This window comes from Pocillopora damicornis, chromosome 6 (assembly GCF_964200805.1).
Source record: "Pocillopora damicornis chromosome 6, jaPocDami1.2, whole genome shotgun sequence".
Lineage (NCBI taxonomy): Eukaryota > Metazoa > Cnidaria > Anthozoa > Scleractinia > Pocilloporidae > Pocillopora > Pocillopora damicornis.
The window spans coordinates 15,010,404-15,080,712 of record NC_142675.1 but is presented as its reverse complement, the minus strand read 5'-3'; the positions used below and the strand labels follow the sequence as shown (position 1 = coordinate 15,080,712).

General features: G+C 37.5%; 8 protein-coding genes and 2 pseudogenes across 9 annotated transcripts in view; 4 read left to right on the top strand and 6 right to left on the bottom strand.

Moving 5' to 3' along the window:
• Positions 1 to 1,455: 1,455 nt before the first annotated feature.
• LOC149044136 (histamine H2 receptor-like) lies at positions 1,456 to 4,512 on the bottom strand. Its single transcript, XM_089209376.1, has one exon. The coding sequence runs from the start codon at positions 3,289 to 3,291 to the stop codon at positions 2,362 to 2,364; it is 930 nt and encodes a 309-aa protein (XP_089065502.1). The 5' UTR covers positions 3,292 to 4,512; the 3' UTR covers positions 1,456 to 2,361.
• Positions 4,513 to 4,938: 426 nt separating this feature from the next.
• On the top strand, positions 4,939 to 7,281 carry LOC149044135 (cyclin-dependent kinases regulatory subunit 1-like). Its single transcript, XM_089210846.1, has 3 exons — positions 4,939 to 4,946; positions 5,188 to 5,315; positions 6,409 to 7,281. Exons 1-3 carry the CDS (start codon positions 4,939 to 4,941, stop codon positions 6,444 to 6,446), a joined length of 174 nt encoding a protein of 57 aa, XP_089066972.1. The 3' UTR covers positions 6,447 to 7,281.
• Positions 7,236 to 12,480, bottom strand: LOC149044134 (uncharacterized). The gene is made up of 6 exons (XM_089209377.1): positions 12,175 to 12,480; positions 10,623 to 10,692; positions 9,648 to 9,707; positions 8,774 to 8,920; positions 8,062 to 8,132; positions 7,236 to 7,404 (listed from the first exon to the last, which is right to left on the bottom strand). Exons 1-6 carry the CDS (start codon positions 12,349 to 12,351, stop codon positions 7,315 to 7,317), a joined length of 615 nt encoding a protein of 204 aa, XP_089065503.1. The 5' UTR covers positions 12,352 to 12,480; the 3' UTR covers positions 7,236 to 7,314.
• A 1,849-nt stretch (positions 12,481 to 14,329) lies between these two features.
• LOC149044133 (high-affinity lysophosphatidic acid receptor-like) lies at positions 14,330 to 16,301 on the bottom strand. The gene has a single exon (XM_089209374.1). It carries the CDS (start codon positions 16,163 to 16,165, stop codon positions 15,236 to 15,238), a length of 930 nt encoding a protein of 309 aa, XP_089065500.1. The 5' UTR covers positions 16,166 to 16,301; the 3' UTR covers positions 14,330 to 15,235.
• Positions 16,302 to 17,571: 1,270 nt separating this feature from the next.
• Positions 17,572 to 19,634, bottom strand: LOC113676723 (uncharacterized). Its single transcript, XM_027193421.2, has 2 exons — positions 19,527 to 19,634; positions 17,572 to 18,533 (listed from the first exon to the last, which is right to left on the bottom strand). Exon 2 carries the CDS (start codon positions 18,521 to 18,523, stop codon positions 17,921 to 17,923), a length of 603 nt encoding a protein of 200 aa, XP_027049222.2. The 5' UTR covers positions 18,524 to 18,533; positions 19,527 to 19,634; the 3' UTR covers positions 17,572 to 17,920.
• Positions 19,635 to 28,544: 8,910 nt separating this feature from the next.
• On the top strand, positions 28,545 to 30,385 carry LOC149044132 (uncharacterized). The gene is made up of 5 exons (XM_089210845.1): positions 28,545 to 28,559; positions 29,009 to 29,527; positions 29,761 to 29,820; positions 30,063 to 30,152; positions 30,329 to 30,385. Exons 1-5 carry the CDS (start codon positions 28,545 to 28,547, stop codon positions 30,383 to 30,385), a joined length of 741 nt encoding a protein of 246 aa, XP_089066971.1.
• A 5,605-nt stretch (positions 30,386 to 35,990) lies between these two features.
• LOC113666492 (uncharacterized) lies at positions 35,991 to 42,492 on the bottom strand. The gene is made up of 7 exons (XM_027182283.2): positions 42,299 to 42,492; positions 41,746 to 41,840; positions 39,616 to 39,807; positions 39,147 to 39,287; positions 38,849 to 39,031; positions 37,383 to 37,565; positions 35,991 to 36,565 (listed from the first exon to the last, which is right to left on the bottom strand). Exons 2-7 carry the CDS (start codon positions 41,831 to 41,833, stop codon positions 36,150 to 36,152), a joined length of 1,203 nt encoding a protein of 400 aa, XP_027038084.2. The 5' UTR covers positions 41,834 to 41,840; positions 42,299 to 42,492; the 3' UTR covers positions 35,991 to 36,149.
• Positions 42,493 to 46,519: 4,027 nt separating this feature from the next.
• LOC149044130 (uncharacterized) lies at positions 46,520 to 55,557 on the bottom strand (annotated as a pseudogene). The gene is made up of 6 exons (XR_016188024.1): positions 54,783 to 55,557; positions 54,231 to 54,543; positions 52,848 to 53,208; positions 51,032 to 51,152; positions 47,137 to 47,205; positions 46,520 to 46,814 (listed from the first exon to the last, which is right to left on the bottom strand). The product of XR_016188024.1 is annotated as an uncharacterized LOC149044130 (transcript).
• On the top strand, positions 47,255 to 49,745 carry LOC149044131 (uncharacterized; annotated as a pseudogene).
• An 11,884-nt stretch (positions 55,558 to 67,441) lies between the features above and the next one.
• The window catches only part of LOC113666487 (uncharacterized), a 6,388-nt gene continuing 3,520 nt past the window's right edge, over positions 67,442 to 70,309 (top strand). The window contains exon 1 of the mRNA XM_089208718.1: positions 67,442 to 68,893. Coding sequence (XP_089064844.1) covers positions 68,870 to 68,893 — 24 coding nt within the window. The 5' untranslated portion in view covers positions 67,442 to 68,869. The remainder of the gene's footprint in view (positions 68,894 to 70,309) is intronic.

The following is a 70,309-nucleotide window of genomic DNA, read 5'->3' as shown; positions in this document are numbered from 1 at the left end:
CATAAAACTGCTGACACGGATGTATAAAAGATAAATTCTGGTTAACTTGGCAACATCTCTTTTCAACCGAAAAACAGACTTTCAATAATTCACATCTAAGAGCAAGGGAAAAAAGGAATAAGATGGGGAATAATGAAAACGAAAACAAAAAAAGAAAAAAATCAAGGCATCCCCAGAAAAAAAAGTATTTTGAAACTTGTTCTTAAAAGTTGCTAAAACTTAACGAATTTTGTACTGGGAGCCTGGCTGGATCAGAATGAAAAACGGGGGACTTTCATTTATAATACCACTGTTGTTTGCCGACGGCGTCTCGGGCGCTTCTGTTGTTGCGCTATGAACGATATGGAAGATCCAGCCACCCTCCATTTCAATTTAATTTTCTTTACAGGTTTTGAATTAAAAGAATGTTAATTTGTACTCCCTTAACTTTTTACGCTTCAGAACAAGAAATGTACAATTCATCAAAAATGCGCCTTATTTTAACACTTTTATTTTTTTTAAAGTTTTTTCAACAGAGCTGTGTGAGTGTTAGGGCCCGTCAGCTTTTTCCGGGACCGGCTACCTTAACTGGGTCATTTAAAAACAGTTATTCACCATAGTGGAGGTTGATAGTCACAACTTATACTTCCACCGACTCTGAAGTGTATTGTTTGTAAAGGAAATAACATGATTTCGAGTGCAAGATGGTGTGTTAATAATAAGCACGAGAGAGTTTTTCAATGACGACAAAATTGAACAAACCCGTAAAGCAAGTGCAATTTCGACCTACGAAAAATTTAAAAGTGCTTATTTACACCAGGTTACACGAGAAATAATGTAATCACTTATTAATAATTAACATGAAAAAGCATCACAGAGAGTTAATACAGACGAAATTTGGACAAAGCGCACTTTGCACTCGTGTTACATGAACAATGCACTCGTTTTCGGCCAATCAGAAAAGCGTGTTTTTTATGTGTATTATCAGAGTTTAATATACCACACCGAAACCAAAATTTAGCTTACCTCTTCAATAGACCGAAGAATTGGTCGGAAATTAAACTCTTGACGAGCTATTTTGTCTCTGCGGTTGTGCGGAAGTTAATAGCACTTGCTAATCACTTCCGAACAAGCCAAACAGCGTGTGCGATAAGCTCTATTGGCCTGTATGGTATATTCTTACCGGTACTTGCGTCATTTGTATTCTAAGCCCATTTGATTTTGAAAAAGATAAGTACCCTCTATAATGGTGTCTCTGATAACAAAATTTTGTCTCGGCATTCGAAGGAGCGATGTTAAACAAATCATACATAGAGATTGATCGTCCATTGAAATTTCTAGACACGTTTTGATTAGATGGCGAAACAAGGTTTTCACACACATCCATCTGTGTTTGCTCCTTCGAGAAAAATATAGGTTCCGTTGGGGCTTTTAAATTACTCTTCTTCGGAAAGCTTTCATCATAAAAAAATTGAAGGAGTTTTTGTCTTTTAATGTTGCTAGATCCCTGAAATTTCCAGCTTTGAGGAAAATCTGTCGACTAATCAATTCCATTTGTGGTTGGCTGAACTGAGAAACAAATTAATGTTTGAGACGTGCGCGTCACTTACCAAAAATCTTTAGTTGCCATGTCAATCTTAATCATCTAACGAAGGGATTTTTTTTTTACATCAATTTGATGATAACTGGTACTGTCCGTCATCCCCTAATATACTCTAATGATCTTTTTGCGATTCTATCATTAAACTTCACCAAATCTAAATCATCTAACGAAGGCTTTATATATATATATCTACTTGATGATATCTTATACTGTCCGTCATTCCTTAATATACTCTAATGATCTTTTTGCGATTGTATCATTACATTTCCCCAAAGAATATATTAAAACTTTTCCATTATATAGCACTTGGAGCCGTGCAGCGCGCGCCAAAAATTCTTCATCATTTTTTACGACGTTTTTTTGATTTGACCCCACCTCAACCTCATTGCGACTATTTTATTGTAATGTACTTTAATAAAAACTGGAAAACAGTTTATATTATCAGCTCTGTTTTGAAATTAAACGATTCAGCTGAATCTTAAAGTGATTATGCCACTCTTTTATAATTATCAGTTTTGAGTTTTGGCTCTGTTGACTCCTAAATTTTTCCCAAGAAAGAAACCTTAACTTACCGATGTACTGTTTTCGAAACCCGAGGTCGCCATTTTGGGGCAAAAGTGTAACGTTATTAATTATTTAAGTTGAACATTCTATTATCTATGCCCTTAATTTTTCTCTTTTGTGAAACGTCAACTACGAAAAAAGCTATGTAATTATAGCGTTCGCTGAACTGCACCCAAAACAGTTTAACTTTATAAAAATTGCTAAATGCAGATCTACTAAGATAACTGACTTGGGCGTCTTATAATCTCCCTCACTGCTTGTCGAACTCCTCTTAGTCTCCAGCAGTAGAGAATGGGATTTAATGATGAATTAAGTAAAGCAAGAGTGATTGTCAGTCGAGCAGCAACGTTAAACGATGAGTTGTAACCGCGAGTGCTCGCTAAAGCTATTACTATTCCAAATGGAAGGTAGCAGGTCACTAATGCTACCTGTACGTACAACCCAGTGCACACTGTCCTCTTGTACTTGGCAATGTTGAAAGCACTCCTTTGCACGTTCGATTGGTCATCTTGATCAGAGGCTCGCAGCGTATTGCAATATTTGTGTAGTTTAAGGTAGATCGTCAAGTAGGAGATAGCTGAGATTATTAGTGCTGAAGATATGAATGCAGACATTACTTTGGTCATCAAAGCAAGCCTCCAAAACCGTCTCAGGCTGGCGAGGGAAATGTTCAAAAGCCAAATCCAAATAATCATCGTGCGTGTTCGCCTGAAAGTTATGACACTCTTGTAGGTCAATCCCAAACAAAGAGCACAAAGTCTGTCTAAACTTATTGCAGTTAAAATGAACAACGACACTCCACTTAGAGCTTTCCCAGCAACGTTATTGATGCTCACAAGAATGTAACAAAGCTGCAATCGCTGATTTGCTATCGACAACAACTGGACGGCAAACAAAGGTTGAGAAAAAACGCCAACACAAAAATCAGTAACTGCCAGGCATTGAAACATGAGTTTGGATGCTGGCTGAAGAGAAGAAATCTTTCGAAAGGCAAAAAAGATTACAGCATTTCCCAGAGACGCTGAAATGGCGAGGAGAAAGTTTAAAGCTGTTAGAGAAAACAAGAATTGGTTTCCTTTGGTTGAGGCGGCGCAGGTCACCGACAGTCTTACCTCGTAGATCCCATTCAAGCTAACATTCACCATTGTAAAATTTGCTTTCTTACACGTTCTTTTCTCCAGTGATCGAGATTATGTGGAATCAACTGCGACAAAGACAACTTTCTCAATACAATAATCAATATTACTTTTTAGATACCCATATTCTAACAACACCTATTTATTCAGCAGTTGCAATGAATGACGCAGTATTTAAATTAACAGGTAAGAAGTCACGTTCGGCAAACGATGGCAAATAGGGGAATCACGGTATGATAAAATTTTAAACCCATCGATCGGTTTCATGAAGCTTAATTCGTAAATCCCCGTTTATGGGATGACAAACACCTCTAACAACGCAAAGATTTTCCTAGACTGAGTTATACGTGAGGCATGCCGAAATAGTTGATTGCTCATCGTGCTTATCAAATATCATTCTTTTTTCAGAATAATATTGGATTTTGATAATATCAGGCGCAGTCAATTATGCTTCACACTTATAACTTTGCCAAGACTACTGCCTTGCTTTTTACGATAGAAAAGGAAGTGGATAGACAAACTAATTAGTCATAATTTTATCTCGGTAAAATTCTGGATTTAACGAATATCCAGCTTGTTGTAAAATCAAGATTCGCTGTCAGTCTTGCGGATTAGTTGGTTTGATAGTCAAGTGAAACCTTTTTTAACAGATATGAAGTTTTGAAAGTTTGCGCATTAGTTTTTCTTACAAATGCACTCAGTTTTTGAGCTTATCTGCTACATCATCTCAAGCGCATGGAGATGTGGCACTTAGTATTTGCTTGACGAGCAAGCCTTTTAGCATCTTAGCCATTCGGAATGAATTCGAATTGCCTTCGACTATCAGATGGTTAGTCACCATTCAAGGTGTTAATGATAGAAAAGATCCGTATTTATTGCAATCTCGTTAATGCAGAGTTCAATTTGCATGCAGCGCTAGTTTAATAAAGTGAGTGATACAGTAGGGTTTTATGCTGGAGGAGATTGGATCTTAATGAATGCATCGCACGCGCGATTTCCCACGAAAATTGCTTGGCGCGAGTTTAAACAGCAATGGCGGCCGCAAATCAAATGAAAATTGGCCGACGTTTTTGTTTTAAAAGCTGAACGAGGCTATTTCTGTAATACAAAGAAAAAGTAGAGAGAAGTGAAACTCACAAATAACTCAGGCAAAAGAGACATTAGGAGTGCAAAACCAATGGTGCACGCTAAAGGAAGCAAGACAGCAGAATCTAGAAAAAAGTGTGAGCTAAAATCATGAAAACTGGAAATAAACCTTTCTAGATTGATAAGCTAGTATCTTGAAATTAGCTCGGTGACCCACCCTGATTTTCTGTGTACAAATGATATTACATGTTTGTAAAAAATTTAAAAAATAATAATCCAATGAATAATTTTTTACATCTTGAAACAGCGTTTTCCTAAATAGCACAAGCTCTGCGTGATGGTTTTTTTCTTCTTGTATACCATGTATGGAAAAGAAATCGATGGGGCCATAGAAATTTAACAAAGGACTCTACGTCATGGACTTGGTTTTTGAGATATCTTTCAAAAACTGAGTTATAGAGGGGCTTTTAGCACTGCCATACTGTTACCATGCCAATGGATGAAGCCTGAGTAATACCCTTGAAAAAGTTTCCAACAATAGTTTTAAACAGATCTTAAAACATTTGCCTGATGACAAGGTATACAGTCCTGATATCTTTTATTAGTGAGCACTTGTCATTAATTGTGAAAAACCCTTTCAAACCTTGTTAGGGCTAGGGTTCATTACTCATTTGTAATTTGCTCCTGTATCACAACATTGCACTCATGTTAAATGAAAAATGCACCTGTTTTTATGCCAATCAGAAGCATGCATCTTTTTTATTATATTATTACTTTATGAACAACACATGGTTGTATATGAAGTATTTTTTCTACTAGACATGTCATCCTTCCAAAAGATCTTGCGGAGTTTGTTCCCAAAACACACTTAATGACAGAAAGTGAATGGCGAAACCTTGGGGTACAACAGTCTCCAGGGTGGATTCACTATCTTATTCATGAACCTGGTAAGTATTTTCCAAGCTGTCATGACAACTCAGTTTTCTTGTCTAAACAGAACCAGGTCAGAAACGCATCATTGGAGCAAAACTGAAATAATCTGGTGATACTGTATTTCATTGAATAAGTGCCCACATTCTAATAAGCTCCCTCCCCCAAGGCTATAATGTCAAACAAGCACCTCGCTCCTCCCTCACTCTCTTAACTAGTAGGGATGCAATGAAAACCTTTTTCTATTGCCACTTTATCTATAACCTTTTAAGTGTCAACTTAAGCGGAATCATTTCAGGAGAATAGTTTCTTTTCCTTTTAGTCACCCTCAGTTATTTCCATCCCTGTGTGTTTGCAGAATTCCTGTGTGTGCATTACCTGTTCTTTTGATTTTTATCCTATTGCTGCATTAACTTAACAAGCCCCCCTCCCCCCTTTAGTCCTCAGTTAAGCACCCTCCCTCCAATGAGCACACCTCCTTTTAGCAGAAATCTTAAATAAGTACTCTGGCATTTATTCAAGGAAATACTGTTATTGCATTTGAGGGCCCCTTTCCTTCAATGAAGAAATTGATTTTAAAGAGCAAAACAGATCTTCTGATGCTAACATCACTGCAGTAGATAAGGACACGTTGGAAAAAAATAATGCTACTATTCATCGTCCTAAAACCAACATGACATTGTTGTTGTCGTTGTTGTTGATACACTCCTATCTTGACTTTGGGTCAAAAAATTAAAAAAAATTAAGGTTGACATTATTTAGTGAAGGTTATCCACTTAAGACTGTCTCTTTCTCATATTTAGAGGAAATGTATCTGGCTATGGTAAAAAGTACTAGAATCAATGTATGAATCAGTTGTATGTAAGACAAGGTTGTACACTTTGTATGGCTGGCAGCCAGTGAACTTCAATGATTGGTTTAATTTAGCACAGTAGATACCCTAAAGATTGACTGTGAAACTTTAAGACAAAGCCTTCTCAAACTGAAAGGTGACCCTGTGAAATTTGCGGCACATCTTGAAAGAAGCTATAGTTTAGTTTTGTTCTGATAAGATTTTCCTTTTATTGTTATTTTCTTGGCTTATCATGTTGTTTTCTCTTTTGCTCGCAGAGCCACATGTGTTGTTGTTTAGAAGACCCATCAGCTAGCATTCTTAAACACAGGCGCTGAACAAATTTAGATATTGAAGTTTAATTCACTAGTGACATGGATGGGCAAGAAACCTTGTAGACATAGATCAGAGAAAGAACTGGACAGAACTTCAAACTAAGTAAAGGATCTTACCAACGTCCATATTGGTTTGAAAAGAAATTTGACAGACTGTTGGAGCAAAAGCACATTTAGTGTTACTGACCATCTTTTTGAAAGGAGAATTCTGTAACATGAGAATTTGAACACATCTTTTTTTCCCACTTGATTATTATTCTTCAATTGTGCACATTTATAATGCATTTATTGAAGCCATGGCCCCTTGACATTGAAAACCAATCACAGAGCAGAACTGTCACACTAGATTCAGGGTAAGATGAAATTTTAAAAAAAAAACCTTGCTCCCAAGGCAAGTCATTAGGACTATTGTGGTTTAAATAGTCTCTGAGTTGGATTTTCAGGGGCTTTGGTTTCAGTAAATCTGCCATAGTATCAGTGATTCAGTTCTTTTGATCATGGCACCTGTATAATGGTTTTCTTGGATTTTTATTACTTGTCCCTTTTTAAATGTATCAAGGATTTAATGAAGTACAAACAAAATGAAATTTGGAGACCTTTTCCCACTTACATTGTGAACATGTAGTTTAAGATTACATTCTTCATATATCAACATATTTCTGCACTTGCACACCTTCAAAAGATTAATTGATTGATTTCAGTCCAAAATTAATGGAAAAGAATCCCTCTCCAAAATCTAAATAAGAATTACAAACAGAATAATCACTAAGTCGGGAAAAGAGATGTAAAGTTTATTAAACTGAAAAATAACTGAAATAACTTGATAATGATCAAAGTGGAAGGATTAGGTTATGGAGTGCAACAAAACGCGTTTGGGTGCCCTGTGCTTCTCCAGACTTCTCTAAGTGCTGCATTGTTCCAACTGCTTTTATCATATTTCTGAAAGAAAAGAAGATGGTGACATGTTAGCACAATTTGGTGTCTTGTAATCTCTATTAGCCAGACCTGGCCGATCAGAGCGGTTCGTTAATAAAAAGAAATTGCAAGGTAACTTAATGGCAAAGATCAAAGAGCCCACCCGTTTTTAGATCTGCGGGTCAACAGGAGGTCGGGTCTGACTACAATGATCACTTAGGGAACAAGGGAATGCGGAAGTTGTAGAGAGGTAGTCGTTGAAGGGGCTCAAAGGCATCATACGGTGCCAATTTTTGCGAGAGAAAGAACAGTGTTTTTCACGAAAAAGTGACAGGGGAAAGATATAAAAACTCAACACAACTGAAATTATATTCACCAAATTGATGTTTAAAAAAACACAAAACATAAACACTGCTGTTGTGGCAAGTGGCCGCCGTAGAGGGGTTGAAGTAGGAGTGACTGTAAGGACTTTTTTCCGCGCGCGCTACGCTAAGTCTTTATTGCCAAGGCTAGTCTGTAGAATTGCTTGGCGCATCCTTCACTAAAGTTCATGTGCTGTTGACGTGCTTTTTGGAAAAAGGTTGGGGAGAGAGTTCTTTCTTTATCTCGTTCGAAGCTTGAACGAGCTGGGAGAAACATGGCGACAATCTTGGGTATTAATGATTGATAATGCTGAGCTACCTTGTCACTGTCATCTCCCTGACGCACGTTCACCACGTTTATCTCTGATAGACGAGGAAGACCTGGAGGAACTGAAAATCACAACATAAATTAACTTAACTAAAGGAGGCACTTTGAATGTAACGAAAAATAAATTGATAAAAGGGGGTAAGTTTCTAAATAAACTATGGTGTTTCGTCAGTGGGAGAGTATAACAGGTAATTTAGTGTTAACAACTGAGTTTAAAACGTAAATTAGCTACCGTAAAGAGTTTAAAGGCTGACGTTTCGAGCGTTAGCCCTTCGTCAATAGCTCTGACGAAGGGCTATCGCTAGAAAGTCGGCCTTTAAACTCTTTACGGTGGCAAATTTACGTTTTAAACTCAGTTTTTAACACTAAATTACGAGAAATAAATTGGTCATACGCTAAGTTTCACCCTCAGATTATTTTTCCCTTTTCAGCGTAAAGGTACACGAGAACGACTTTGATTTTCATATACAATTTGTTTTAAAACTAAGTTTCAATTTTGTCTAGTCCATCAAGTGGTTTGGGACCGGGCGCTATTGTTTTCGGCTCTTCCAGTTAAAGGAAATGTCCGTTACACCCCACTGCATAGAATGTACCCCAGAAGAGATTCTACGGCTTGATGACTAAGGCCAAAATATATTTGCCGCTGTGGGAAGGAAACCGTTATCGTTGGCTTAAAAAGTGTGAAAAAAGTATAGGTACTCACTTATGCCAACAGCCGGTCCGTCTGGTCCGGGTCGACAGGGATGATGGGGCGGCTTCTTCTTTTCCTCTCCCAGTACATACTGGGACGGGTCCTGGTAACTAAACCGTGAAGTGGATTGGAGGCTATAATGTATCGTTGGCGGGCCTCCTGTAGTAAGAAAATATATTGCGGGATTTAATGAATAAAAGGAGTAGCTTCTCTTTTTTAAGAGATTGCTATGAGCATAATGCCGCTTACACTGATGGTGTATCGAGACTATCGCGTCCCATCATTGTTATTGTTACTAACTCGCCTCTTCAATATTAATTTCACGGGATTTAGCAGGCACAGGGAATACGGAAGGTTTTACGTTACAGTAAGGCTATTGCAAAGTTGATGAGGAAGAAGATCTATTCAAGTTGCAGTCGATAGGAGGATTTCCCCATCAACGTTTCTTTATCAGCCTATTCTTCGAAGACTTTTAAGTACGACTGCAACTGACAATTTCAACCCAGCATGTTTGTCGGATACATTATAGAAAGAACTAAAGTGATTCACAGCTTAGGATACCCTTAGTACGGCAGCTAAGCCTAACTTCTTTTCAAATGCATTTGATGAAACAGGCCAAATGAACCTTAGCATCGTTCTTGATGTTTTGGTTTTAAATCAGACATATCAAAATATGAATTACAACTGGTGCTATGTTCAAACAATTCCACGCTTCTTGACCCTTTTGCAAGCCTGCAAGTGCTTGGTTTCACTTTTATCCATGAATTGTTAAATATTTTTACAATAATTATGAGAGTCAGCTCGTTGGAAAAACAAATCAAAATATCTAGCATAGATCAGCGATTCCTTGTGGTTATGACAAATATTTACCAGGAAAAACAGATACCTCGGTTGACATCGTGAGGCGAGACGTGTGATGCAGGCCCACAGGAGAAGTTGATCAAATCTGTTAAAGGATTATGATAACTGATTCAGTGATAACTTAATGAAAACAGATAAGAATACAGCCAATATCAGACAAGACCACCCTTAAATAAATGAAATAAGGTCCCTAATAGGAATTCAACAGTGTTGTAACACCACGAAATTAAGGAAGAGTATTTGACCGTTATTATAATTAAGCGTTTCTTGTCTCTTATATTTGTCAGTTATTTTGATCACATAAATCTCTTTGCAAGTGTTACCCTATCGAGCACAATTACTTCAACCATTAGAACGGTATTAATTTCAAATATAGAAATCGATTCAAGCTTATAACGTATATCCATGTAATGTGTACAAACAAAAATAACCGTTCAACACATTAAACTTATGATGGCATTAAAGATGCTGAAACATGTCTCTGAAAAGTTTCCTCGTTAATTTGAAATTAATTTTATTTATATTGTTATCACAATGTTACGGAAGTATTATATATACAGTAAATGTAAAAAAAATCATGTTTTGATCTGTAGGGAAGAAATGCGTTATTGAAGTCAACCTGTGAAGATCAATTCGTAACTTTTTTCCTAAAAACATGGTAGTGGTGGCTGGTGGGATGTAAATTCAATAAAGTAACTCTTGTATTATAGCGTCTTTTAAGGGTAGGGATCGATCCCTTGTTAGAACTCTAATGTAATCCATTAAAAACAAATGCGTCACTCTGGTGATGGCTATGCGAGATAGGATTTTTGCAAAATAAAACATATAAGGGCTCAAAATACCAAGAATTGACACAAGGTAAATGTTTTAAAAAAAGTACATACAAGAAATTATAACTATTCCACATGAGTAGCTAACATGGGTATGTGCTGCCAAAAAAGAAGCAATTTTAATAAATTCCTTAAAATCTTTGCAAGAACTTAACTTCTTTCAAACTCACCCAAGTGTCCCAAAAGAGTTGGGTATCTCGAGCGTGTGTGGCGAAAGTCTGGATTCCAGATAACATAGGGCTGAACAGGTAAAATCACACGTCAGCAAGTCAGTTTAAAAAACAACAACAATTATCTTCATTTTGGATTAGGTGGCTTGACATTTTCACAAATGCGACTAATATAAAAGAGGTTGTTGTTGTGTCCGCAATTAACATACATAATTTTCATTTATTCAGAGTCGCTTATTTGTCACCTCACGGCTTTATTTGGAACCAACAAAAGCACCAGCTAACAGTTGGCTTGTTAGCTTAGTTGGTAGAGCACTGCATCGGTATCACAGAGGTCATGGGTTCAAATCCCGTACAGTAATGAACACTACTGCTCAAGTAGTGTTCATTACCGCGAAGATCGCTTTCATAGTCACTAAAAATCACTGCTGAGTATGATTTCCTTGTTTGGCGAAAATTCGCTGCCAAGCCTCGATTGTACTGCATTTTTCGTGTATCTCTGCCACCTTGTTGTTTTTTTCACTTTACATCCTTTTTATCTCAGCGTCTCGGAACTACTTCCACATCGATGTTTCGGCAGTCCGCATCTTAAAGGCGAGGCTTGAAACTAAAATTGGCTATTCTGGCGTAAACTGCAAAAATGTTCTTCGAAAGGCAGTCTGCTATAAGTTAATTAAGCACTCCTAAGATTAAGCTAAAAACAAACAAGTAAACAAATGATAGCGTTATTATGCACATTCCTGTGGTAAAAAATAAGGGAGTAAGCATACCAATATTTATGAGAGAACGTGTTTCAATAATAGCTTTTTCACATGACAAACATTTAAACTTTTAACATCAGAGCAAAATAGAAATAAAAATTGAAGTTTGCTCCGCTATCCAACAGAGCTCTACAGATACAGAGAGCAGAAAGATCTTCTCCGATATCGATCTCTTTTGCTATATATATCTTCGTACTGGCGTATATAAGTTTTCCACACTATCATTGAAACTGTGGTCATTTTATTACGACGCATTTAAAAAGCTTATTTTGAGCATGCAAGGAAGCAACTGAAGTTTTTTTATAAAACATACAAAAACAGGACACCTTAACAGATTGACTGAACGTTTTACAGCTTACACTCTTCACTGGAGATCATATCAACCTCACGGGAATCACTCAAATTCAATGACTTCCTTAGATCATTTTCATTACTCTTCTTTTGGCTCTTGAAATGAATTTTGGCAGTTAATGAGACTATTCTGGGATAAAATACTGACCCATCGAACATTTAATTCGTTTATCGCTGATTGTCGATTTCCGTTTTCTTTGTTGTTGTCATAGTAGTCATGTACGCCTTACGAACCTATTTTTCCTTCACTTTTACAAGTCTTCCTTAGATCATTTTCGTTTTTCTTGTGATTTTGAATCTGACAACAAACACATGTAAGTTTATCGCAACAACAAAAGGTAAGCCTCTTTTTGTAAACTTAGTGCCTACAATAAATCAGGAGAAATGATAAAAGAAACTAACAAAGAGCGTGGAGTAGGGTTTTAAAATGTGCTCCATACCTGAGCATTCGATTGAAGAGGGCTCTGATAAGCAAGACCTAACGGCTGTGGATTGTGACGTCTTGTAGGAGACAAAACACGTGCCTGTAGGTCACGTGGTTTGGTTTTTACTTGGCCGTGGTGTATAAGCGTGGTTGTCTTTCGCCGCCTTCTGAACAGCAACCCGACAGGCGCCATTTTGAGAGCTCAACTGCTCAATTCTTGCGCGTAATAGTTTGTTTTAATTTATGATGCAACAAGTTTTAATTGTAAGCGTCATTTTGCTTCATGACCGCTAATTAATTAGATTTCTATGCTGCGTGCGCGGTAGTCAACTGACAAATGAAAACATTGATTTTGTATTTTCTTATAGTGGACCGAGAAGGTTCAAAAGATAAAGAGGTGATTGATGACATTTTGTTTCTTCCGATGAAGTCTAAGCACTCCTCAAACCACAGTCTCTGGGATTTTTAAGTTCCTGGCGAAACATTTAAGATGGACTTTACTGGATGATGGTAAAGCAACTGTCTTGAATGACGTAACTTAGCCATCATAAAACTGCTGACACGGATGTATAAAAGATAAATTCTGGTTAACTTGGTAACATCTCTTTTCAACCGAAAAACAGACTTTCAATAATTCACTTCTAAGAGCAAGGGAAAAAGGAATAAGATGGGGAATAATGAAAACGAAAACAAAAACAGAAAAAAATCAAGGCATCCCCAGAAAAAAAAGTGTTTTGAAACTTGTTCTTGAAAGTTGCTAAAACTTAACGAATTTTGTACTGGGAGCCTGCATGGATCAGAATGAAAAACGGGGGACTTTCATTTATAATACCACTGTTGTTTGCCGACGGCGTCTCGGGCGCTTCTGTTGTTGCGCTATGAACGATATGGAAGATCCAGCCACCCTCCATTTCAATTTAATTTTCTTTACAGGTTTTGAATTAAAAGAATGTTAATTTGTACTCCCTTAACTTTTTACGCTTCAGAACAAGAAATGTACAATTCATCAAAAATGCGCCTTATTTTAACACTTTTATTTTTTTTAAAGTTTTTTCAACAGAGCTGTGTGAGTGTTAGGGCCCGTCAGCTTTTTCCGGGACCGGCTACCTTAACTGGGTCATTTAAAAACAGTTATTCACCATAGTGGAGGTTGATAGTCACAACTTATACTTCCACCGACTCTGAAGTGTATTGTTTGTAAAGGAAATAACATGATTTCGAGTGCAAGATGGTGTGTTAATAATAAGCACGAGAGAGTTTTTCAATGACGACAAAATTGAACAAACCCGTAAAGCAAGTGCAATTTCGACCTACGAAAAATTTAAAAGTGCTTATTTACACCAGGTTACACGAGAAATAATGTAATCACTTATTAATAACTAACATGAAAAAGCATCACAGAGAGTTAATACAGACGAAATTTGGACAAAGCGCACTTTGCACTCGTATTACATGAACAATGCACTCGTTTTCGGCCAATCAGAAAAGCGTGTTTTTTATGTGTATTATCAGAGTTTAATATACCACACCGAAACCAAAATTTAGCTTACCTCCTCATATCTTCCGTAAGATAAATTGCTGTGACCTGAATCTTGGCGAGAGTCTTTACATATCTAGCTTCTTTCCATTTCCAGATTCTAGACTAAATCGATTGAACGGTTTTTATTTTTTATTTTGATCTATTTTGAATGGCGTGACACTGAAAACCAGCAATAGAACGAAGAATTGGTCGGAAATTAAACTCTTGACGAGCTATTTTGTCTCTGCGGTTGTTCGGAAGTTAATAGCACTTGCTAATCACTTCCGAACAAGCCAAACAGCGTGTGCGATAAGCTCTATTGGCCTGTATGGTATATTCTTACCGGTACTTGCGTCATTTGTATTCTAGGCCCATTTGATTTTGAAAAAGATAAGTACCCTCTATAATGGTGTCTCTGATAACAAAATTTTGTCTCGTCATTCGAAGGAGCGATGTTAAACAAATCATACATGGAGACTGATCGTCTATTGAAACTTCTAGACATGTTTTGATTAGATGGCGAAACAAGGTTTTCACAGACTTGTTTATCTTCCACATCCATCTGTGTTTGCTCCTTCGAGAAAAATATAAGTTCCGTTGGGGCTTTTAAATTACTCTTCTTCGGAAAGCTTTCATCATAAAAAAATTGAAGGAGTTTTTGTGTTTTAATGTTGCTAGATCCCTGAAATTTCCAGCTTTGAGGAAAATCTGTCGACTAATCAATTCCATTTGTGGTTGGCTGAACTGAGAAAAAAATTGATGTTTGAGACGTGCGCGTCACTTACCAAAAATCTTTCGTTGCCATGTCAATCTTAATCATCTCACGAAGGGATTTTTTTTACATCAATTTGATGATACCTGGTACTGTCCGTCATCCCCTAATATACTCTAATGATCTTTTTGCGATTCTATCATTAAACTTCACCAAATCTAAATCATCTAACGAAGGCTTTTTTATATATATATATCTACTTGATGATATCTGATACTGTCCGTCATTCCTTAATATACTCTAATGATCTTTTTGCGATTTTATCATTACATTTCCCCAAAGAATATATTAAAACTTTTCCATTATATAGCACTTGGAGCCGTGCAGCGCGCGCCAAAAATTCTTCATCATTTTTTACGACGTTTTTTTTATTTGACCCCACCTCAACCTCATTGCGACTATTTTATTGTAATGTACTTTAATAAAAACTGGAAAACAGTTTATATTATCAGCTCTGTTTTGAAATTAAACGATTCAGCTGAATCTTAAAGTGATTATGCCACTCTTTTATAATTATCAGTTTTGAGTTTTGGCTCTGTTGACTCCTAAATTTTTCCCAAGAAAGAAACCTTAACTTACCGATGTACTGTTTTCGAAACCCGAGGTCGCCATTTTGGGGCAAAAGTGTAACGTTATTAATTATTTAAGTTGAACATTCTATTATCTATGCCCTGAATTTTTCTCTTTTCTGAAACGTCAACCACGAAAAAAGCTATGTAATTATAGCGTTCGCTGAACTGCACCCAAAACAGTTTAACTTTATAAAAATTGCTAAATGCAGATCTACTAAGATAACTGACTTAGGCGTCTTATAATCTCCCTCACTGCTTGTCGAACTCCTCTTAGTCTCCAGCAGTAGAGAATGGGATTTAATGATGAATTAAGTAAAGCAAGAGTGATTGTCAGTCGAGCAGCAACGTTAAACGATGAGTTGTAACCGCGAGTGCTCGCTAAAGCTATTACTATTCCAAATGGAAGGTAGCAGGTCACTAATGCTACCTGTACGTACAAGCCAGTGCACACTGTCCTCCTGTACTTGGCAATGTTGAAAGCATTCCTTCGCACGTTCGATTGGTCATCTTGATCAGAGGCTCGCAGCGTATTGCAATATTTGTGTAGTTTAAGGTAGATCGTCAAGTAGGATATAGCTGAGGTTATTAGTGCGGAATATATGAAAGCAGACATTACTTCAGTTATCAAAACATACTTCCAAAACCGTCTCAGGCTGGCGAGGGAAATGTTCAAAAGCCAAATCCAAATAATCATCGTGCGTGTTCGCCTGAAAGTTATGACACTCTTGTAGGTCAATCCCAAACAAAGAGCACAAAGTCTGTCTAAACTTATTGCAGTTAAAATGAACAACGACACTCCACTTAGAGCTTTCCCAGCAACGTTATTGATGCTCACAAGAATGTAACAAAGCTGCAATCGCTGATTTGCTATCGACAACAACTGGACGGCAAACAAAGGTTGAGAAAAAACGCCAACACAAAAATCAGTAACTGCCAGGCATTGAAACATGAGTTTGGATGCTGGCTGAAGAGAAGAAATCTTTCGAAAGGCAAAAAAGATTACAGCATTTCCCAGAGACGCTGAAATGGCGAGGAGAAAGTTTAAAGCTGTTAGAAAAAACAAGAATTGGTTTCCTTTGGTTGAGGCGGCGCAGGTCACCGACAGTGTTACCTCGTAGATCCCATTCAAGCTAACATTCACCATTGTAAAATTTGCTTTCTTACACGTTCTTTTCTCCAGTGATCGAGATTATGTGGAATCAACTGCGACAAAGACAACTTTCTCAATACAATAATCAATATTACTTTTTAGATACCCATATTCTAACAACACCTATTTATTCAGCAGTTGCAATGAATGACGCAGTATTTAAATTAACAGGTAAGAAGTCACGTTCGGCAAACGATGGCAAATAAGGGAATCACGGTATGATAAAATTTTAAACCCATCGATCGGTTTCATGAAGCTTAATTCGTAAATCCCCGTTTATGGGATGACAAACACCTCTAACAACGCAAAGATTTTCCTAGACTGAGTTATATGTGAGGCATGCCGAAATAGTTGATTGCTCATCGTGCTTATCAAATATCATTCTTTTTTCAGAATAATATTGGATTTTGATAATATCAGGCGCAGTCAATTATGCTTCACACTTATAACTTTGCCAAGACTACTGCCTTGCTTTTTACAATAGAAAAGGAAGTGGATAAACAAACTAATTAGTCATAATTTTATCTCGGTAAAATTCTGGATTTAACGAATATCCAGCTTGTTGTAAAATCAAGATTCGCTGTCAGTCTTACGGATTAGTTGGTTTGGTAGTGAAGTGAAACCTTTTTTAACAGATATGAAGTTTTGAAAGTTTGCGCAGTAGTTTTTCTTACCATACAAAAATGATTGCCCAACATTAGGGATAACGTTTCGAACCGGTTGAGATATTATACGGATTTTCTACTGACCTCCCATCTGCGCCCCAAAGGGGCACGTTCCGAGATCAATTCTGGGAAGATTTGCTTTCCATCGCTTCAGGTAGTTAGGGTAGAAAGAGAAACAGGAAAGGCAAAAACAGATGTAAGAATTAAAATTCAAGTGAGCTTTTAATGCACATTACGCCATTCATATGTAAATAATATGAAGGTTGGCGGCCCGAGAGCTCTCTTACTTGGACCGCTTAGTGTTATGGGTTACAAAGAAATTTGATGAGGCTTTGTTTGTGCATTTGTTATCTTAACAATACAACATTTTACTTCGTGAGACTTTTAGGCTTTATACCATTGTAAAGCTTATACATTCGAACCTGTATTAAGCGGCACTTTATCAAGCGGTAAATCACTAACTGCATGTAGTAAGCGGTCCGTTGTCAAAGTCTCGAGTTTCTTCCCCCTTAATCACTTTAATTTTCGCCTCTATTAAACGGTCACCTCTATTAAGAGGTCCTGGTCTTCTTTGATTGAGTCCCAACGGCCAATCTGTTTTGTCTTCCACCTGTATTGAACGATCGGTAAAAGCGGCACCTCTTAAATAAAAACTCAAAATAATATTTCAAGTAAATTTCAATCCACGTTTCTCTCCTAAAACCAATTTTAGTCGTCAATTATAGCATAAAATGACTCTTTATTACCGCTATTCTGTGGAACCTGTAATAAACAGTCAACCTTTATCAAGTGGTCATCCCGCCATTCCCCGTGTGTGACCGCTCAGTACATGTTGATCGCTTAATGCATTAAAAGGTTGATTGTATAACGCTAAATGAGTCGCAGTTCTTCCATTTTAAATCCTACGATATTCTGATTTGTCTAACTGAGTTTGTCATTCGTATTCTTTGTTTTATTCGTTTTTCTGTGTTTCTTTGTCATCGTTTTCTCGATATTGCTGTATTCTTTGGTCATCCATTCGTTGTCTCTATCTTGGTTTTCTCCGTCTTTGTTTACTTTTTCTTTTGCTGTTCGTCTTGGTTTTTTATATCTTGCTGTATTTTCCATCCTCCATGTCTCCGTCCTCGTATACACCTTTTTGCTGTATATTTTCATGGTTGTTTTCTCGGTCGTTTTGTATTTCTTCTTCTTCCATTTGTCCATCTTGGGGTGTTTGTTTGTCTTCTATTTCTTCATCGTTGTTCTCTTTGTCTTTTCGGATTATTTCAACCACTCTTTTAAAATGACCGTTATCACTAAAAGATCTTCTTCGCCGGACAGAGAGTCTTTTCCATACAGGGATTTGTGGTTTTCTAGACCTTCTTCGTCTTCTTCTCCGGCGCCCCCTAAGTATTTTGGTATTCTGCCTTATTAATGTTTTGCTTTGTGCACCTCCATCTAGAAAACTTGCTTCAACAAAACCACGCTCTTGAAGAGCGTTATCATCTGTGTCAGACAATGGTGCCTCTTCAACGGAATCTTTTTGTTCTGCTTCGTCCTGTACAGTGGTCATCAAGCCTTCAAGTCTTTTCTCCATTTTCGTCCGCTCCTCTTGATTCAAGTCATTTTCTCCCGTTGTGCTGCGGTGCGGTTCAGCGACCATCATGTAGCAAAATGGCAAAACGAGGAACCCGTAATGGAACAACATCTTGAATCACCTACCAATTAACAAATTGGAAGCAAATAAAGAGAGCAGATTATTTTACCACAACTTTAGTACACTTTCATTGATACAGATGCGACTGTTTCACTAAAATTTTATTATCGCGTTTGCTTGAGAGCGATAGAAACGATGAAAGGATATTTAGGCAAAGAATATGAAAAGTTGACGATAAATGCATAGAGTGTTCACGCAATTAACGCTTTTCATGGTAAATCCAGTCAATTTGATGAAGAAAACACTCTTGTAGTTTGTACACGAGTCATTTACATGGGTAAACCCGGGCTTGTAAATGCAGGGTTTAGTAAAACAATATTCCACACTAGAATTTACGCGTGTATCTCGAGTCAGTATACATGTGTAAATTACAATCGTGGACTTCAGAGAGGGATCTCAATAGGCTGATCATGGGATTTTACGGGAAACGGTTAATTTATTTCTGTTAATTTTGAAAGAAATAATTTTCACGTTTTATTTTAGCGTTTTATGACCGTTAAAATTTGTCAATTCTTCCCCCTAACGGCTAATTTTTGTTTTGCCATTTTACAGTTAATGGTTAACCCAATTGAGAGCCTCTTTTACTGTCCGTTTGAATTTGTCTATTTTTTACATATGCAATTAAAAATCGCTGTTGTCCTTTCAATATCTGCGGCTTTGCTTCATTTCTCACTTTTATTTTTGAAAGTATCATTGAGCAAGTTATCCAAATAGCAGAAGCTGCTCTTAGCTCAGATCGCGAGGGAACACATAATGATAGTTTTGGCGCCATTTTCGTCGCCAGTGACGAAGAAGGCGAAGCAAGCAGCATGGGAAAAGATTCGCACGCAATCAAACGGCGTCAGCGCGTCTTTCACTAAAATCTGTTAAAAGAGGAATAAAAGAAAATATCAAGACAGAGTATTGAGGTGAACTTAAACTCCTAACCGATGTATCAACCGACATAATACACACGCGCACATGGATTATGGACAAGCTCAGATTATGGACCCACCTTATGCAAAGTTTTTTTACAAGCTCCAAACACCAATTTGTCGTCGGACAGCTAGTTTTCTATCTTAGCTGGGCGTGAGAAACGCTGACGCTTAAATAAACTGTTTTGATAAGATCACTTCCCGAACCGCGTGTTTGATTCAAGCCAATGGGCTGAGTTTTAATTGGCTCGCGCAGGTGAAGTCTGACGATAAGAGTCATTAGTTAAATTCATAGAATGATAAGCATTGGCTGGAACGAGATGAATTTTTGACGTTATCAACTTTCGTTAAACGTTTCATGTGAACTTATGGTCGAGAGTTAAAACTCTAAGCGTAAGTGATTATGGTAGAGTCAAAAAATAAAATAGATAGAAACGTTAACTAAGTAAAAATATCTACAAATTATCAAAAATTGTCTCGTACTGAATGATCGAGTATTACCCAGGTAACAAATTACCGTTATTCTGTGCTTCATTAGTCTTGGTAGGATCAGACATCTTTAATTTTCTATACAACTTTGCCATAATAATAACCCTCTCAAATCCAATTAGGTGACTATTCAAGCTGGCATTTCTTTTCCACTGGTTGATGAACCTAATTTTGCTTAAGAGCTTCCAAGAAAATCTCTGAAAATAGCTTTTCTACACTAAGATGTCCAAGTTGTCACCAAATCTTTGAAGAAGCCCTGAAGCATAACTTTCCTTCCCCAAGTCTTCAAGCAATCCAGCCTCAAAGAAGAGATTTCGTGGAGAGAAAATATATATTTAGTTACAAGTCGATGTATAGCAGCCTCAACGGCAATGATTTTTATCACACTGAGCGAATAGTTGTCAAATGTAAAGAAATACGGGAAAAAAAACAGGCATACTAAATTCTAATAGAGAAAACCCTAATTTTTGTGATACAAATATGAAATACATATTAACCTAATTTAGTTTGTGTAGATGTTATCAAAACAAGAGGGTTTTTATTGCGAATGTCTTTTAATAGAGGAATAATTCTTTGAGAAAAGCAGGTCATTTAAATGGCTGAAAACCATGGAAAATTAACAAAATCCTTCGTTGTTGTGAAAGAATATCTAATGCAAATTGATCTGATTAAGTAGTGTGGGTGTTCATACAGCAAGATTTTTCATTATGAATGTTTTTTAAGTGGAGGGAAAATTATTAGAAAATAGCGATTTCTAATGATGTCCGAAAACAAGCGGACATTCTTCCCTTAATGAACCTTTTTACCAACGCAACAATTTTATGTTGACCCTTTGACCCCTAAGAGTGACTTGCATGTAAATTCTCCTTACAATATCACCCCTGAATCACACATTAAGGTCATGAGAATAAAGGAAGTGATCACAAATTTGAGAAGCTCTTGATTGTTAAACAAATTCTCCTTGTCAGCACCTTAGGAAATGTAAAGAGAATATTATGGAGAATATGCATATTAATTTTAGAGTGTAAAGGGTTAAGATGACAAAGGAGCTCATTTTACCTAACGGTCATTTAGAGCTCTCTACAATCTGTTTCAGGTAATCCAAGAAAATAAAGGAATTTTTAAATGAAAAAATATTGCAGATTACCTGAAAAAGATTGCAAAGTGCTCTAAACGACCTTTAAGTAACATGGGTTCCCTCAACATCTTAAGAGAAATCGTTTGCGTTGGTAAATAGGTTCGTTAAGGGAGCGATGTCCGAATGGCAAAAGAAAAAGAAGTGGCTCCTGTTGAGAGGTCACTCTTAGTGGAGGTCCGACTTTAAGTTAAGATTCTCTAATATACTTGAGTAGATTAAATGGGTAGGAGAGTTGTGAGGCTAAAAAACAGAGAATCATCTATCCAACATATGCCAACATATGATGCAAACTAGGGCTAGATCGGTAAAAATAGTTTGAAAATGCATAAATTCAGGTTTATTTTATGGAATTATGGTGTTTAAACGTTCATCGGCTATTTTTCATTTCATTCTTTATTGAATATTTATTGACAGCCACTCCCTCTGTGTGATTAAATAAGTTGCCGTTGAGTTGCTATACCAAAATTTACAACGCCTCGTAATTTCCTCTGTTTTCTTTCTACGAAATCTCTTCCTTTTCATTTAAATAAGGGTGCATTGATTGGCTTGTAAATTTGGGGAAAGGTAATCCTGCTCAAGGCTTCTTCGAGACTTTGTTGACATCTTGGACACAATAGAGTAGATAAGGCATTTTTCAGTGATTTTCTGAAGCTCTTCAGCAAAACTGGGTGCATCAACCAGTATGGAAGAAATGCCTGCTTGAATAGTCACCTAATTGGAGTTGAGAGGGTTATTGTCATGGCAAAGCTGTACAGAAAATTAAAGATGTCTGACTAATGAAGCAAAGAATAACTGTAATTTGTTACTTGGACAATTCCGGGTTATTTTTTTTTTGACAATTTTTTATAATTTGTATGTATTTTTACTTAGTTAACGTTTCTATCTATTTTATTTTTTTACTCTACCATAATCATTTACGCTTATAGATGTAAGCTTATTTTGACAACATTCAAGCTAGAATAAACTGTCTACTGAATGGAAGCCACATTCGATATCTTGCTAGGTTTAATTAAATACAGTTCAGTGGCGATCTCTATAAAAGGGCGGTCGAGGGCATTTCGCATTGGAAGAAAGTTTTGCCTCAAACTTTATCCATTACACTATCTTTGGTAGTAAGTAAATAAAACTTCATTGGTTTCCAGAAATGCGTTAAGAAAAAACTTTGAGAGTTCTCAATGATCATAGCTGCAAAAGGCGTCGGCGATGCTGTCAATGCATGCAGTGAAAACTTGCACTGGATCTTGGACATTCCTTCTCGATGATCTTAAGTCCTGTATTTCTCTGCTCCCATCAAGTGCAAACACGCCGATAGCGTGGAAGAACTAGGGTAGAATTGCGAGCAAACAATGACGTTATTGCTGCCACCATTCAGGTAGGAGAAGTACACAATTGAATTATGTGACTAAGTCACTGGTCTAAGTGAATTTCAGGTTGTGCCGTTATAGATTACGAGCAGTCCCTCCTTTTCGGCGAAATCCGTCTCGCGAGTCAGAAAAAAAAGAAAAAACCAAAGCTCTTGAAGTGAGGCACTAACATTAACTTTTTCTTCCGTGAATTTTTTCGACTCGCGCAACGCACTTCGCCGAAAAGGAGGAACTGCTTGTTGAGTCTAATACTGTTATCGTCGGTCATGCTGAACAAAATCTTGTAGTTTGGTTCTGAAATGTTCATACAGGCTTGAATAGCTTAAGCTCTCTAAACTCAAATATGAAAGAACAGAAACCAATTCTTCAAAAAGACTCTCTCACTAAAACGTTGACCGAACGCTGATCAATACGATATTAGATACGAGACAGAATCATTTGCCAGATTTTAACCGTTTAAAATGTTTAGAGTATCAATCAGTGTCAATCACTGTGTTCTAAAAGCTCTACCTTATTATCTTTTCTTTTAAAAATGGTTAAAATCTAAGATTTATGAAGCCACCAATATAGAACGGTCGGAATTTGCTCAACAGATTAATTTGCATAATTCTGCTGTCACGTTAGCAAAACAACCAAAAGTTTGAAGTCATTACGGCAAAGGAAATCAATAATTACAATATGTTTTTATATTTCTATGCTTTTGATCATCTTATCAGAAAAAGTCAACCGGATTTTTTCATTTTCCAGTCTGGACTTGAGAAATATCACCCAAGAAAGAAAGAATACTTTTGACCAATTCCAGAAAGCTGTCTAACGGGTGTTTTTAAATAAATTATAGCGAAGCTCTGAATAAACAAGTACCAAAATTGAAATCCTTTTAAAATTCCTTAGATATCACAAAATTAAGGAAAACAAACAATTTCTTGCTGCATGCACTGTGTTACGAGGAGGGAGCTTGTCAACTTGAAATTTTCGATGTCGCAAGAGGTCAAAAAAGGGCCTTTTGCAGCTTTGATTATTGAGAGCTGTCAAAATTTTTTTATAAAGAAATTAATGTGGCTTTATTTACTTACTACCAAAGATAGTTTAATGGTCAAAGTTTAAGGCAAAAATGCTTTTCATCGTGAAATTGCCTAGACCGCTCTTACAGAGATCGCTATTTATTTTGTCGGAGCGATTGGAGTTACATTTCAGGGAAAAATAACTCTCCAAACTTGATCTTAAATTATAACCTTTTGTCTTGTAGACATCGAAAAGCAAACCTTCAATGACATCTTCAGTGATCCCTGCGATGAAAATTCTATTGACACCTGTCTCGAGAATAGTAGTGACAATTTTAGGAATGATTGCTGCAAGTAATAAAATAAATCAGTGATAATCCAAGATTTTGTTCGATCTCTAAATCGCTGTTCTTCTCCTAGTCCTTGTCCTCGCCCTCACCCTCGATCTCCACCTCGTCCTCGTCCTTGCCCATGTCCTTGTCCTTGTCCTTGTCCATATCCTTGTGCTTCTGCTTCTGTTTTTCCTTTTTCTTATCCCTCTCTTTCTCCTTGTCCTTTCCCTTTTCCTTTTCCTTGTCCACATCCTGCTCCTGGTCCTTGACCTTGTCCGTCTCTTTGTTCTTCTCCATGTCCTTAAACTTCCCTTTCTCCATCTCCTTGTCTTTGACTTTGTCCCCCTCCTTTTTCTTGTCCTTATTCTTGTTCTTGTCCTTGTCCTTGTCCTTGCCCTTGTCATTGTCCTCGTCCTTGTCCCTATCCCTGTCCCTGTCCCTGTCCCTGTCCCTGTCCCTGTCCCTGTCCCTATCCCTGTCCCTGTCCCTGTCCCTGTCCTTGTCCTTTTCTTTGTCCTTGTCCTTGTCCTTGTCCTTGTCCATGTCCTTGTCCCTGTCCCTATCCCTGTCCCTGTCCTTGTCCTTTTCCCTATCCCTGTCCCTGTCCTTGTCCTTGTCCCTGTCCTTATCCTTATCCTTGTCCTTGTCCTTGTCCTTGTCCTTGTCCTTGTCCTTGTCCCCGTCCCTGTCCATGTCCCTCTCCCTGTCCTTTTCCTTATCCTTGTCCTTGTCCTTGTCCTTGTCCATGTCCAAGTCCAAGTCCTTGTCCTTGTCCTTGTCCTTGTCCTTGTCCTTGTCCTTGTCCCCGTCCCTGTCCCTGTCCTTGTCCTTGTACTTGTACTTATCCTTGTCCTTGTCCTTGTCCTTATCCCAGTCCCAGTCCCTGTCCCTGTCCCTGTCCCTGTCCTTTTCCTTTTCCTTTTCCTTTTCTTTTCCCTTTCCCTTTCCCTTTCCCTTGTCCATGTCCTTGTCCTTGTCCTTGTCCTTGTCCTTGTCCCTGTCCTTATCCTTATCCTTGTCCTTGTCCTTGTCCTTGTCCTTGTACTTGTACTTGTAATTGTAATTGTACTTGTATTTGTACTTGTATTTGTACTTGTACTTGTATTTGTACTTGTATTTGTACTTGTATTTGTATTTGTACTTGTACTTGTATTTGTACTTGTACTTGTACTTGTATTTGTACTTGTACTTGTACTTGTACTTGTATTGGTATTTGTATTTGTACTTGTACTTGTACTTGTACTTGTACTTGTCCTTGTCCTTGTCCTTGTACTTGTCCTTGTCCTTGTCCTTGTCCTTGTCCTTGTACTTGTACTTGTGCTTGTATTTGTCCTTGTCCTTGTCCTTGTACTTGAACTTGTTCTTGTTCTTGTTCTTGTCCTTGTCCTTGTCCTTGTCCTTGTACTTGTCCTTGTCCTTGTCCTTGTCCTTGTCCTTGTCCTTCTCCGTGTCCTTGTCCTTGTCCTTGTCCTTGTACTTGTACTTGTCCTTATACTTGTACTTGTCCTTGTCCTTGTCCTTGTCCTTGTACTTGTCCTTGTCCTTGTCCCTGTTCTTGTCCTTGTCCTTGTACTTGTTCTTGTACTTGTCCTTGTACTTGTTCTTGTCCTTGTCCTTGTACTTGTTCTTGTCCTTGTCCTTGTACTTGTACTTGTACTTGTCCCAGTCCTTTTCCTTTTCTTTTTTCTTTCCCTTGTCCATGTCCTTGTCCTTGTCCTTGTCCATGTCCATAACCATGTCCATGTCCTTGTCCTTGTCCTTGTCCTTGTCCTTGTCCTTGTCCTTGTCCTTGTACTTGTCCTTGTCCTTGTCCTTGTCCTTGTCCTTGTCCCTGTTCTTGTCCTTGTACTTGTACTTGTCCTTGTCCCTGTCCTTGTACTTGTCCTTGTCCCTGTTCTTCTCCTTGTACTTGTCCTTGTCCCTGTCCTTGTCCATGTACTTGTCCTTCTCCCTCTTCTTGTCCTTGTCCATGCCCATGTCCATGTCCTTGTCCTTGTTCTTGTACTTTTCCTTGTCCTTGTCCTTGTCCCTGTTCTTGTTCTTGTCCATGTCCATGTCCATGTCCATGTCCATTTTCATGTCCATGTCCATGTCCATGTCCATGTCCATGTCCATGTCCATTTTCATGTCCATGTCCATCTTCATGTCCATGTCCATGTCCATGTCCATGTCCATGTCCATGTCCATGTCCATGTCCATGTCCATGTCCATGTCCATGTCCATGTCCATGTCCTTGTCCTTGTCCTTATACTTGTGCATGTCCTTGTCCTTGTCCCTCTTCTTGTCCTTGTACATGTCCTTGTTTCTGTTCTTGTCCTTGTACATGTCCTTGTTCCTGTTCTTGTCCTTGTACTTGTTCTTGTCCCTGTTCTTGTCCTTGTACTTGTCCTTGTCCCTGTTCTTGTCTTTGTACTTGTCCTTGTCCCTGTCCTTGTCCTTGTCCTTGTACTTGTCCTTGTCCCTGTTCTTGTCCTTCTCCTTGTACTTGTCCTTGTACTTGTCCAGGTTCTTATCCCTGTCCTTGTCCTTGTACTTGTCCTTGTCCCTGTTCTTGTCCTTGTCCATGTCCATGTCCATGTCCATGTCCATGTCCATGTCCATGTCCATGTCCATGGCCATGTCCATGTCCATGTCCATGTCCATGTCCATGTCCATGTCCATGTCCATGTCCATGTCCATGTCCATGTCCATGTCCATGTCCATGCCCATGTCCATGTCCATGTCCATGTCCATGTCCATGTCCATGTCCATGTCCTTGTCCTTGTCGTTGTTCTTGTTCTTGTTCTTGTTCTTATCCTTGTCCCTGTTCTTGTCCTTGTCCATGTCCATGTCCATGTCCATGTCCATGTCCTTGTCCTTGTCCCTGTCCTTGTCCTTGTCCTTGTCCTTGTCCTTGTCCTTGTACTTGTCCTTGTCCCTGTCCTTGTCCTTGTACTTGTCCTTGTCCCTGTTCTTGTCCTTCTCCTTGTACTTGTTCTTGTACTTGTCCAGGTTCTTGTCCCTGTCCTTGTCCTTGTCCTTGTACTTGTCCTTGTCCTTTTTCTTGTCCTTGTCCTTGTCCTTGTACTTGAACTTGTTGTTGTTCTTGTCCTTGTCCTTGTCCTTGTCCTTGTCCTTGTCCTTGTCCTTGTACTTGTCCTTGTACTTGTCCTTGTACTTGTCCTTGTACTTGTACTTGTACTTGTACTTGTCCTTGTACTTGTCCTTGTCCTTGTCCTTGTCCTTGTACTTGTCCTTGTCCTTGTACTTGTCCTTCTCCTTGTCCTTGTCCTTGTCCTTGTACTTGTTCTTGTACTTGCACTTGCACTTGTCCTTGTACTTGTTCTTGTCCTTGTCCTTGTACTTGTTCTTGTCCTTGTCCTCGTCCCTGTTCTTGTCCTTGTCCTTGTCCTTGTCCTTGTCCTTGTCCTTGTACTTGTACTTGTACTTGTCCCAGTCCTTTTCCTTTTCTTTTTTCTTTCCCTTGTCCATGTCCATGTCCTTGTCCTTGTCCATGTCCATAACCATGTCCATGTCCTTGTCTTTGTCCTTGTCCTTGTCTTTGTCCTTGTACTTGTCCTTGTCCTTGTCCTTGTCCTTGTCCCTGTTCTTGTCCTTGTACTTGTCCTTGTCCCTGTCCTTGTCCTTGTACTTGTCCTTCTCCCTGTTCTTGTCCTTGTCCATGTCCATGTCCATGTCCTTTTCCTTGTTCTTGTTATTTTCCTTGTCCTTGTCCTTGTCCCTGTTCTTGTTCTTGTCCATGTCCATGTCCATGTCCATGTCCATGTCCATGTCCATGTCCATGTCCATGTCCTTGTCCTTGTCCTTGTACTTGTGCATGTCCTTGTCCTTGTCCCTCTTCTAGTCGTTGTACATGTCCTTGTTCCTGTTCTTGTCCTTGTACATGTCCCTGTTCCTCTTCTTGTCCTTGTACTTGTCCTTGTCCCTGTTCTTGTCCTTGTACTTGTCCTTGTCCCTGTTCTCATCTTTGTACTTGTCCTTGTCCCTGTCCTTGTCCCTGTCCTTGTCCTTGTACTTGTCCTTGTCCCTGTTCTTGTCCTTCTCCTTGTACTTGTCCAGGTTCTTGTCCCTGTCCTTGTCCTTGTACTTGTCCTTGTCCCTGTTCTTGTCCATGTCCATGTCCATGTCCATGTCCATGTCCATGTCCATGTCTATGTCCATGTCCATGTCCTTGTCCTTGTTCTTGTTCTTGTCTTTGTCCTTGTCCTTGTCCTTGTTCTTGTCCTTGTCCATGTCCATGTCCATGTCCATGTCCATGTCCATGTCCATGTCCATGTCCATGTCCATGTCCATGTCCATGTCCATGTCCATGTCCATGTCCATGTCCATGTCCTTGTCCTTGTCCTTGTCCCTGTCCTTGTCCTTCTCCTTGTACTTGTCGTTGTCCCTGTTCTTGTCCTTGTACTTTTCCTTGTCCCTGTCCTTGTCCTTGTACTTGTCCTTGTCACTGTTCTTGTCCTTCTCCTTGTACTTGTCCTTGTACTTGTCCAGGTTCTTGTCCCTGTCCTTGTCCTTGTCCTTGTCCTTGTCCTTGTCCTTGTACTTGTCCTTGTCTTTATCCTTGTTCCCGTCCTTGTCCTTGTCGTTGACCTTTTCCTTGTCCTTTTTCCTGTTCTTGTCCTCGTCCTTGTCCTTGCCCTCGTCCTCGTCTTTGTCTTCGTCCCCGTTTTTTTTAAAGTTATTTTCATCATTTCCATTACATCATTACTTTTATGATCTTTATTTTCATTGTTATTATTACAACGAAAAGTTTAATAACGTTCAGAAATAAAAAATGCGTGGTCATTTAGTTTGTAGGAATTGGCCCCTTAAAATTCACCGCAGAGCTAACGCTCCCTTGAATAAGACTTCTCACGCATTTCCCAATTTTGTTTGTTCTTTTTAAAAACTTGATTAACAGCAGTCATTTGATCAAAATACTTTTAAAAGATTAATTCTCAGTACTGTAGCCAAATTAACAGCTCAATTGAATAAATTAAAAGTGCAATTTGCAATTTAAGAAACCCCGTTGTGTTCATATGACATAGTTTTGGAACCGAAAATAAACACGAGCGTCGTTTAATTGTTCTTATTCTCTTATCACTCTTATCTCTATTTTCGTCAACAATTGAGTTTGCTTGACAAAAAAATCATTATTCACATGTCATTATATGTTTTAAATGAATGTTTTAATAAATTTGCACTTGAACGCCAATAAAAAGTTCACCAATCAAAGGAATCCATAACGATCTCCAACAGTGTAAAAACGCAATTGTGTTTGGACTCGTCTTCATTTTCTCCACGGCTGGAACCTTGATGGTATACCTTCTGCCGGGAATAAACATGGCTCACGGTAAGCCCTGGAGTCAGTGGTTTGGATTTGAAATAGTCTCCGTCGTTTTCCTCATTGTTGGCTGTGGAGCGTGGTTACTGCCAGTTCTTTTTTACTGCATAACTTGCTGGATTCTGGAAGCATTGTTTGAAGACTTACACCAAAGAATATCGCCCCTGCATCCAATTTCTTTGGATCTAATAGCTTTTAAGATGGAGCATCAGAAGCTTTGTGAGGTGGTTAGCTTTGCGGACAAAATGCTTCGCCTTCCTGTGTTTGAGATGGTTTCTGTGTATCTTCCTCTAATTTGCTTCAACTTTTATCAAGTGGTCAACTTACCTCCTGGAGATAAATATATCTCCCTTATCAGTACCCTCTTTTTTCTGCTGTTTGCTGCGTGTTCCCTGGCAATCATCATAGTATTTGGGTCAAAGGTCAATGAACAGGTAAAGGAATTTCTTTAGGAGATTTTAGTCATAGTGAAGATAGAGTGGTAGCTAGTAGCCCTATTAATATTATTTCTAAAGTTTGCGTAAATATGTTATTTAGCTTCATCAAAAATTGACCAAAATTTCTTATTAATGCTTATCCTATATCTTGCCTTAGACTGAATTCAGCTCTATAATCTTTTAATTGTTTCTCTTCTTTCTTTACCTATTTGTTTACCCAATCACTCCAGATTCACGGCTTTCAAAAGGATCTAGAGGCATTTCCAGTATCAAAAGACGAGGGAGTAAAGGTGATTTACGCCCACAATAACTTTTCCCCAATGCTTTCGCATATAAATACGTTGTCGATGGATCTCCGCTCAGCTTTCTCTGTGTCTCTCTGTACGCCTCTGTTTGCCTGTAGTTTCATAACCGACCTGTTCATTATAGATGTGATCTATCCCAGCCAAATATAAGAAATAATAAAGTTAGCGAATTAGATAAGTAAGACCGGAATCTTTCAAGGGACAAACTTTCTGGACTTATATTTTAGTTGGTGATGTTTATGCTGGAACTGCAAGGTGAATCAAAAGGTCTTTCTATTGGTGGACTGGCGGTGATCAACAAATCAATGTCTCTAACAGTAAGTTCTCTGCTATCTCACTTGACGGTCCTTTTACTCTTCTCACTGAACAGAACAGTTAAAGAAGATTTTTAACTACAGATGATGCATTTGATTCCATAACATTTTTTGGTCTTCTGTTCTAATTACGAGCCATTTCGTTTTTCTCTTTGCTAATGACATATTTCTTGTTCCAGATTGTCGGAGTGCTTGTCTCCTACTTTGCATTTATGTTGTCCCTGCCAAAGCCATGATTTAAAAAGGAAAAGTAGTACAACAGAGAGAGCTGAGTCCAGTAACAGGGTCATTTAGAAGAGACAAACAATTTCTACCAAAGTATTCTTTTCAGAATCAGTTGATGATTATATCAGTAAAAAATTCCAATCACTTCATTCGAGCAATTCTTCAGTGCGTATTGAAGCTGTTCAAACATTATGATATACATGAAAAAATTAATCAGTTCTGATTGGCTAGAAATGAAAGTAGTTCTCATGTGAAACGGATGCAAATTTGTAGCATGAGTGTAGATTACAAGCAGGCCTCCACAGTTTACAGGTTAATTAAGCATTATAAACTGAAATGATAATGTAAATTGGCTGCCTTTAAGAGTTTAGCTGCCGTTTCGAGCGTTGGCCCTTCTTCAGAGCGAAAGGCTGACGCTCGAGACGTCGGTTTTGAAACTCTTTACGGAGGCCAATTTACGTTATCAACTCAGTGGATAATACTAAATTACCCTGTTATACTCTTCCACTGACACAGCACCACAGTTTATGTAGAAATGTATCCCTTTACGCCCAAGTTTACCATTGAATCACTTTTTAATGATGGTCTTGCAAAAGTTTTTATTGGAAAAATATTGTGACTTCTTTCAATCAATCATTGGAATAAGCTTCATATGCAAAATTAAAGCGCATGCTTTAAAACCTCACCTGTTTTGATTTTCTTTCTTCCCTTCTTTCATATATTACATTGTTAATAAGTGATCACATAATAACTCGTGGGAGGAAGCGCCTAATTTTTTAGACTACGAATTGCCACACGGGCTCGTACCATTTTGTTAGTTTGAAAAATTCAATCGTTCTTCTCTAAACCAAGTTGCACTAAAAATGATGCGGTAAATCTTCCAAATGAATATCGATACTTGATCATCATCGTAAGCTGAACAGTAAGTGAGAGTGACTTGTTATCCTTACGTGAGTTGATTCAGAACATTCGTCATGAAATATTGGCATATTTCTCAAATGTGATTCAAAATCAAGACAAACAATAAAACTAACTTCAGAGAACTAGAACATTCTCGATTAAAATCAAGTCTTAATTGTGTAATTCTCTAAGGACTCCACAGCCTTTTATACCGACCAAACGATGGAAATTAATAAAATTCGTGTTGCGACAGGGACCCTGCTGCAAAGGCATCGCATATTTCTTTCATTAGAGATGGACCTTTTTCAAAATAATAGGTTATTCACCCGTTTAGCTTTTGAGGAAAGTGTCTCAAAGAGAGGTACAACCAGTTATCACTTTGGAAAGAAAAAAGCCTGTTAAAGAATGATGGACAAACTAATATTCCGTGCATTCATACAGCAAAGCAATTTCAAGCTTCAGGTAAAAACATCTCCCACGAATATGTCTTGGTGGGAAGCTCTTCGTGGCTCCTCACCATATATCAGCAATATATCTAGAAAGAGGAATATCCTGGTGAATTCGTGCCGGAGAAATGTTGATGGTGCCGTTTTCAGGTTCTAAGGGATTTCATGCTGTTTAAAAGTCTAAAGTGTGGTCTACAAAAGGAAAAGATATCTTGATATTACGAGTACTTTCAGACTGTAATCAGAATTACAATTCCTCAATTTCCGAAGTTATCGAGGCTGATGTTTCATCTTTGGATCAACGGGGTCCTCGTCAATCTGGCAAATTTTTACAGCATAGTATAAATCATTTTCATATCATTACTTGACTCCTGAATTTGATTGAGTGAAAATCATACATTCAATTCCCACTGTTAATTAATTTCAATCACCTCCATTTTATGACCAACAATTTTGTGTCCGGATAGAATAATATTGTAATGTTCCACCTGCTTTACAACAACACAATGAAGATTTCTTTCCCTTTTTCAATGTTTCTCTGATATCTATTGAGTTTCACCTAGGTGACAGAAGTAACAAGTGGAAAGGGTAACGTATAAATTTTACATATGGCCTCAAAAAGTAGTGCACAGTGCTGCCCTGGCGACATGTTCAAGAGGCCTTTTGCGTTGAAGATAAAATAACTAATGAACTACGGTAAATATTATACAAAGAGGGTACATATAATCATTTTCTTCTTCTGAAGGAACGATGACATTAATTTCTTCAAAACTTACATATGGGGTTTTTACTTCCATTAGTTTTCATTTTGCACTTTATAACAGTTGTTGGCATTTTTATTTCAAAAACAAATGCAGCTATTTCATCAAATAAAATAATTTCCTTTCTTAAAAGAAATCAACCATATTTCAATGACTGAACAATCAAATGAAACCTAATTGCTTTTTTTGAAAGAAAAGAAACCAATTTGGTTCAGTCTGGCAAATTTTTACAACATAGGATAAATCATTCCCATATTATTACTTGACTCCTGAATTTGATTGAAAAAAGAAACTAATTTGGTTTAATTAATCAGTTTTTTCAAAAATTTTTGTTTACGAATGAACCGTCAAATGAATCTCTATTACCATTTTTTCGAAAAGAAAAACCAACTGATTTCAACAAGCTGTCTTTTTTTATGGAAAAACTCACTTTCCCTACAATGAACGACGGAATGAATCTTGGTTGCTTTTTCGAAAAAGAAAGAAACCAGTTTATATAAACTTGCCAGTTTTAAAAGAGGGCAATTAATTTTTCGAGGTTATAAGAATCCAAAGGTAAAAAAAAACAAATGAAAGTGAGTGAATCAAATTCCAAAGTTGTCTGTGTATCCCAGGGCGCAGGAGCAAAGCGTTACTTTCAAAGTGAAACTGATTAAAGCAGCTCCTGAGATTGAGTTCGACGACATGATCACCCATGTCCATTACAAACTACCATAACTGGTGTTTCGTCAAGGATCCAACTCAAGACCAAGAAATTGTCAATAAACAAGCAGTCCAAATATACAGACTTTGTACTATGGCGATGCAAGTTTAAAAACTTTGGTGCACGCATCTTGATATTTCAGACAACCGATCATTTTTGCGAGTATTCTTTGTTGCATAGTTATTGCTGAGTTTTATTTCAATGCTGTGGTGAGCTTTGCTGCTATTTTTTGTGAAGACAATATATACTCGTTTATTTTGTTCAGTTAACAGCGCAAGTTAATCGCACTCAAGACGACTTTTTGTGTCTGTATTTTGCGTTCTTTTAACAGTCGCAAGAAAGTCCCGATTCGGTAATTTCCTTAGAAAGTTAACTTCTTTGAAGACCACTGCCATGCAGGTTTGAGACGGTGAAGCTATCTCAACCAGGGGCATAATGTTTGCTTCTGTTTCAGCTGACATCTTGATGACGTATCTTCCATAAGGAATAAACGAGGCTAAAAGTGAGCCACGGAATCAATGCTTTGGATTCAGAATAGTTTCCTTTGCTTTCCTCATTCTTGGCTCTGGAGTGTGTTTACTTTCTGTGCTCTTTTACTGTATCACTTGTGGTATTCTGAAGAAATTCCTGCAAAAGAGTCTCAACAAGTCTTAACCAGTGGTGCTGTTGATCAAGACAAGAGTAAGGACAAGGACGAGTACGAGTACGAGGATGAGGACGAAGACGAGGAAGAGGAAGGGGAAGAGGAAGAGGAAGAGGAAGAGGAAGAGGAAGAGGAAGAGGGAGAGGGAGAGGAAGAGGAAGAGGAAGAGGAAGAGGAAGAGGAAGAGGAAGCGGAAGAGGAAGAGGTAGAGGTAGAGGAAGGGGAAGAGGAAGAGGAAGGGGAAGAGGAAGAGGACGAAGACGAGGACGAAGACGAGGACGAGGACGAGGAAGAGGAAGAGGAAGAGGAAGAGGAAGAGGACGAGGACGAGGACAAGGACGAGGACGAGGACTAGGACGAGAACAAGGACGAGAAGGACGACGAAGGCGAGGACGAGGACGAGGAAAAGGACAAGAACAAAGACAAGGACAAGGAAAAGGAAAAATACAAAGGAAAGGTCAAGGACAAGGAAAAGGACAAGGAATAGGATAATGACAATGACAAGGACAAGAATAATGACAATGACAATGACAATGACAAGGACATGAACATGAACAAGAACAAGGACAACGACAAGGACAGGGAAAAGGACAATGACAAGGACAAGGACAAGGAAAAGGAAAAAACAAGGACAAGAAAAAAGACAAAGAAAAGGACAAGGACAAGGACAGGGAAGATGGCAGAGACAAAGACGAGGCCAATGACAAGGAGCATGACAATAAAAAGAACAAGGACAATGACAAGGGCAAAGACCATGCCAATGACCATGAAAAGGACATGGCCAAGGAAAAGCACAAGGACAATGAAAAGGACAGGGACAAGAACAAGGACCATAACAAGGACAAGGACAAGGACTAGGAAAGGCACAAGGACAATGACATTAACAACGACAAGTAAAAAGGACAAGAACAAGGAGAATAGCAAGAATAAGGACAAGGAACAGAACAAGGACAAGGATAAGGACAAGGAACAGAACAAGGACAAGGACAAGAACAAGGGCAATGACAAGGACAAGGACAATGACAATGACAATGACAAGCACAAGGACGATGACAATAACAACGGCAGGTAAAAAGAACAAGAACAAGGAGAATAACAAGAATAAGGACAAGGACCAGAACTATTACAAGGACTAGAACAAGGGCAAGGACCAAAACAAGGAAAAGGGCAAGAACAAGGACAAGGATAAGAACAAGAACAAGGACCAGGACAAAAACAAGAACAAGGACATGGACAAAAACGAGGATAAGGACAAGGACAAGGACAAGGACAAGGACAAGGAAAAAGATAAGGACAAGGACAAGGACAAGGACAAGGACAAGAGTAAGGACAAGGGCAAGGACAAGGAAAATGAAAAGAACAAAGACAAGGTCAATAAAAAGGACAATGACAGGGGCAAGGAGAAGGGTAAGAACCACGACAATGACAAGGACAAGAAACAAAGAGAAGGGCAGGGACAAGGAGAAAACAAGGACAAGGAAAACGACAATGGCAATGACAAGGAAAATGACAATGGCAATGACAAGGACAGGGACAGGGACGGGCAGGGACAGGGACAGGGCAAAGGAAAAGGACAAGGACAAGGTCAAGGGCAAGGATAATGACAATGACAAGGATAAGGAAGAGGACAGGGACCGGGACAAAGACAAGGACAGGGATAAGGATGAGGACAAGGACAGGGACAAGGACAAGGACAAGGGTATTAAGTTACATGTGGAGGTAATTTTTGCATTTGAATTTGACCTTATCACCTTATCATGGAAGCTATCCACGCTTTACTGGAAGAAAGGGATTTTTTTTAAACAAATCTTTTTCATGGATAGTGAGAAAGGTATATTACGGATTAAGTATCTGGAATGGTGGAACGTTGCGGTCAGGTTAGACCTCCCGTGGTCGGTAGGTAATGATAAAAACCAATTTCTTTCCAGAGTGTGTATCGGTTTTCCACCCAAAGTTGAACTTTTTAATCATTGTTCCGAGCATAATTCACATTCCCAAGCTTTGTCGGTCCCCAACGAGCAACTGCGAGTAGAATGGTTGAAGTACCCAGTTAGTATCTTCCCCACTGGCCAGAAAGCCCAAGAACAAGCTAGATTACTTTTACTTCCTTCAAAAGTCACTGTATTCATTTACTTAATTTCCACAGAATAATGTCCAAAACCATCGGTAAACTATTTCAGCTTTAATTTAGCTTTTGTATCGAATTAATATAGTAATTATACAAGCATTAGTTGGCTGTCAATTCTCAACAACCAATCAGTTGCAAATGTATACTATTACTTTTTGATTTCTACGGTTGGAAAAAGAAAATCAGCTCTCTCATCAGTGTGCCACGGGTTTTTGACAAAGAATAGAGGGAGCTGCTCCATAGCCGCTGCATGGATTATCATTCCACTTTCCTGCATTCCCCCCGCCTTTATACATTTGGGCGCAATTTTCGTGCCCTCCAAAGTTGTTCGGCTCTCCGTGACCCCACACCTGATAACCAGCATAGCTATTGTCAATCCAGTAAAAGCTAGAGCCTCTTCGATTAAGCCCCAGCCACACTCCCTCGTTAGATATCCCTGGGTTGTTTTTTAACAGGTTGAAAATGAAGTCTCTCTCCCCAGCGGATTTAATGGTGGGTAAGTTTGCTCCCATGCTAAGGCATTTCTGCTGAGCAGTGGACCTGTCTGAGGTTCGGCTTGGGTCGATGTAAAAACATGATACTCCATTTGTAGACCAACCGGAAGGACAGGCTGCAATAAAACAGCGCAATTAAAAATACACGAACGGAAATTAAGTCTGGAGAGTCATTTGATCCTGCAGAAATGACTATTCTGAGAAAAGTCAGACAGCAGCAGCAAAAAAAAGATGTTTTCTGAAGAGAAAATAGCCTCTAAATTTCTCCTATTGAGGCCAAAGTGTCATAAAAACTGTTACCATTTCTATTTAGTTTGACCCATCCCTCAGATTCGTAATTGACTTTGAGTAAGGTGAAATGTTGCTTGAGCGTTTAAAATGTTTTACAAATATCATATTGATATATTTCTTTCGAATGAATCAGAATTCTTTTTCCTTCGCAAAAATAAGGCCCGTATGGGAGATATCTAAGAAAATGGAAAATATATATTTATGTAAGATTGATTAAGGTGAAATGATATGAAATACAAGGCTAATTAAAATGATCACTACCCAAGTCGGCTAATCTTGCAAATATAATAGGTTTAAAAAAAAAAAAGTTAGTAAAAATACTAACTGTCCTTATGCAAATAAGTCAGCTCAGATATACTCTTTTTCCGGGCTTCTTACTGATAAGGTCTATAATGATGAAGTCTTACACGGCTTAACGCTGTACTTTATGGATTAACTCATGTTAAGAAACTCGTATAAGGAATACAATTAGCCCCTCATAACAAAAGTAGTCCTCTGATTCATCTTGGCTAAATTCAGAGTTTCATGGGAGGTGAAAAACAAAATTGAGTTCATCTTGGAGCTAATTTTTACCTTTATATTGAACCACATACTTATATTATTATACATAAAGTACCCCATATTTATACGAACACTCCTTACCGCAGTTCTGAGTGTTGCATTCCTGCTCCTCTTCTGCTGGTCCTAGGTTTAGCTCCAGGCAAGTCTTTCCACCGTTGGATGGTGGCGGGTTTGTGCAGGTTCTTGCCCGCTTCTGAGTTCCTCCGCCGCAGGTGGCAGTGCACTGTCCCCAATTGGACCAAGTGCTATATCCACCATTTACGGCTAAAAACAAGTAGAAATAATTTTGAGACTTCTCTGATCATTCCTTTCTTTATAAAAAGTTTCGATGTGTTCATATGGGATGACGGGCCAGAACTCATTGTGGGGTTCTCGGTTTTCGCCTCCGAGACTTCCGAGACAGTTCTGACATCCGACTGAGCATAAATATTCCCATATGATTGCATTATTTTTGTTATCAGATGAAATGTAAAGGATTGCACATTATTACATATACATACAGAGATTTGCTCCGAGGAAATTTTTCGAATAAAAGTGATTTGTAATAAACTGCGCGAACTCTAACTATTTGGAAGGTATTTCTTTCAACTGAAAAATAAATATTTTGACCAATCGCAGGCCGCGGACGAAATTTTTCGCTAGTCATTTGACTTTTAGCACCTTCACTGACGGCTCATACATCAAAAGATGAGCTATGGCTTGCTCTTTTGCTTCTTCTCTGAAAAATTCAAGGTTTGCAGTGATAACTTCGGTAGAGGACTTGATACAAAAGCAAGGAAATGAAAATACCAGAAAGAGAACTGAATAGAACGTCGCTTTACTGAGAAAATGTTTTGTCGTAAAACCATGATTCAAACTTTGACATACAACAACATCCCAGCAACAGATATCAAACAACTGTCTGGTCATAAAAATTTTCATCACATAGCCAATTGTTTCGTAGTATCCGAAGAGCAACTGTAAAAAAAAACCTAAATCTCTAAATTCTGACTCTGATTAAAAAGCATTTCGATTCGTATTTCAATGGGCGATTTGAGTTCAGAAAACAGGTATTGCAAAATTAAACTAATCATTATCTGAACTTACAACAGCTTCCAAATTGAATTTCCATTTCGTGCTATTTTCGTATCATTTGAAAAAATCCTTATCGAGGTGTCCATTTTGCATGTTGGTGTGGTGAGTTGGATTCGCTAGACCTGATTCATAATCACATAATCATGTTTTGTTCTAAACCTCAACAGGTATAAAATAAGCAAATCACTTCTTGGTTAGTTCGCTTGCACGATTTTTATTTACTCGTTGCGCTCGCTGACGTTGAAGTAGCCTGTATTTCTTTTCACTTACAACATAAGAAAATGGAATCCTCGCTCCCTAATGAAGCTGAAATTTCTTATCAGCCGTTTACCAGGCTCTTATGAAGAGGCTGCATTCACGTTTATAAGTCCTAATTCTAGATTAAATTAGGATAGAATGATGACTTCCTACAAAAAAGGTAATGTAAAGCTCGTCTTTAAGACTGGGCTTCATCTTATTATAACACTCCTTACGACAGTTCTCCGTGTTGCATTCCTGTTCTTCTTCTGACGGCCCCAGGCCTTGATCCAGGCATGTCTTTCCACCGTTCGATGGTGGTGGGTTTGTGCAGGTTCTTGTGCGCTTCTGGGTTCCTCCACCGCATGTAGCACTGCATCCTCCCCAGCTAGACCAAGTGCTGTAACCGCCTTGCACGACTGAAATATGTCAAGTAATTTGTTTGTTAAGATACAGCTTTTTCATGGAATAATCCGTAGAACTAGCACTTCTGCTGATTTAGTAAAACATGGAAAATTAAACTGATCAACCTACCACCGCACATCCCAGCTTTTGTGTATAAATTCTTAAGCGTCTCCAAAACCTCTGCCCTGGCTTCTTTGTTTTTTCCGAACTTCTTTAACTGAAGCAACTCTTTGATACGTTTGATATCTTCTTTCACTTCGGACTGGACATCTGCAAATAAGGAAAAGAGGCAAAACTGGGATCCTTCACGCCTAAAAATGTCTACTTTATCAATAGCATATGGTTTTCATAGCTTGCGCAGATGCTTTAGAAAACATTATTGCTTATTCAAATTATCAATCAACAGAGTGCTTCCGCAAGAAGAGACAAATGGCTTCTGACTCATCGCCGTAAAATAACTCATAAGGAGGCTCACTTCGCTGCGGTAGTGTTCTTTTCGTTCTCATTTTCGTTCCGAGGATTTATCTTCATTTTAAGTTCCATTTTTTGTGGTCAGTGTGGCATTTACAAGATATCATAATATCTGGCAATTACTTACCCCCGCAATTGTCAGCGATGGCCGACAATTTATCGAGAAGTTTTAAAACCTTCTTTTTTTGCCTCTTTCCAAACTTTTTCTTCTCAATCTGGGTTTGGATTTTACCCAAGATTGTCTCCATCTCTTCCTCCACATTGTTTTCATCGTCTGAATCGTTTACGCTGGTAGTTGTTAACATTGTTTGCAGTTCCTCTGCAAAGAAAAGGAATAGCCGAGCTATTTAAGGTTGTGATGTTCTCTGATGACATGACCAAACAAATTTGGTCGCTACCATTGCTTGGATTAAAAAGAAGTGAGCAAAAAAATCATGCGACTGTTGGTATTGAAACTTTAAAAGTAGAGGCCTGTTTGACCATGAATAGCAAAGTAACTTTCACGAGAAGTTTTAATTGCGTGTATTGCTTCATGCCAAGAATAAGGGAGGACTAAATTAGGAAAGTTGTTCACAAAAATAACGAAGCTTGGTTTTGAATTAGATGGAATGTTATGAATATCATTTGCTATTAAAGTGTGTTCTGATTGGGTATGCTCAACTCCGGTTATCAGCTCGTACACCGAATGACTCAGCCAAGTGTTGTTAAGCTGAACTTATTTTTGGATGTAAGTAAAAATTTCTCCCGTGCATTGAAAAGAAAGTAAAACAAATCCTAGTCAATTTTCACCTCGATGACAAAGGAAAAAGCCACAAAGTACGATATAGCACTATTGAATCTGCACTTGACATTGGCATGTTATGGTCCAGAAAAAGTATAACATTGCCACAATAGTTAGAAAACCCAGGTGCCTTCAGAATTTTAGGGCAACTCGCAAATTTCGCGTTAAAATTAAAACGAAAGCTGTCTTCGTTCCCTCTTTTTATCCGTTTCAGTTAAACAAATACTTAAATAAATTGCACAATTCACACTCGAAAGCTTGTCTCGTAAGTATTGTGAAAATTGTTATGTGACTCAAGTTATTCTGAATTAATTTCTTTTTTTCAAAAAAAAGGAGAGTTAAGAAAAATTTAGTAAGCTCCCACAACATTACCAAAAACTGTTATAGTCAATAAAGCAATTATTCCATTCGTGCTTATTGGATACGAGATTGGTTACAGCCAACTCACACACAAAAAACACCCATAGAATAATTCTAAAATAATATTTTGTTAAGGCTAATAGTCATACGTTAATAAAGGGCTCTCTCTATAGACTCAAGGTAACATTCAGGAATGAAATATACGTAATAATGCATAGAGAAATAAAGAATATTATTAATTATCGTTATTGTCATTTTTTCAGAGACGGAAAGGTATTTCTATAAACTTAGGATAACAGTCAGCAATGAAATATATAGAATAACGTATAAAGAATATTTTTGCAAAAAAAAATTAAGAATATACTTTGTAAAATTGTTGTTATGGTTACTTTTTATGTCACAGAAGTGATCATTAATTCAGTGTTTAATTTGTGTATGTAACACTCTTAAAAACAATTTTGCCAAAAGCCCCCCTGGCTTCGCAATGTTGAAGAAATAAACTGTGGTTTCAAGAAAAAGAGCATTAACGAGCTTATGGGGCTACGTCCACATATCACTAAAGGTATAATATGTGTTTGAATAAATTAGGAAGGAAATTGTTTTCTTAGCAGCCTTTTCTCGATGGCAAATATTGAAAGTCTAATTTTTTTTTCCTTTATGAGCAGAAAGAAAAACGAGGTAAAAAAAAGGTCAAATACAACTGAGTTATAGTAAATGGGAGCCGATTGCAAAATATTTTAGTTATATGGTTGCGGACCCTTGTATCCTAAAACATATACAGTCTCGAGGGAGCATGGACGTAAATGTTCTTTAAGCCCGTGCTTGAGCCGTGTTTTCTTTCTTAATTAACAAATTAAAAGCCGCAGAAGCGGAAAGTGATAATTGTCAAGTTCAGTCCACTTCATCTCTAGACCATTCTCTTTCAAGTCCTTCTAACAAATTACTTTATCCCATAACGCCTCTTTTTTTAATGCGGACAATAACTTCAAGTCTCATTTATTTTGTCGATGACTTATTTGTTTGTAAAACGAAATATAAAAAACAAATTTTTGAGGTGATTGAGGCTTGAAAAGCGCCGACCATGCGAGTTTGGTTTTAGAATGTAATTATGTTTACCTTCGTCAGCCTCCCCGGGTTGTATCGCCTCCATTGAGAGGGAGAGGAGCATAAGACAAAGAATTACAATAATTTCCTTCATACCCATCTCGATTCTGGGAAAAAAGAAGAAAAAGACAAAGGTGATGCATAAAGGTGGAAATGCCAACAACCCGTTCGGTTATTTTTAATTTCCAGTTGTTTTAATTTCCAGATAACACATTTATTTCTGAAAAAATTCCATGTGTCTGCCATTATTTCAGACTCGAATGTGTACTCAAAATGCTCTTGTTTCAAAATGCAAAGCCAAACAGTTCGTCTTGATAACTGGGCACTCCCACCACGCAGGTCCATGTTCTTAAGTCGGATTTACTTCAGAACGTTCACTCCTTTTACAAGTGTCAAAAATAAGTTACTTCTGTACGTAACAAAGACATCATGTTCCTATATTAATTTTATGACAGAACTCGTTATCCTCTCGGCTATCGCCTTATTTAAACCTGCAAAAGATGCACATGGAGACAGTTCACGTATTTTTAATAAGTCCAATTTAGAAAGCTATTCTCAGACTCACCTTAGCAGACGCTCGCACTTCTCAAAGAGGAAATGCCTCAAATAAGACGTACGTCAACTTTTTATAAAAACATTAATGAAGGTTGCTCTCTATTGGCTGATGGTTGCGTGATCACTCCACTATTGATTATTAATGTGGCAAACGGAAAGCAAATGAGCTTGCCTCCAAGAAAGACTAATGCATCGGCGATTGTTGAAGAAGTTTCCAAAGCAACGACCTTATTGAAGGATAGTATGCCTAAGTTGTTTTCCTGAGGCTCCCACGAAGCTCTCGTTACAGTTGTCAAAAATAATTTTCTTTTGGATAAGTGCTGATATATTACGATGGAAGCCTCAAGATAATATAATTTTTAGTGCTGCACTTTCACCATGGAAGGGTTATAGCTTTTGCTTATACTCTATGGGAATGATAATCAAATCCTCGCCGCGACGTTGGAGTATAATGGTATAAAGTTCAGCAATAAATATCTAAAATGCAGAAAAATAGCGAGCTACTAAACGTTTTAATTTTAAGACGTATTCTCTAACCAAATCATGAAGGAAGATAAAAGTCTTAAGGAGCAGTATGTCTCAAAATAAAATGTTACTTTAAGAATGGTTTCTTCATAAAAAGTTTAGTGTTATTAGGCCTTTGTTGGTGTAATTACAATAAAAAAAAATTATAACAATTGTGTAACAATTATGTCACGCCGGTATTTATTATTGAACTTGAAGAGTAGGGCCTTCCCTACACAAATGTCCGTAATTATATTTAAACAATGCAAGGAACGAAAAGTAATTGTAGATGCCAAATTGTAAGCACATTTACGATAATTTTCTTACCGTTTTCGTCATTCTCTAGCCACTTGAAGCTTGATATTTGTCAATCATAATCTGATGCATTTGCGAAATCGAGCTTTAATATGAAAAGCTGAAGATAGCAGAAATATATTTACTTTTAAACCTAGACCTGAATTATCTCGTTGGTAGACAAGGAGACTCGCTGGTAGGAGTGCCCAATTATCAAAACGAGCCGTTTAGCCTTGCATTTAGAAGCAAGACTGTTTAACCATGAATTTGAATCTGAATTAAAAGAAAATACAGTTCTTTTTTGAAAATAAATAGACGACAATTTGGCCTAACGTGTTATGTTGAAATTTAAAGTGAAGAACAATTTTATTTTAACCATCACTAAGTTAAATGACCTAAAAGATAAAAGATGATGAAATGACCTGTTATAATTAAACGTGTTATTTGTGCATTTTACACAATCGCGCATAAGTTATGATGTCTTTTTCCTCTTTCTTCTAGGAACCAAATGGATATGAAGGCAATTAGGGAGATTTTTTTTCTTGTGTTCCTCTACCTTTCAATAGAGGCCGAAACAACCAAGGAAGGCTTTTAAAGGTAAATATAATTAAAATGCAAAAAGTAAACGCTCATCAGACTCGCATAATTAATAGGCACTTTTAAAGTCCCAGTCATTTTAATCAAGTCATATTTTACATAATCGTTTATGTAACAAAAATAGATCATCGAAAAAGTAAAAAATAGAGACTTGAAGTTGCTGACTACTTTTAAAAAAAAGCCACAGAAAAAGGCTTTCTAGCGTATAGTACTTTTTAAGGAGGACTTGAAAGACAACGTTTAAACTTGACGGTCATGCCATTCACATTTGGTGTCTTTTAATTTTTTATCAAAAAAAGGTGGTTCAAAAACAGACAGTTAGGTAACGTTTAGGTCGATGGTTTTTCAAGAGTTTATGTTTTCGGATACAAAGTTCCCGAAGCATACAAAATATTTTGATGTCAGCTCCAATTTATCGTGGTTCAATTGTACTTGACCATATTTTGCTCACTTCGTTCTCTTTTTTCTTTTTTCTCCTTTTTTTTTGTTTTTACTACTACTTAAGCAGTGTTCATTACTACGAAGATCGCTTTCATATTCAAGCAATTAACCGCAGTTCAAATATACGACTTTCATATATTCACAACCGTTTATTCACTACTTCACGGGTTTATTTGGAAACAACACAGTGACCAGCTCTCAGTTGGCTTGTTAGCTCAGTGGGTAGAGCACTGCACCGGTATCGCGGAGGTCATGGGTTCAAATTCCGTACAGGCCTGAATTTTTTTCAGGCCTTCTTTTCGCTACTACTTAAGTAGTGTTCACTACAGCGAAGATCGCTTTCATATTCACGTCTTTAGCCGCAGTTGAAATATATGACTTCCATATATTCACAACCGTTTATTTGTCTGTCTGTCTGTCAATCGTTCTATATGTCCATCTGTCTATCTGTCTATGTGTCTCTCAATCGTTCTATCTATCAGTCTATCTATATATCTATCTATCTGTCGATCGTTCTATATATCCATCTATCTGTCTATCTACCTTTCGATCGACCTATCTGTCTGTCTATATATCTATCTGTCCATACATCTATCTATCTATCTGGCTATATATCTATCTCTCTATATATCTGTCTGTCTATCGATCTATCTATCTGTCGGTGTGTCTATCTGTCTATCTATCTACCTACCTGTCGATCTATCTATCTATCATCTATCTGTTTATCGTCCTATCTATCTATCTTTCTTTCTATTTATCTCAGTCTGTCCGTATGTATATTTATATATCTACCTATCTACCTATTTATCCAAATATATGTCTGTCTATATGTCTGTCTATGCGCGATCGTATCATTTGTACTAGGAATTATCAAGATGTTGGCGACACGACGACTAAAAACATTTATTTTATATTTTTTATTTTATACTAAATCTTCACGCGGAGTTCTACTTGCTATTTATTTAGTAGTAACTCAGTTTCTTTAAGTTTGTTTTGAGTACAGTAATGGAAGAAGAAGATTTTCCTTATTTTTCTTTGGAGTTTAATTTTCCCAGTATTCAAGAAACGGCCGAAAAGCCAAATGAACAACAACAACAAGCACGTCGCTTTCCTTCGTTGCAAGAAGAGGCTCTTTCATTAGTTAGTTTATAAAAGAAATGTAAAATGGTTTCCGTGTTTACATAGCCTGATGTAAACACTTGGAAGGTTGGGAGAACACTCGATAAGCTGGAAACCACTCCGCTTCGCGTCGTGGTTCCTTACGCTTATTTCGTGTTCTCCCAACCTCCCGCGTGTTTACATCAGGCTATGTAAACACGGAAACCATTTTACATTTCTTCAATGTGGCGCCATCACTCATGAACTGACCGGACAAATGCTTTATTTTTCTTAGACCACTCACTTCATCATCACAGCGTTGTTCTTATCTCATAAGCTGGTTGCTAGCTTTTCATTGAGTAAGGTACAGAATGAGTACTTTACAGAGCCATCAAAAGGTATGTGATATCCATTTTTTTTTACCCACACGCGGTCGCTCTCGTCTTTTTGTTTGCGTTAGGGATCGGGTTCTTTTAAAAATAAAGCTCATTCCATGAGTCTTACATGTTAATACCATAGACTAGCGTCACAAATTATCATGCGCAACGTAACTATGTCATTAAATGTAATTCTCACTTATGAGTCACAGGTGAATTCCACAAAGTTCAGCTCATAGACGCACACATAAGACAAAGACTGATTTATGGCAAAATCACTGAGAGCTAAGTCTTAAATACCATTGTGCTAGAACGCTCTTGTTTTGTTCCCGGATGCCCAAATACTTTTTCTACCTTTCTGTAGATGAGATATCAATAATTTTGCGCTTTAGTTTATCTAGGCAGCTCCTTTTACGAGACGATAGAGAATACGATCAAGCAAAATCTTTAAAATAGTAGGAGAGCTTTTGAAAGCCACGTCAGAGAAATTTCATTCATAGCGCTGTCGTATGCGATGTCAGAGATCAATTGAAGGGAGCTTTTAATGACATTTGGTTATTTCACGATAGCTAATTTTTAAATATCGGACCAAATTGGACTCCAATCAGTATATTAATCACTCGCATATCTTAATTTGATCAAAATATCTTCCTTTCATGAAGCCAATTAGTTCAGAGTGAATAACTCGTGCTTGGACTTTTTCTAGTCGCTTTTCTTTTACTTTCACTACTTTTTATTGTCATTGTTCTTCGACCTAACGGGGCTCGTAACAAAAATGTACTACGCAACGCAAGATGTCCGACCACTATGGTTAAAAATCTAACACGTAGGAGGTTTAAAATTCTTCAAAATGTCCTTTGAGTTCAGCTAAATATAAAAATCAAGAAGAAACACTTCACTTGCATTTTGCAGTTGTTTTAATACATCATAATCATTCTTTCCTTTTACGCAATAATTATTTTCTTGTGGGGAGCTCAGGTCTACAATTAGCTGTATCACACATTGCCATCACACAATTCTCTTTAATTTTCTGGCACTTTGGCTGCATGCCATCGAACCTTGATCGGGAAATACACCCTCGCCAAATATAGTTATTGCCACTACCAATCGCACACACTTCTTTTTCCTTGCAATCTCGCATTACGATCTTATTCTCACAATCTTGAGCAGCGTTTCCTCCTGTGCCCACGCACGTTGGGCAGTTGATGACTTGTCCTAGAAATGAGTCGAGAGAAGAAAATGAAAAAGATTTCATTGTGACACGTAAATGATTAAAACAGGCTCATAGAGGTATATGAATTGATGAACCTTCCCAAAGATAGCTTTATGAAGAACATGCAGTTGTACAACTACAAAATATTCAAATGGTTAAAATTCCAAGGAAGTCAAAAGCTTACATTCGTTAGCTCTTTTAAGTGTTAATAAATGCAAGTTTCCATCTTCCTTTGAATTTAAAAATCCCAAATACAACATTCAAAGTACCTATCATAATGGTCGTGAAATTGTTATCTTTCATAAACACATCATATGCACTCACCAATTGTGAGGTTGATAAAGCAGTAAAGGATAATGAAGCTCTTTAGAATTGCCATCTTTTCAAAGGACTCTGTTGAATGAAAACAACTAACAACGTCTAGACTATTTGAATAGTTCAGTAATAATGTTTGTTTTACTGATCCATGTACTTCAGGGCCATTTACACAGAATATCACCCAACCAAAATACGTATAGAGATCGGAATTGAACAAATCGACGTTCAAATTAAAAAGAAACTTCGTTTCATTTGATTAAGAAATATCTCATTTTATAGCCGGCATCGCTAAAAATGTAAAAAGCTGATTAAAAAGGTGATGGGTAGTTTCCATTCCAGAAAATTTACCGCTTTCCGATTCAGAAAAATCAGTGCTCAGTGAGGGCTTAAATTTTGTTCCCATTCTGACACCTCTTTTTATGCAAAAGTTGACAAAGATCTCACTTTCATCAACCAAAACATTGTCAAAAACACGGCTAACGATCTAAGAGCTAAATAAGAATTTCCGACCACTGCAAAAAATCTCACTATCACCACTCCTAGAACTTCATGTATTTAATTTTTACCTGAAATCCACAAACCTAACAACCCAGGTCGACCCCATCGTCTCTGTCTGCAGTTGTCTCACCGAATTTATTTCCAGCTATTTAGACAAAATTATGGCACCTATCGTCCAAAATTCACCATCATACATCAAAGACAGCCAACATTTGCAATTTTCCGTGAATTTGATATCCTTAGCCAAAACAAACTTACTTTCTCAGTGGATATTACGTCTCTTTATACTGTCATTACCATAAACGAAAGGTTCCCTAAAGCATTGTTGAGGAACCTAGCTCTGAAACACTATTAGCCGAACTAGTACTTACACTCAATTGCTCTTCATTCAGCGGCATCTACTACAAACAAACTAATGGCGCAGCCATGGGTACTAAAATAGGACCCAGCTACGCCAATCTTTCGTATGTTTCATTGAACACAAGTTTTTTAGACAATACATGGGCCCCAAACCTGAACTTTACGGTCGCTACATTGACAAATGCATCGGCGCTACCTCTTCTACGAGAGAGGAGCTCACTCAATTTATAACCGCCATCAATTCCTTTCACCCGGCTCGTAAAATTTTCGACACTTCTTTGGCTTTTCTGGACATCAAAATTTCAATTGAAGGCAACGATCTATGCACTAGTGTATAATCCAAACCTACAGATTCACATAGTTACTTATTGCATTCATCTTCGCATCCATCACACGACAAGAATTCCATACCTTTTTGACAATTTCTCAGACTTCGTCATCTATGCAGTGACGACTCTGGTTTTCCCGAAAAATCGGAGGCAATGTGCCAGTTTTTCGATAAACGTGGCTGTCCTGTTTCTGTCGTTCAAGCGGGCCACCACCGCGTCCAACAAATTGATCGATAGTAAGTACTAAAAACGGCTGAGAAGGAAAACACTGATCGCATTCCATTCACTCTCACATTTCATCTTCACAACAGCGCAGGTAAGTCTATCATTCTTAAAAACAATAAATTACTTCAAAACGATTCACTTGGTACAAGACTAGTACTACCTTTTCGCAACCTCCATAAATTTCGTTCAAACGTGACAAAAACGTATTCAGCTTTTTGGTCAGAAGTTTATTTCAAACCGATGACCAACCTAGGACTTTCAAATGCGCTCGCTCAAGATGCAAAACTTGTCCTTTCATTCATAACGTAGAGAAAATGTCGGAATCTAAGAGATCCATTAAAATCACCGATCACTTAACGTGCACCTCCGCCAATGTCATTTGCTGCATAACTTGCACTCATTGCAAAAAATTATACATTAGAAATTCTTCAGAAAATTATCCCCTTTATACTAATCAGCAAAGACTATCATGCTAATGATTAATTTATTTTCGGCTTTATTGATCCCCCTAGTTAAAAAAAGCTTTTTTATAAAACGAAAACAACAAAAATGATATAAGCTAAACAGGAACGAAATTGCGAATAGCTTTATTTTCTCAAAGTCTTAAAGCCGCGGGTAGATTTGACTTTCTTGAAACTTGTTTATATTACACATCTCCATTCCTAGTTAGTTTTGGGATCATTTTTATGTCCTGTGGATGCACAGAATTTTAGTTGAGTGATGAGCAATTGCAGTCTCCTGAATAATTCTCAAATTAGTTATTTCTTTACTTAATTTTTCCTTTTAATTTTTCTTTTTATGACAACGTTATTGCAATTGGGTGTGTATAGTCACTTTTGACGGAAGAAAACCGGGAACCAACAGGGAACCAACGGGGAACCAACCGAAAAGGAGTGAAAATGAAGTCAGTGGGTTAAAGAATCAAAGCCAAGTTATCATAAGGAGACACTCAGTTCAATACATCAGAGGAACAAAAAGTGAGCAGTGATGAAGGCTCCACGCCTTTACCCCTGCTGAAACTTTTGAGAAACTCCGGTGATTTACTCCTCATGTTCCCTGTTTTCTCTTTCCTTTAAGACATCAATGTCCCAAATATCATAACGACATGTAAATAGTGGACGAAGGGCAAACAATTTTCAACGTCGACGTGCAGCGGCTAAATTTAACTTCTTGTTTAATCATTCATCATAAAAAGTGCCGGGGTTTTTTCCGGCAATTTCGTTGGACTTGCTTTTGAATGTGACGTTTTCCTCTCTGTGAGCAAACTTAGGTGGTAGCGAACAGAACGTGCTCTTGGAAGCGGTCTTCGTTCTTTGAGGTCTTTGCTCAACGTTTCGTTATCATATATATTTGGTTTCTATTCGATTTCAAAGGGTTAATGAGTTGCAATTGTCTGTATGTTTTTATTTTTCTCGAGATAATTTGAACAACGAGCTCAAAAGCTCTATAAATAATGTGGAATGTGTGAACCATAGATAAGGAATATTGATCGATCATACTAAACATGCTGTGGGTTGTAGGGAAGAAAAACAACTGCGAAATTTTGCTGAAGTCATCTAAAAAATCTTTAACCCTTTACCCCTAAGAGTGAATAGCATCTAAATCCCTTAAATATCACCCCTGAGTCAAAGGTCTCGCTCTCAAAGCTCTTGATTGCCAAACAAATGTACAAAGATCAGCATGGAGACAGAGCAGTAAAAGAGTGGGAATCTTACTTAGGAAAAGATTGTTTCTTTTGAACACTATTTTAGTTAATATGGCAAAAACGTTGTGGTTAGACATCGTGATGAATATTACTACGTACGGAGAATAATCGTCTGTCTCACGTGTCATAAAATGTAACTTCGCATACGTGGATTTGAAGAGATATCTCAGTTTATAACTGGCATCGTCAAATATGCAAAAAGCTAATTAAAAGAGATGAGAAAAACCAATTATTATGATGAGATAGCCGATTGACATTTGCAGACTCCTGAATAGTACTTATTTGAGTCATCTCTTAATCACTTTTTGCTCTTTTCTATTTTCAGTGACAACGTTATTGCAATTGGGTGTGTATAGTCACTTATTAAGAAGAAATAAAATGGAATGTTGTTGTTTGAAACTAGCTTCAATGTGACTGAGCTTAGAAAAAGCTTACCACTCAATAAGTAAAATTAGCCATAAAAAGTAGTGTTTGGACCATGAAGTCGTGGGTGGAAACACAGCCAAATTATTATGAGGAGACACTTTGGCACGGTGAGTAGTTTCCTATCTGTCAGTTAAAGGTTCAAACCCCTTTTGAAATCTTTCATAAACTCCGGTGATTTTCTTCTTGGGTGCCCTTTTTCTCTTTCCCCATAAAAATCAATGTTCCGAAGTCTATTACGACATGGAAAGAGTGGACGAAGGAAAAATAAAATCACTAGGAATGAGTAGCGGTTAAATTAAACTTTTTGTTTAATTACACACAAAAAGTGTCGGAGTTGATTCAATTTCGTTACACTTACTTTTGTATGTGAGGATTTTCTTTCTGTGAACAAACTTCAGTTGTAGTTGGCAAAACGTGTTCCTAGAAGCAATGTTGTTATTTGAGATCGTCGCACAACGTTTCGTATTATGTCTAGGTTTCTGTTTGATTTGAATGTGTTAATGAGTTACAATTGTCTGCATGGATTTTTTTTTCGCCAGAAATAATTAAAAATAAATAGTAAATTCGCATACTTTGATTGAGAATTATCTGGCAACTGGCGTCGTCAAAAATGTAAAAACCTAATGAAAAGAGATGAGACAGCAATATTTATAGGGGTGTTCCCCTTACAACAAACCCATTCAGGATAAAAAACTTAGTTTAGTTGGCTTCTTACCAAAAACGGTTAGAACTTATGTATAATTATTCATGGTGATTCTTATGTCAACAAGTCGAAATGAAAAATTCTCATTAGCAGAGAAAATTATACTAATGAATTATTTCTTTCATCAGCTCTATTGATTCACTTAATTGGAAAAGCGTTTTTGTAAAAAATACAAAATGCAAAAATCACATAAGCCAAACAGGTATAAACTTATAAATAGATTTATTTGGTCAGGTTCCTTGCAGTCTGAAAACATAGACATCAAAGCGGGCAGATGTGGTTTTCTGCGAACTCGTTGTTGTATAGATCTCTACTATTCAGGTTTGGGATCGTTTTTCATACGCTGCAAGTGCACAGAATTAGAAGAGCGATGAACATTTGCATTGAATATTCTTATTAGTCATGAGTTATATCTTTATTAAAAATCTGGAGTGGACGAAGGAAAAACCATTCTCACCGTTAATGTGCCGCAGCTAAATTAAACTTCTTGTTTAATAACTCAAAAAGGTGCCATGGGGTTTATTCTGTTTCGTTGCACGTATTTAATTATTTTTAATTGTTATGTTTTTTCTTTCTATGAGCAAAATTCGATGGTAGCTAGCAAAACGTGTTCCCACATGCAGCCATAATAATAATAATAATAATAATGTTTATTTCTTATATTGCGCAGTCTAGCATGCGATAAAGATATGATCGAGTGCGCATTACAACACTAAAATCTTAAAGTACTAAATGGCTAGTCCAAGTAATGATAATAATAATAATAATTTACAATTTTCGGAAAACAATAAAAGTAGAATATGAGTTAATAAAAGAACTAATAAAAAGCTAATTTAAAAAGATGTGTCTTTAGGTAAACTTTAAAAATGTTCAATGATTGACATAGTCTGATTTCTAAAGGGAGTCGATTCCATACTTTGGGCGCAGCATTTTCAAACGCCCTATCCCCGAGTGTCTTTTTTGTTCTATAGGTATTGTCCATTAGGAGTATGCCCCGGTATGATCTCAACTGATACCGCGAGCTCTCTTTGATTTTTATCAAGTCTGAAAGATATTGTGGTGTGACGCCGTAGATACATTTGTGAACTAGCATTGCTATCTTGAATTCTATTCTGTGGGTAACCGGAAGCCAGTGCAGGTTGATCAGGGATGGTGTGATAGGATCATACCTAGATATAGTACATACCAGCCGAGCACCCGCGTTCTGCAGGCGTTGCAGCTTACCAAGATGACCAGCGGGCGTACCATATAATAGACCGTTACAATAGTCTAATCGTGACATTATAATAGCCTGTACAATGGACTTCCTATTATCATATGATAAATACTTTCTAATACGCCGGATGTTATGTAGATGGTAATAAATATTCTGACATATGCTGTTAATATGTGTGGTCATATTCATGTTTGCATCAAACCAAGCACCCAGGTTTCTAACAGAGTAAACCGCAGAAACCTTTACATTACCTACTTGCAAGTCACTTATCATAACCTTATTTAACTGTGCGCGTGTACCTATAATAAGAAACTCGGTCTTAGCATCGTTCAGCCGAAGTTTGTCTTGGACCATCCAGGTTCTTATGTCCCTGATGCAAGCTTGTAGAGCGTCAACAGCATCCGTCTCAGTAGCAGAACCATCCGGCTTAAATGAGATATAGAGCTGCGTATCATCAGCGTATGCGTGAACGTTAGGGAGATGGGATTCAACAACATCGAAGAGCTTACTTGCGTACAACGTGAAGAGCAAGGGACCAAGACATGATCCTTGAGGTACCCCTTGAGGCAGATCAAAGTCACTCGAATAGCTCCCGTTAATCAGGATTCGCTGTTTCCTGTTTGATAAATACGAGTGAAACCATTTAAGAGCGGTACCTGTAATTCCATTGTCTGAACGTTTTCCTCTCTGAGAGCAAACTTCGGTGGTAGCTAAATGAACGTATTCTTAGAAGCGATCTTCGTTATTTGAGGTTTTTGCTCAACGTTTTGTTATCATATATATTAGGTTTCTATTCGATTTCAATGCATTAATGAGCTACAGCTAATTTGAACAAAGAGCTTAAAAGCTCGAAAAATAATCTGAACAGTGTGAATCATAGATAAAGAATATTGATCGACTATACAAAACGTGTCAGAGGCCGTAAGGGAGAAAAATATGTAAGAAATTTTACTGAAGTTATCGAAAAAATCCTTAGCTTTTTAAGGTTACTTCCTACCTTCGCGGTGTCCTTTGGGAAAAATTCGTACGCGCTATACTTTCACTAAAATCCTGGTAGACTATACATCCGAAGAAAGCTTTCTAACTACAGTTAACAATAAAGCTATATTTTTTCCTTTTTTTTTTTTTTTTTTTTTTGCCAAAGACTTTCTGCCGCTTTTGTTACGGTTAACGGCTAAAATTTTGGCTAATTTACGGCCTACGATTTTGATCTTTCCATTTTTGTCACTACAAAAAATATTTGTGGTTAATTTTTCTTGGAGGGGGGGGGGGTTTGAAAACTTTTCTTTTTCCTCCTACATCTCTGCTGACATTTGTTAAACTTATACCTCTGCTCTGTCTCATATATTCGGGAAACGACTTTTAGCTGAAGAGGATGGCTTTAGGTCAGCACTGTCCACGACCACAATCTCGACCTGGTGACATTTGAATTCTATTGGATTTAACATCTCCACAACTCTAACTTAAGATTCTCCTTTCTAATTGGTTTGCATTTCTTCAATCTATTCTTCTTTACAACTGCCACGTCGGTTCACTCCAGTTAAAACCTCATTACGGGCTGTAATTTGCCTCAACGAGGAATACATGACGAAGAGGGAAGAGAACCTTTTTTATTCAATTGATTCAATACTTTAATACTTTGTAAATCTTCTCTGCATTATTTCTCTGTATTTTCTGATGCGACCTATCTATGGGAGTTCAGGTCTACAGTTTGGTGTATCACACATTGCAACAATACATTTTCGTTTTCCTGTACTTTTTTCGCATTTGGCCTTCTTTGATTCGAACTGATTTTTGGTTAAACATCCACGATGAAAAATACGTCCATTACGGAGACTTCCCACCACACAAACTTGATTTTCCCCGCAATCCTCCATGGAGATATTCTCCTCGCATTTCTTAGGAGCATCCTTTCCTTTACCCTTACATTCTGGACAGTTGGTAATTAGTCCTGAAAATAAAAGGAGAAAAGAAAAAAGTTGATCGCATGTTGCTATGTACATCAATTTGAGAGCTTAATAGGGTAGTAAGGATGGAAAAAGCTATTTAAATAAAATTCTTAAATATACTACATAAGCATGGTATCATGGTAGAAGTCTTTAATTGAAAAGCTTATTTCATAATCTAACAGTTGCTTTGGGACTTATCAAATTGGAAAATATATGCGATAAACATTGTGATAAAACTAACCAAATGTGAGGCTGACAAAACATAGAATAGAGAAGCTGTGGGTAATTGTCATCTTCTTGAAGGCCTCTGTGAAAAGCAAGAATAACAACAATTAACGAAAACTACTTCAATATCTTTTTACGTGACCACACATATATTTTGCCATAGGGACCAGCATTGCTGAAAGCCAGTTTCAAGAATTGCTTCATTTTATTCATCACAAAAAAAGTAAGGATATCATCAAATCATACCCTTACCGGAATCGATCAAGAATGACTTTCTCTGGGGTAAGAATTTACTTCGCACACTTACAATTGAACGCTTCTATCTAGATATCGTATTCGATGGTCTAATACTTAACACAAACAATGGCAAAGGTGATGACCCAGCGGCCAAAGCATTCCGTGGCATTTAAACACATGTGCTGAGTTCATTTTCGGTTGTCTTCCTTCTCCGTCAGCTTCGATGGTTTCCCCCAGGTTTTCTACTGAATTTTCCATGCCTGATTAAGACCAACACTCCGAATTCCATTATGAGCCGGAGTTAATGGACGAAGATCTACTCTCGCCGTGCCGTTGGTAAATAATGTTTCTTGTCTAATTCACTCATAAAATACAATGTGTCTCCATAAAGGTTGCACTTACTTTTATAAACAGGTAATTTCCGAACTCTAGCAGTAGTATAGCTTGTTTCTACTAGACGCTAAATTCAAAAATTGCAACTTCTTCTATGAGGCTGAGTGCGAGGACGATTGCAAAAGTTCCTAAGCGAATTAGAACGACTTAAACAATGACAAATAAATATTTAGGTCAGCGAACCTACTTTAAGCTGACGAAGTGACAGAGATAAAAGCTTAAAGTTAAATGTTGCCTAGCAATTTTTTATCGACAAAAAAAATGATTTCATTGAAACCATTGATTTGGTGAATTTTCCTTTTTGAAAGATATCCCCGTGGAAAGACACCATCGATCTCTGAAACAAGCTATGTGGACTCCCTCTGAGAAAATAAGGTTTGATCTTAGTTATCACTCTGCAACACCTTCATTGGCAAGCCGGATCAAAGTGGTTCAATTGCAATAAATGAAAAGTAATGAATCAATGGCTGGTGCATGTCTACTTAAAACCTGAATTGCAAGAATTCTTAAGCCGTTGTAATTAGTTCTTGGGATAACCGAGGTCGAGGTAATCAAAGAATCCTGAGCACTTTGATAAATTTTTCAACGATTGAAGCAAACGAGGCGTGCGACAGTAGATATAATACCCTCATTAACTATCCTACAGAGTCCACAATCATCTTTCTCCGTGCTTTAACTATCGTTAAATTTGCATTAATTTTTCTCAGTGTCACCTCCATAACCATCTTCTATTTTTCAGAGCTGTAACTTGGTTTGAAGCAAAAGTTAAACAGATATAAGAGACCCTTCAATTATTTACTAAAAATTGATTATTCATACTTTATTTTAGGATTGTTTTAAAACGTAGCCATGGAGTCTTTTCCAATTAGTAAAGTTGCGATATCATTTGTAAGTGACGAAGGACGTACAGTTTCTACGAAGCGGAATTTTTCTAGCGATTTACTTGCAAAGTTGGGGTTCATGAGTTAAGAAGTAATGTGTTATCTGGTGGCCGACATACTGTAAATGTCGGGGGTTACTAGTCATTTAAAATCACCTCTTATATTCTTTGTGCCTTCTTTACTTGTAATGATCCTTGAATGAAATTTAACTTTCAGTGCATTTGCACTTGGCCGTGAAAGAGATAACTTTGCTTCAGATGTTTAGTAATATGTATTATAATTACGCATCTCAAATGTCCCATTTCTTGCGGCGATGATTTCTGGAATCTACGAATGAAATACATTCCTATCCAAATAGAATTCCAAGTACTCCTCGATTCTTGTCCTTACCGTTGGCTATTCATTGTAGTTAGTGACTCCACAACATCAAACGAAATCATGCTTTAAAACCCAATGCTTATATGCTAGGAACAATTTGAAGAGAAGCCACTCCAGAGAAGTCAGTGGATGCTAGCACTGATTCCCCTTTTAAAGACTTGCAAATGTTGGAGTTTCCTGATAATTGTTTGTTTCAAACTGCGAAGTATATGTATCTTTAGAAAATAGGCCTAAAATTTAAGGGGCCAAAAGTATTTATTTCTCTCAATCACAATTTACAAAAAATCCCTACTATCTCTTTTTTGTGATTTTCTTAAAGTAGATATAGTTTGCTGGTTTTTTGTGGGATGTCTTCAGTGTGTCTTCCCGCTTGCTTTTTGTGTGCGTGAGTTTGTATTTTTGTATCTTTTTGAAACTATTGTTTGTTTATTCATTTATATTATTTATTTCCTTTTTTTCTCTTTTTTTGTCCTTTTTATCTTAACTATGTTCCGTTAATGATATAACAGTCCACGCATGTAAACTGTATTTTGACACTAAGTTGCAGGGTAGGCTCATAGTCATAGGCCTCATGGTTTCTTAATGAGCTTTCCTGCTAGAAAAAAAATCGTATATATTCACATATGAGAATTGTAAATATTGTAGATATTTTCTGTCAAATGAATAAATGAATCAATCAATACTTCATGCAATTTTTAACTGTAATATTACTGAAGAAAAAATTATAACAAGATTATCTAATCTCAAAGCAATTTTCAGAGAAACATTCTTCGATGCATATCGCACAGATCGATACAACAAGAACTGAAAAATATTTGTATCAGTAAAGAAGTTCGGTGCCATGGAGAAACCATTGTCAAGGTAACTAAAAGAGCGCTGTTGGCAAAGGAGAAGTTCATCAAGTTACTATTGTCATTGTAGGCGCCAGGATTACAAGTTAGTACATAATTGCGTCTTCGTAGCTTAAGTTAATCAGTTTTATATTATGTGCTTCCTTTGTTTTATTTGCTAGTTTTATTTTGCATTTTATATTTATGGGTTTGGCTAATTTTGTTTTCGTTAGTTCATGTTTAGTTCTGCGTCAGTTCAGTTTACTAAACTGAACTGACACAGTAGTTTAAACGAAAGCAAACTAGTAGTTTGCGTTCGTTTAAGTTTAGTTCAGGTTAATTTCTGTGTTATTGAGTTACAATCGTTTTTTACCGCTTTGTTTTGCTTTGATCGCTTCTATCTTTTTGCTTTGCTTCTCTTCATGTTTTGTATAGATTCGTTTGGTTTCGTTTTGTTGAAGAATAAGTGTACGTGAGCGAAGACATTAAATGGTAACTACAACCATAATAATAATCATACTTACAATTACAAGTTACATTAGTAATGTTGCTCGTATACTGTGTCTAACTTTCGCGTGAGGCTGTGACTTACTCAGTTTACACAAATTTTCATGTGCTGAACAAGGATGCGAGGTTTCAAACCTTTCAGCATTGTTCCCTGTTCCATCCCGATTGAGATAGACGTTTTGGAGCTAAAAAATGAAAACATATTAAACGATTTTTATTTCGAAAAAAAATATTGTAGCTCTTTCAAGCGAAGAAATTAGCTTTGGAGCTATAACTATACTTCATGAGCAAATGTGATGCAAATTATGGCTGGAAAAGAACAAAATGATCTTTCTGACTTCGAGTGGGGCTTTAATTGCGACATAGGGACCAAAACTTTAGAACGGTATATACTATTTTAAGTGTTCATATATCTAAAAAGTTTTTTCAGTATAAGAGTTTGTTTTAAGTCGTATAATTTTCTGAATCTTAAACGCAAAGCCTCGCAATTTTCTGCTCGTAAATTCTGAAAAACAACTATTCAATGATGGTGAATCAACCACACGGGTCTCGTAAACGCAAGAAATTTATACAATTTTTCGAACGATGAATGATATTTCGAAATGTTGAGGTGTCCTAAAAGTATTGTTCGATAGAAGATTTTAATTTTAAAATCGTACAATTTCAGAATTTTTATCGTAAACCTAAGCAATTTTCCGGCCGTGAATACTAGTAAACAACGATTCAAGTTTCCGATGTGAAACTAATTGGTTCGTTTAAGCTTCTTATCAGCAGGTTTACAATTGCTTGAATAAATTAAAGCTTTGGTCTTACAGGTATAATTTACCACGCTCGACACCTCCTTTACTTAGAGGTGACTTTAGGTGTAAACATGTTTTACTTTTCATCTTCCGTACTTTATTTGTAATTAGATAACTTTTGCGGCTAGCACGTACTCTTTTAGGGGCGGTACCTTTCTTCTCCGGATTTTGTGTTTATTCTGCTGTTATGCAACAGCCTTAAAGGACTGTTTTCTCTTAAGATATTTTTTCAAGTATGATTTTAATTCGTTAGTAAGTTTATTATAATTTTTATATTGCTAATATTATTTTTGTTTTACTCGAACTTGACCGTGAGACCAAGAAATTTAAGTTAGAAAGACATTTCGTGAAGCGTAAACATCGTGAAGGTATCTATGTAGTATGCGAACTCCGCTCTGTGTAGCTTAGCATGATTCGCTAGTTAAGTGTAAAAGTATGACGAAGGTTAGAGACTGACAGCTCCGTAAGTGTCACCTTTATAAGCGGTGACCCACACTTTCCTAGAGAGATCGGAGCTAGTCCCCGTTGTAATAACTTGCGTAATAAAGGAGAGAATAAAAGAAATAGTCAACTGAACGACAAGTGTTAGGAAATTAGTTCTAACACGTTTGACTTGAAGCAACGCAGGTTGATGAGTACGAAACAGACTTGGAATGTGAATTCATGGACAAAAGCAGATGAGCAGATTTTTAAGACTCTGACGATAATTTCCGCTGAAAATAAAAAAGATGCAAAAGTTTTTTTGCACGATATGACCCTGCTAGAAAATAGACGATCGACTAATAGTATGGAAAACTACAGGACGATGTCACAGTACTATTCGATAATCAAAGTGCTCTGTGAGCAAACTCGTGAATTGACACATGATTTTTTAGATTATGGTTTAGGGAATTTTGTGGTTGATTGTCATATCCAAAGTACGAGCAGTAGTTCAGTGTTCGCTGATGTAGCAAAGAAACAAAGTAACGTTGGGATAAGAAGGCATTAAAATTGAAATGATCATGCTATTACATTTGACAAGGGCGGATGATGTCATGTGTTTTAAACGTCTATCATTTTTGTTTCTGGTTCAAAAGAAAAGGTTGGAAATAAATGTGGGTGAAAAGTGAAATTTACTGTCTATCATTGTAAATATTAGAAAATCAAGGCAATACTGTGTTAATGAAAACATTAACGATTCCCTTTTAATCAAATGAGACAAACGGGAACGAGTTTTGAGTGATATAACTAAGCCAAGCCTGCCACCGTCATTTTGGATCTCCGCCTGGGTAGATTTAAGTCACGTGCTAGGCAACGTATAATCAATAACAAGATATAATTTCATTTCAGGCCTATTTATCAATTTTGTGGTGTACAACTTTCACATTTTAGTACGTTGAATGTTCAAATTGTCTCGAAACTTAAAGGAAAATTGTTCTTTAAAAATTCAGTATAAATCGGTAGCTAAAATTGTTTGTTTAGGTGTTATTTAATTTTCGTGTTAACTTGTAATTTAGTCAGTCGCCGGTATCTTCTATTGCTTCACACAGGAAAAACATACGCGACGAAACGTAATGATCAATTTTGTCCTCAATCTCACGTTATAACAGAAAAAGCTTTTGAACATCTGTAAACTCCGAGCACTTCGCAGTAAGTAATATTTTCAATGAATCTTCGGATTGTTTTCAAGTTCAAGGATTGTAAATGACAATTTTATGAAAAACGAAGGTTGTTCTGTTATTTCTGTGTGAATCCTTGCATGCCTGCCGGTGGCTGGCGCCGCTTATTGAAACTAAAACGAAAAAAAAACTCTTTTAAGATTATCATTGGCTTCTTTTTCACCCCACCACTATTCTTAGCAACAAAGGTCGCCATTTCGTTTTTTTATTGCTCGCCAAAAACTATCAAATGCACTCAAAAGCCTAAAATCGAGAAAAATTTTTACAGGAATCGACCAATCGAGCGAGCGATCGAGTACTATTCCCCACATCGTATCTACAACCCGCTCTTGCGCATGCGCGCAATTCACGAGTTAAAACTAAAGCGAAGCCCCATTGGAACAGGGCAGCTAGCATACTGCGAACACTAACACGACAGGAGAGGACAGCTTCAGAATTGTTCTCTCTCTCTTCAAACGTTGTGCTCTTGCGTTGATTGATTGTTCGCCCAGAGTCTTCATGGATTTGGTTTTTAAAGCAATAATGAGATGAAGTATGGTAATCAGGACCAAATGGAGATAAAAGAATAGAACGCAGATGGTTACAATGTAGTTTTGAAGGGAAAAGATTCTTCAAATGCGTCAATCCAGTCGCCTCCTCACCTCAGTGCTACTTGACACTTGACAGGTTTAAAGGCGATCAGTTCTGGGAAACAGGCAGCCATAGCAATGATCCAAGTGGCGACAATGAGGACTAAGCATGGCTTTGGACTGAAAAATGGCGAACGGAGAGGAAGTGTCAGGATCTCTTTGGAAATATTAAATGAGCTTTGAAACAACTCCTTAACAAGGTGAGAGGGAATGTGATGACGAAATTGGAAAACTGTAGTAAGTGAACCTCGCCATCCTCAGGTTGATACGGCCACCATTTTCAGCACTGAACAAACTGAAATAAATTCAAGTCATTACTTTACATGTTCGTCAGTCGACTCAAACTTATTGTAGAAGCATATATCATTATATGACGGTCGTTTTAGGAATACGACTGTTTCGTTTGACAGATTTAGTTTTATACACTTAATATCATTTAGTAAGAGCAATAGTCCGTAACATTCGAACTTTTTCGAAAAATCGCGGCCATTTAACCTTACTGATTCGGCTGAAATTTAGTATGAAGGCTAATTTTAGGGTCCTAACCACGAAATCGGTATTAAAAAATTCCATTTGTTATTGCTTGGCAAAAAATCTGTAAAGCCGACCTAGTCTGCCCATACTTGCCCTCCAATATGGCGTAACGAATTTGTTCTTATGACTTCGACTCGAGTCCCATCGTAAAGATTTCCTGACATCTCTTGAAATAGATAAAAGATCTACCCTTTTTCTTTACATTTATTGGCAACAAATGTGGGAAATGACAGACTTTCATGACAAGTTATCTCAACGTTCGAAGGTCGTTTTGCGCTGCCTTGAAGAGTACAAAATTTAACCCAACTTGTTAACCTGATATCTCCAATGTTACCTCGATCCAGAAGTTACCATTTACTTTGAACAATGAATGTTCATGGAAGAATTGATTTAATTAACAAAAAATGGGGTCAATTTAAGAGGCAAAGGAGAAAAATTATCGAGTTATGATGTCTTAGTTGTATTTGGGACCAGCTCCTAAGACAGATTGGTCCGAAATAAAGGTCCAAGTACTTATTTCGTCTGGAATAAAAGAAAAGTTCGAAAGTTTTTCCAATATTATGGAATTATTTGTTGATTTTGGGCAAAAGCAAATTTCTCTGAGCGACCTTATGGTACTAGGATAAATATTTGGTTACCCACAGAATGTAAACAATCGGTCCGCCTTTAACACTCGGAGGGGTTGATTTCTCTTTACCGTTTTGAGAACGAAAATTTTTGAAAAGAAAGGATCCTCATCATGGCCGTCATCATTGAATTTTATGGCAGCGGAAGGCTGGGGAGTGAAAAAATTTATGCAAAGGGGGCGGTCGACGGTCAAAAATAAAGAGAGGAGTGGGGCTGGGGGAGTGAAGATTACGCCTGCCTGACGTCATTGTTATTTTGCAAAACTCTGTTCGCCCATGAGCGCAGTTCCTGATTGGTGAAGTTAAGTTCCAGCTGTCAATCACAAGCCAAATGTGTCATTTGAGCGTCGTTCTGACATTTCACTCTTACTGGAGAAGAGAAAGATGGCGAACTCTGATTGTGAAGTTATTAGTTTCGATTCGTTATTTGTTTTGTCGAAGCTATGTCTTTTCTAGCTGAAAAAAAACTGCCTCACTTTCACTCATTGACTCTACGTGTGTTTGTTTTTGTCAGAAGACAGTACTTCCGATTTTTAATTCCACTCATATTGATTGGTTACCTGTTCATTTCCGGAAATGTAGAGACGCGCAACTAATCAGGGTGTGTTCGGTTTTTAACAGCTTCTGCAGGCAGGCGGCTTCTTGCCCTTCCCCCGCTATATCAAATATAGCCGGTCGGATAAACGATCGCGAGCTTATAACGTTAGCTCGCTAATAAGACGTCTGCACTGTAGGCAATTGCTAGTTGAGTTTACTCTACGATCTTTCCTGCTTTGAGAGAGTTTTCGTTAAAGATATTTTTTTAATCTTCTTTCGCTGGCTCTATACCAGCTTTATACCTAATCTTTATGAAAAACGAAACAATGAATTTGAATAAAATCATATTGTTCATCACTGAACTGTGTCGACAAATTGAACTCATTATTTTTCAACTTTATTATACCTTTGCCAGATGATATGAAGTGTCAATCCATCTATCATCTGATCTATCATCTGCGATAACATCAGCCGCCATGGCCTGCAGAACTGATCTACGTTTTAATTTTCTTTTTTGCTTTCTTTCTTTGGGCACTCTTCCCACCTTCATTGTTATCAGCTCTCTCACTACCTTTCTTGGTCAATTTGGTCTGCTTTGTTTCGCTCTCTCGTCGCCATAACTCCTATTATTTTTTCTGCATTCTCTGCAAATAGCTGTATAGTAAGTAAAAGAAACATATGTTTGTAGGATAACTAAAAAACACATATGTATATCTCCTTCTTTTCTCTCTATGAGCCAGGAAAGGAAAAAATGAATATCTACTAGCCTAGTGACAACAACCACAATTACGATGAAATTCTCATTTAGTTAGTTTTAGGCACATCTTGGGTAAACTGATGCATGCTAATACGAATAATGATACCCAACTCTCGATAAAGAGCTTCGGCCTGCTCTAGAGAAAACCCTCTGTCTCTTTTTGGTGCTTGTCTGTGTGTGTGACCACTACATTTTGGGGGCATGGAACAACCTTGTCCTCTTACTCACCCAACGTGTGCCATAAGCATCTCGGTGACGTGGACATGTGATTTCGCCTTTTGCTGATGTCAAATTGAAGAACCCTTGAAAGGGACCACAAGTACAAAGTACATGTACATTTACATGAAATTATATAAATACTCAAGCCCGTGATTAGAAAAGTAACATGCGATTGGCCGTGCAAATCGCACGGCCAATCGACAATACACAATCACGGTGTCTGGTAAAGACATTGGATTCCAATACAACTTTTTTTTCAAACCATGTTTCATTTAGTTTTTGGTGGCAGTGAGAAAGGGGTAGGGAAATAGCCAAGGTACGATGTATGTGTTTTCTTGTCAGCTTGAAAATAATAACAACTTCGTTCTGTGTTCTTCTTAAATAGGTCAGTGCCTTTATGAGTTAAAGTCTTAATGGATGTCGTGTTTCGCATCTCATTTTAGTAACAAATACCTATTCCTAACACGGACGTGTTCAAAATGGGATTTCATGTGAAGGAGAAGACATCCCACTTCGATGGGTAACCCACGGAAATGTGATCCGGAAATGTCGAATCTTTCCAGTGGAATACACCGTGTTTTATCCCAAAATGTGAAGATATGAAGACTTCCTTTTCGCGAGCGAATAACTCAGAAGAAAAGGTGTACAAGGTCTTGAGTCTTAAAGTGTGGTCGAATAGAAAGTCATGGTCGCTGAATTTTCTTTTTTAAAAAAATAACCTTGGGTGGGGCATTTGAACGTGATTTCGGCCCCGGGGAACAGGAGTTTAAAGGAACTAACTTTCAAAAGTTCAAATACACGTGGGCGGGGAAGTTGAAGTTTCGACTTGAATGTCGCACAAGCATGAAATTTGCCTCAGTACCTAATCTAGCCCACAGTAATTGAATTTCGCCTCTCAAAGAAGCATCAACGACGTTTAAGCCCCATAAAAGAGGTTTTACGTCTCGAGTACACCGTAAAAGGGCTATACACCCGCTCGAAGCGATGGACCTCCGTGAACTTACCTTTAAAAATACACCGGTACCTTTCGTATTGCTAAAATTATTGAGCTGAAAACGCACAAAATGATAGACAAATTTTTTTTATAAACTTAGTGTTGCGCTCAGACTGTGTAAGAATTTGATAATCGTGCCTATGCTACTCCTACCAATAATTATAATAATCTTAATCACAGTAATTGTATTAGTAGGTTGAGCATATCAAACATATTTGCATGTGGCTTTTAAACACTCTTAACATACCCTAAATTGTTTTCTCCGTCGGCCCAAGGTTGAGTTATTCTTCTTTACATCGTTGGGTGACGAGGTTTCTGAAGTTTTTATCTTTTTTGACCAAAAATTTCACTATCGTGGATATTTTGCATCATTACGATAGATACTTTAGTGCAAAAGCTCATTATCCCTCGCCCACGTTGATGTCGGAACACCGGAGGTCGGCAAAACGCAGAGCTCACGAACAGCAGAGCAGCTTCTAATACTGACTACTTTAAGTGTAGTCTTATCGATATATCTTCTTAATTTTACATTGGTCAGGAAAAGTTACCGTCTTTGGTGCACAAGTCACCTCCCGCAGCGAGGCGCACATCAAGCATCAAAAAGGCCTCCCTGCAGGTTTGAGTTAAGCCGTGTATTTCCCACAGAATGGATTAGCAAGGCGTTTCTTCTAAAAATTACTATCGTTTTTAATTTCCACCATCATGTTCAACATTTCCCCATACAATCCTGGACGAACGTTCCAGCGAACGTTTCCTTTGGACTTGTTGGTGTAATCGCGTGATAAGCAGCAAGAGATCAACAGTTTCATGTCAACATTAAATTGGCCTGAATATATTTGTGTTTTCACCTCTGAAAAACAAAAACATCGTATTTCTATTTATAATTGTTGTATTTTAATGAAAAAGATGTGAGTTACCCTCTGATATCTTTGGCTCTCCTCAATAGCACATGACGACTTTAGCCCTAAAACTTACCCTTACTCTTATTGAAAACAAATAGGAAGCATTTCAAGGATAAAATGAAGTTGTTTTTAAAGCATTATTAGTTTCAAGATTATGTTTACTTTAAAATTAAAAATTATAGCAATGTTATTATCGTAATGAATAGATAAGAAATATAAACTCCGAAGAGATTGTAATGAAAACTCCCATCGAGACATCTGACTTTTCGCCACATTTAAATTAATGTTTCAATTTTCAGGAATTGCTTCAGGTTCTACTTGGGAAAAATTGCAATCATGTTTCGATGCTTCTCATAATTGTTCAAAGCTTTCTAATTTTTTTTTACTGTTTTCTTAAACACTCGTCACAGTTATGTAACTTTGCTTGTAGAGGAACATTAACTCAAATTATGATCGGGTATGGCTCATGCACAGTGTCTCAAGAGTAATCATCTTTCAGTCACATCAACAGTAGGGCTGGTAATGGATTACCGCCCCCTTTGTTCCTATTGTACTTAATTTGCTAATTACAGGTTTCAATGGGAAAAGTTGAGCAAACTACGTTTACGGAATTGCGAAGGTTTTGCGTAGAGCGTGAGACTATGTATGGTAAAGTTGACAAACATGACGATCTTTACAAGGTGTGGTTGACGGAAGGAATTCCTTGCACATACACGTTCCTAACACAGTTGTTTCTTCGAGGTACAACTTAAGCTACAACTTTCGCTTGACCTCTTATCTGGATACAAGACAAATAGAATGAAGCGATTCACGGAATTAAAAGTCCTTGATACCACAACTAAACCTAGTCTCAAATCTACGTGCCCTTCTTGACAAGGCAAATGGAACCATGTCGCTACTGTCGATGATTAGATTTAAGGATTTTTATCAAAATCTCAATTACCTGTATCGAAACTATGGTAAGCGTTTGCTAAAGCAAGGTCAAGGTCATTGAATTCTCAAAGTGAACCAAACATAAAAAGGAAAACAAAAAAAATTTTAAAACTGCGTGAATCAACAAAATAACATACAAGGATTTCCCTGCGCAAAAATGTTCTAGAATTCCAAGGTAGACATTAAATCACAATCACTAAAACAATGCCAAAAGTTATCTTAATATATTTTTTTTCCTGAATGATGATGGTTTAGCATAATTAAAGTTCGATTTTCAATGTTTCTCTTATTTAGAACTGGCCTTCAAATTCATGCTCAATGTTTCTTCGACCTGGCCTGCAAAATGGCATGCGAGGGCAGCTAAATAGAAAGGTTAATAATTTTTAATAGGTTTTACACTTATCAGACCCAACAAACGTTGCGGTTACGATTACGATTATTTTTCTGCTCTCTTTGCCTTCGCTTACCGGTTTAGCTAAGGTCCCAAATATTATCCGAACAGCACAATCAATTATGCACTATTTATAAAGGTATTAACTTTTCCTATCTAATAGTTATATTTTCGTTTTACCCACAGAAGTTCTTTCAATTTATGAATTAAATGGTTTAAAATTACACCATCTCTCAACCTTTAGAAAATGTAGAATCTCTCCTAGAAAAACCCTCTGTTATCTCAAAGGCGGAGAAACATCTTTTATCTGATATCACTTCGAGTGATTATCCTTCCTCTTAATAAATGGAGATTGAAAAAGACCAGGAAAGCGTTCAGAAATGCTTAACATTCGACCGATTTCAAAGGATATGTCAATATGTCTGTAGTTGTCTACAATAACGAGGCATATGCGGTGTTTTCAAGTCGAAGATGACGTTAAGATCGAACTTATTGCAACTAAAGATGCTATTAACCTGCCTAAACAGGAGTGTATAGTTCATAAATTCCCTGTGTGTGTGTGTGGCAAAGTTGACATGAGCTTGACTAAAATACCTCAGCAGGAGAGAATCAAGAGGAATAACAGAAATATCTGAGTCCTTCGGATCAGTAGAAACCCACACAACCCCTCCTCGCCCACTTGAGAACTAAGTAAGGGTTATTGATTATAATCCCTGTAGTTGCACGTGCAAGGCAAAGGAAAAAACTTCCGTGCGACCTCTCCAAAAAATGTCAACAGGGATAGCGGCGAATGAACCCTAAAATCATGGATGCCGGGGAATCATTTATTATGGCTGGTACGTCGCCGGTAAAAAAGTTACTGATCTAAAAAATAACTGTTATCGTGGAAATTTAAGGTTTTCAAATTTATTTAACAGAAAATTGTCAAGAACAAGTTACGTGTCTTTTGACCTTTGTTACCAGGGCTAGTAGTAAATATTTTTAAGAGGCAATTAATTTAATCTCTTAAGTCGAATCATAATTGAATAAAACTTGAGTGGGTGTTATTTTCACTAATCTCTCACTTATTCCAACGTTATGCGTTTGTTTGTTTGTTTTTTTTTAATTGTTGCTTTTGATTTTTTTCTTTTTTTTTCTGCTTTGTTTATTGTTTTGTTTTGTTTTGTTGCTATTTTTTTCCATTTATTTCATCCATCCGGAGCTTCATATTGGACTAAAATTTGTAACTCTCTGTGAGAGCAGGCTTAAGAGTGTAATTCAATCAGTTAGTTAGGCGTTCCGTTGTTTTTTTGGCTGGTTAATTTTTCAGTGCGGCGTTTTTTTTTACCAAAATAATTTGGCCAAACCATTCAGGTGGCGGATTTCCCCAACCGACAACGAACAAGCGCTCTAAAGTAAGCGCGGGGAGTGTGCGGGGAGATGTCACGAAAAGTAGCTGAATTTGATTACGACGAAACAAAGAAAACAAAGTTTACGTTCTTTCAGCTGTATTATCTCAGAAAACTGTGTGAACTATAAAACAAGTTTGCAGATGACGGAATGTAAGCAATTTCAAACTCCGCGAAATTCAATCATTGAATAAAGAAGCTGTGAATATATGGTGTTCTACTGTAAATCACCCAGGAAGTGGTTAAAGCGTGATAAAAGTTTATCAGGAAAGGCGCGATTTAGTGGTGTGTTTTTTCTCACGGCTTTCCCTTTTACTCTACAGTGCTTGTGTGTAGAATGTACCATCCATTCTTAACATTTTTTTGGTATGAGGGGTAAATTAGGTACTTCTAAGGTGCAACCCCTTCAAACGGTATAAAACGGGTGTAGAATCTTAAAATTTCTATTGAAAAACTTTGGTTTGTTGCAAGTACCAAGATCTCTGATTGATTCCTGAAGGTGGAGTAAAATGGACGTCAAAAAGATTTTTTTAGTAAGTAAATCAGGGTTTTCTTGACTTTTATTTTTATAGAATAACAAACTGAATCTCCAATTATAATATTATGCGTAGCGCTGAGTTCGTTTGCCACCACTGATTATTCATGGCGCTTACAGCGTTGCCAATTAACATAGACGTGTGTATCAGTTCGCAAACTTTATCACAGATGTGGTTGTAACAATTCTCCTGGGTGAGGAAAAAAAGACATTGGTCATGGGGGATTTAGTTATTCTTTCTCCTTTTGGTGTTTTCGGAAACAAAGGCTGAGATAATCGTTACGCAACTGGATAAGAAAAGGAAGGGGTTTGCTGCACCACACCAATATTGAAGCGTTGCCTCCAGCTCTCGAAGCTTCCTTGCCTTTTTTTCCAGACAGCCCTCTCTGAGCTGCTTTTTAAATAAAAGTTGGTTTCAGATAGATTGTAATTCTTTTTAACTATTATCTTTTAAATCACGTAGATGTAAAATGTAAAAAGACTCGCTAATTCAGAGCTTCATTTTTCGAACAAAAACTTTATTTAGTTTTGGACATTTTTCCGCCTACATAGCTGATCTTGAATTGTGCGTTTAAAAGATCAAGGTTTGGCCACTAAATAATTGCCCTTAGTTAATTTTCCTCGGGGAAAAAAAACCAAACACCCTATTTCGAAAGAGAGAGTAAAACACCCTTCTAGTTATAAAGAAAGGCTTTAGAAAATTTTCTTTATGTTGCGACGACTCAGTTATATTTACTTCAACATCAGTTGAACACAAGCCTTCTACAAGAATCGTTAGATCTGTCACAATTAAATACTTGATGACGCATTGATCTGACCTTTTCAGAAAGGACAAGCCATCTTACTTTAAGCCTTGATGAATTTCAAAACCTTTCTTACTTTTGGGCTTTTTTTTTACTTGAAAAACGTATATATCTTGCCTATTAATTGCTTTCTTGTAGAAATTTATGGTCATTTTGATCATGGTTTTAAGCCTAAAAATGATATGAATTCCGGTTGCTTTCACTGCCGTAGAGTTCTAAGCAGATCATAGACGTAATTTCAGATTCAAGTCTACAAATGAACGCATGTCACACTGACAAGATCTTTCTTTTAAGATTGCTGAAAGTGGGAGCAAAGATTAAAATCTTTGCTCCCACTTTCAGCAATCGGAACGTTTCGATCTCAAAAATCACGTATGTTCGTCACCTTAGTAAGTTTCGCTTCACTTATATTCATTATGCAAAATAATGATCACCTAATTGGGTAAAGCCGGTGACAGTTAAACATTTCTAAGTCCTCCTGGGAAACTCTGCGGAAGAGCATTCTTCAATAGCATGGTGCAGTCACGTATCAACACCGAGCTGTCAACACTTTTTTATAAACCTCCTCATATTAACTAATAACGAGTCGATGATGTGGGAAATGACACGTA

Coding starts and splice junctions, on each gene's coding strand:
- LOC149044136 (XM_089209376.1), bottom strand. CDS start 3,291: ATGGTGAATGTTAGCTTGAATGGGATCTACGAGGTAAGACTGTCGGTG.
- LOC113666492 (XM_027182283.2), bottom strand. CDS start 41,833: ATGGGTATGAAGGAAATTATTGTAATTCTTTGTCTTATGCTCCTCTCC. Junction 39,288..39,615: donor CATCGCTGACAATTGCGGGG/GTAAGTAATTGC, acceptor CCTTATTTGCAG/ATGTCCAGTCCGAAGTGAAA. Junction 39,032..39,146: donor AAAAGCTGGGATGTGCGGTG/GTAGGTTGATCA, acceptor GACATATTTCAG/TCGTGCAAGGCGGTTACAGC.
- LOC113676723 (XM_027193421.2), bottom strand. CDS start 18,523: ATGTTGTTCCATTACGGGTTCCTCGTTTTGCCATTTTGCTACATGATG.
- LOC149044133 (XM_089209374.1), bottom strand. CDS start 16,165: ATGGTGAATGTTAGCTTGAATGGGATCTACGAGGTAACACTGTCGGTG.
- LOC149044134 (XM_089209377.1), bottom strand. CDS start 12,351: ATGGCGCCTGTCGGGTTGCTGTTCAGAAGGCGGCGAAAGACAACCACG. Junction 9,708..10,622: donor AACTCTTTTGGGACACTTGG/GTGAGTTTGAAA, acceptor ATCCTTTAACAG/ATTTGATCAACTTCTCCTGT. Junction 8,133..8,773: donor CGGACCGGCTGTTGGCATAA/GTGAGTACCTAT, acceptor TGTGATTTTCAG/TTCCTCCAGGTCTTCCTCGT.
- LOC149044132 (XM_089210845.1), top strand. Junction 29,528..29,760: donor GGTCAAAGGTCAATGAACAG/GTAAAGGAATTT, acceptor CAATCACTCCAG/ATTCACGGCTTTCAAAAGGA. Junction 29,821..30,062: donor CAAAAGACGAGGGAGTAAAG/GTGATTTACGCC, acceptor CTTATATTTTAG/TTGGTGATGTTTATGCTGGA.
- LOC149044135 (XM_089210846.1), top strand. Junction 5,316..6,408: donor CTATCTTATTCATGAACCTG/GTAAGTATTTTC, acceptor TTTTGCTCGCAG/AGCCACATGTGTTGTTGTTT.